Source organism: Brassica napus, chromosome A7 (assembly GCF_020379485.1).
Source record: "Brassica napus cultivar Da-Ae chromosome A7, Da-Ae, whole genome shotgun sequence".
Taxonomy (NCBI): Eukaryota; Viridiplantae; Streptophyta; class Magnoliopsida; order Brassicales; family Brassicaceae; genus Brassica; species Brassica napus.
The window spans coordinates 27,782,600-27,843,547 of NC_063440.1; the positions used below are offsets into that span (position 1 = coordinate 27,782,600).

At 35.2% G+C, this 60,948-nt stretch overlaps 11 protein-coding genes and 2 non-coding genes across 24 annotated transcripts; 9 read left to right on the forward strand and 4 right to left on the reverse strand.

Annotated features, from left to right (window-relative positions):
* The first annotated feature begins 9,658 nt into the window (after positions 1–9,658).
* LOC106357415 (transcription factor MYB63) lies at positions 9,659–11,133 on the forward strand. Its single transcript, XM_013797089.3, has 3 exons — positions 9,659–10,082; positions 10,175–10,304; positions 10,381–11,133. The coding sequence occupies exons 1-3, from the start codon at positions 9,944–9,946 to the stop codon at positions 10,922–10,924; spliced, it is 813 nt and encodes a 270-aa protein (XP_013652543.1). The 5' UTR covers positions 9,659–9,943; the 3' UTR covers positions 10,925–11,133.
* Positions 11,134–11,255: 122 nt separating this feature from the next.
* LOC106354770 (style cell-cycle inhibitor 1) lies at positions 11,256–13,563 on the forward strand. Its single transcript, XM_013794801.3, has 6 exons — positions 11,256–11,284; positions 11,632–11,933; positions 12,180–12,296; positions 12,513–12,629; positions 12,953–13,011; positions 13,166–13,563. Exons 1-6 carry the CDS (start codon positions 11,256–11,258, stop codon positions 13,400–13,402), a joined length of 861 nt encoding a protein of 286 aa, XP_013650255.2. The 3' UTR covers positions 13,403–13,563.
* Positions 13,449–21,080, reverse strand: LOC111199326. Its single transcript, XM_048736413.1, has 5 exons — positions 20,548–21,080; positions 20,366–20,440; positions 19,453–19,575; positions 13,947–14,024; positions 13,449–13,858 (listed from the first exon to the last, which is right to left on the reverse strand). Exons 1-5 carry the CDS (start codon positions 20,619–20,621, stop codon positions 13,687–13,689), a joined length of 522 nt encoding a protein of 173 aa, XP_048592370.1. The 5' UTR covers positions 20,622–21,080; the 3' UTR covers positions 13,449–13,686.
* Positions 21,081–22,222: 1,142 nt separating this feature from the next.
* Positions 22,223–24,594, reverse strand: LOC106354769 (proteasome subunit alpha type-2-A). The gene is made up of 12 exons (XM_013794800.3): positions 24,475–24,594; positions 24,132–24,201; positions 23,974–24,050; positions 23,813–23,877; positions 23,633–23,679; positions 23,429–23,504; positions 23,266–23,333; positions 23,071–23,140; positions 22,886–22,971; positions 22,746–22,808; positions 22,602–22,667; positions 22,223–22,512 (listed from the first exon to the last, which is right to left on the reverse strand). The coding sequence occupies exons 2-12, from the start codon at positions 24,170–24,172 to the stop codon at positions 22,464–22,466; spliced, it is 708 nt and encodes a 235-aa protein (XP_013650254.2). The 5' UTR covers positions 24,173–24,201; positions 24,475–24,594; the 3' UTR covers positions 22,223–22,463.
* A 107-nt stretch (positions 24,595–24,701) lies between these two features.
* LOC106354771 (transcription termination factor MTERF6, chloroplastic/mitochondrial) lies at positions 24,702–26,235 on the forward strand. The gene has a single exon (XM_013794802.3). The coding sequence runs from the start codon at positions 24,962–24,964 to the stop codon at positions 26,081–26,083; it is 1,122 nt and encodes a 373-aa protein (XP_013650256.2). The 5' UTR covers positions 24,702–24,961; the 3' UTR covers positions 26,084–26,235.
* Positions 26,236–26,772: 537 nt separating this feature from the next.
* Positions 26,773–29,369, forward strand: LOC106354773 (thiosulfate/3-mercaptopyruvate sulfurtransferase 1, mitochondrial). 2 transcript variants are annotated; one of them, XM_013794803.3, is made up of 12 exons: positions 26,773–27,035; positions 27,156–27,326; positions 27,401–27,460; positions 27,561–27,623; positions 27,726–27,850; positions 27,969–28,131; positions 28,214–28,273; positions 28,517–28,575; positions 28,679–28,760; positions 28,858–28,921; positions 29,007–29,074; positions 29,159–29,369. In XM_013794803.3, the coding sequence occupies exons 1-12, from the start codon at positions 26,931–26,933 to the stop codon at positions 29,264–29,266; spliced, it is 1,128 nt and encodes a 375-aa protein (XP_013650257.1). In that variant the 5' UTR covers positions 26,773–26,930; the 3' UTR covers positions 29,267–29,369. The 2 variants fall into 2 exon arrangements, with proteins under 2 accessions (XP_013650257.1, XP_013650258.1); XM_013794804.3 differs by lacking the exons at positions 26,773–27,035; positions 27,156–27,326 and having other exon boundaries at positions 27,408–27,460; positions 27,726–27,854.
* A 171-nt stretch (positions 29,370–29,540) lies between these two features.
* On the forward strand, positions 29,541–29,613 carry TRNAR-CCG. The gene has a single exon. It is a non-coding gene; the product is annotated as a tRNA-Arg (tRNA).
* A 103-nt stretch (positions 29,614–29,716) lies between these two features.
* LOC106354774 (toll/interleukin-1 receptor-like protein) lies at positions 29,717–35,054 on the reverse strand. Of its 10 annotated transcripts, none has more exons than XM_048736416.1 (6): positions 34,384–34,621; positions 33,308–33,458; positions 32,001–33,117; positions 31,363–31,665; positions 30,428–31,296; positions 29,717–30,166 (listed from the first exon to the last, which is right to left on the reverse strand). In XM_048736416.1, the coding sequence occupies exons 2-5, from the start codon at positions 33,358–33,360 to the stop codon at positions 30,439–30,441; spliced, it is 2,331 nt and encodes a 776-aa protein (XP_048592373.1). In that variant the 5' UTR covers positions 33,361–33,458; positions 34,384–34,621; the 3' UTR covers positions 29,717–30,166; positions 30,428–30,438. The 10 variants fall into 10 exon arrangements, 9 of the variants coding, with proteins under 9 accessions (XP_048592373.1, XP_048592372.1, XP_048592375.1 ...); XM_048736415.1 differs by having other exon boundaries at positions 33,308–33,463; XM_048736418.1 differs by having other exon boundaries at positions 33,308–33,434; positions 34,384–34,620.
* Positions 35,055–35,214: 160 nt separating this feature from the next.
* On the forward strand, positions 35,215–37,455 carry LOC106442287. The gene has a single exon (XM_013883987.3). It carries the CDS (start codon positions 35,215–35,217, stop codon positions 36,217–36,219), a length of 1,005 nt encoding a protein of 334 aa, XP_013739441.2. The 3' UTR covers positions 36,220–37,455.
* Positions 37,456–42,259: 4,804 nt separating this feature from the next.
* On the forward strand, positions 42,260–44,676 carry LOC106356063 (YTH domain-containing protein ECT2-like). Of its 2 annotated transcripts, none has more exons than XM_022689308.2 (7): positions 42,260–42,373; positions 42,668–42,741; positions 42,842–43,006; positions 43,114–43,782; positions 43,867–44,079; positions 44,163–44,309; positions 44,402–44,676. In XM_022689308.2, exons 2-7 carry the CDS (start codon positions 42,679–42,681, stop codon positions 44,477–44,479), a joined length of 1,335 nt encoding a protein of 444 aa, XP_022545029.1. In that variant the 5' UTR covers positions 42,260–42,373; positions 42,668–42,678; the 3' UTR covers positions 44,480–44,676. The 2 variants fall into 2 exon arrangements, with proteins under 2 accessions (XP_022545029.1, XP_022545030.1); XM_022689309.2 differs by having other exon boundaries at positions 42,263–42,373; positions 42,845–43,006.
* Positions 44,646–57,741, reverse strand: LOC106354776 (nuclear-pore anchor). Its single transcript, XM_048736422.1, has 44 exons — positions 57,276–57,741; positions 57,049–57,195; positions 56,740–56,967; positions 56,563–56,655; positions 56,420–56,485; positions 56,188–56,277; positions 56,022–56,099; positions 55,552–55,655; positions 54,951–55,071; positions 54,769–54,861; positions 54,507–54,555; positions 54,286–54,389; positions 54,144–54,212; positions 53,822–53,962; positions 53,614–53,718; positions 53,428–53,541; positions 53,246–53,324; positions 52,710–52,753; positions 52,438–52,614; positions 52,219–52,353; positions 52,047–52,145; positions 51,927–51,968; positions 51,785–51,838; positions 51,522–51,701; positions 51,172–51,219; positions 51,006–51,053; positions 50,572–50,655; positions 50,424–50,498; positions 50,127–50,311; positions 49,952–50,054; positions 49,540–49,656; positions 49,325–49,417; positions 48,961–49,119; positions 48,812–48,865; positions 48,535–48,648; positions 48,312–48,389; positions 48,036–48,185; positions 47,896–47,967; positions 47,306–47,503; positions 47,046–47,199; positions 46,885–46,961; positions 46,669–46,797; positions 46,411–46,524; positions 44,646–46,301 (listed from the first exon to the last, which is right to left on the reverse strand). Exons 1-44 carry the CDS (start codon positions 57,582–57,584, stop codon positions 44,802–44,804), a joined length of 6,273 nt encoding a protein of 2,090 aa, XP_048592379.1. The 5' UTR covers positions 57,585–57,741; the 3' UTR covers positions 44,646–44,801.
* A 661-nt stretch (positions 57,742–58,402) lies between these two features.
* On the forward strand, positions 58,403–60,470 carry LOC125576403 (metacaspase-5-like). The gene is made up of 2 exons (XM_048736423.1): positions 58,403–58,996; positions 59,531–60,470. Exons 1-2 carry the CDS (start codon positions 58,651–58,653, stop codon positions 60,352–60,354), a joined length of 1,170 nt encoding a protein of 389 aa, XP_048592380.1. The 5' UTR covers positions 58,403–58,650; the 3' UTR covers positions 60,355–60,470.
* Positions 60,471–60,635: 165 nt separating this feature from the next.
* TRNAK-UUU lies at positions 60,636–60,707 on the forward strand. Its single transcript has one exon. It is a non-coding gene; the product is annotated as a tRNA-Lys (tRNA).
* The last annotated feature ends 241 nt before the right edge of the window (positions 60,708–60,948 follow it).

Below are 60,948 nucleotides of genomic sequence, written 5' to 3' on the forward strand. Positions count from 1 at the left end.
ATAGAAAACGATACATTTTTTATGGTAGTTTAATGTGTTTTCTTAATATGTGTGAAAATACTAAAAAGTTTTTTGACCAAAAAAAGTCTATTTTTTAAGAACGGATAGAGTATTATTCAATATTTACAACAAAAAAAAATGTTGTTGAATTTGATTTTTATTGTTTTCTTTCAGAGTTGATTTACATTGCTTTCTCTGGTGTAGAAGCTATGTAGTATTAATGAGGAGGTTACATTTATCGTTGTACCATTATTGACTAGCATTTAAATTTAATGAATTTAATGTGTGTTGATCTCTAACCCTTTTTTTCTTTCCCCTACTTCACGCTCTACACGTTTTCTAACTATTCGATTTCTTACGTACCCTTACCATATTTTTGTCACATTTAACTTTCTATTTAATTTTACATCTTTATGACATTAAATTTATACATCCTCCTTCTTCACAACAGCAATATCGAACCCACTATTGATACCTAAATGTATTGTTTCTTATATGTTTCCTTATAATATACAGTAGTATTTTCTTGTAATTATTTTAGTATTTTCTTGTACTGTTAGTTTTTTTTGCCAACTTTTGTAGTAATCGTCGAATGGAGGAGAGACAGAGCCAAAGTGTCTTAAATGCGATAGTGAGAGCATTAAATGCTAAGCGTCTCTCCATAATTACTTTTCAAACCTTATTACTTCAACTAGATTTTTTAACCGCGCTACGCGCGGATAAGATATTATATGTATTTTTCTATTCTAAAAAATAATGTATAATATTATATTATATTATTTAAAGAATATAAATAAGACTACATAACATAAATATTTTTTTTTTATTTTCTTTGTGGAAATCATTATGTTGTTTGATTGTTGTAGTTAATTCACATATTTGCATAGATATTTGTGATAGATGAATAACTATATTTTTATTATCAGTAAATAGTATATATTCATTATATAATATAAGAAAAATGAAATTATTTACTTTTTAACAAACTTGTCTCATGTTGGGGACTCGGTTATAGACATATCATATTCGAAGGAAACATTTTTACACTTATCAATCTTTTTAACAATCAAGAAACAAATCTGAATATCAAAACAATATCTCATACGATCTCTTTGTGGAATAACTGCTCTGAAAAAATTGAATTTATGCATCAAAAAGGACAGGAAATAGATGTGCAGATATGTTATCTAAGTCAGCTTCACAAAGTACTATTCATAGTTCATATATCATTAATGTCCATCCTATTTTTTTGTCTACCATTTCTTAAACATCTTGAAATAACTAATATTAATTAATAATAAACTTTTTGGTGGAAAAAAAATCATATTTGTCAAATTATCGCTTAATTATTTTATTAATATGGTCTAAGAAGCTTTCAAGTGATATCATAGTTTAATTTATTAGTTTTTTTGTTAATTTTTAGAATTTTTTGTATTTAAGATTTTTTTCCATATTAAACTTCTATTTCTTTCACAAAATTGATATATATATATATATATATATATATATATATATATATATATATATATGTCGTAAAAATTACCATCAAATCAGTTTTACTTATTTATTATTTTGTTTTAACGAAAATACACTTTTTAAATAATTTAATTTAAAATAAAATTATAAATTAATTTGCTGTATTCTAACAATTTCATTGATTTAATTAATTTGCTTTGGTGGATAACTTAAAAAGTTTTCATATGAATCAGGGAAAGCAAGCTTATGTTGTTATATTATATTTATTTTGTGTATATAGAATCTATATATAATGCTAGTGTAATAAAGAAAGAACATTATTTTTTTGTAACTTCAAAAAGATACATTATTACAATTTGAAATGAATCAAAATTGAATAAAATGGTAATTAAATATTTGTAAATCTAATTGTTTAGTTGGATTCTCATGAAAAAAAATCGATTGGTTAAACAAATGTTTCAAAATTTGTTGTGGTATTGTTTTGTCTATAAATTATAAAATTTATTGAATTAATATATTTAATTATTGCATCCTTAAATAATATTTTATTAAGACATTAGAGAAATATGTTTTGAGTTGTTTTGTCAAAATTGTACAAAAATCTATGCTTTTTCATATTTGTAACTTAAAAAAGATACATTATGACAATTTGAAATTAATCAAAATTGAATAAAATGGTAATTAAATATTTGTAAATCTAATTGTTTTTTTATCTTGTTTAGTTGGATTCTCATGAAAAAAAACGATAGGTTAAACAAATGTTTCAAAATTTGTTGTGTTATTGTTTTGCCTATAAATTACAAAATTTATTGAATTAATATATTTAATTATTGCACCCTTAAATAATATTTTATTAAGACATTAGAGAAGTATGTTTTGAGTTGTTTTGTCAAAATTGTACAAAAATTTATGCTTTTTCATATTTGTCACGAAAATTTATATGTTAAACTTCTTTTTACAAAATTCTTAACTTTGTCACGAAAACAAAAATCTATGCTTTTTCATATTTGTCAACGTTCTCACACTTTCAAAGAATATATTAGCTTAGTCACTTACTTATTTTTTTTTTACAAAACAAAGTATCGGAGTCTTGAAAGTTGAATTCATATTATTCTAAATGTACATAAGAGTTTGTGATTACATACTTAGTGGTTCTTGTATATGTGTCCAAGAAAGTTTCAATGGCTTAGTGGTAATTGTCATATATATATATCATACTAACCCGGGTTTGATCCTCACTTTCGCATTGTTTTTTCATTTTTTACGAAAAATAAATGAGATGACATGGCAATTTTGGGCTTTCTGATTGGTTGATTTTTCTATCCTACGTGGACACTCTCTCCATGGCTTATACCCCCCTTGGCAATTTATATGTTAAACTTACTTTTACAAAATTCTTAACTTTGTCACGAAAACAAAAATCTATGTTTTTTCATATTTGTCAACGTTCTCACACTTTCAAAGAATATATTAGCTTAGTCACTTACTTATTTTTTTTTTTACAAAACAAAGTATCGGAGTCTTGAAAGTTGAATTCATATTATTCTAAATGTACATAAGAGTTTGTGATTACATACTTAGTGGTTCTTGTATATGTGTCCAGGAAAGTTTCAATGGCTTAGTGGTAACTGTCCTATATATATTTCATACTAACCCGGGTTCGAACCTCACTTTCGCATTGTTTTTTCATTTTTTACGAAAAATAAATGAGATGACATTAGTTAATTGGCTTTTTTAGGAAATAGGAAGGTGTAAGCATTTAAGAACAGAGCCATATAGCTTTGAATAAGTTTCTTTTATTTTTCTACAATTTTCTATTTAGGCTGACGAATTGATGATGCTCACGGATGATATTCTTAAATACCTAACATTAATACCACCCTTTATTTACATACACAAACACTTTATCGGGATTGATCAATTGACGTAGGAAAGTTACTTCTAATAAATATCTCAACAAATTGTTTCAAAAAATAAAATAATATTTCAACAAACTTTTTCTGAACAATTTATATGTTATTTGGTGTACATTAATGTATATTCATAGAATATTTAAACCAATGGTTTTCGAGTTTTTTGTTTGTGAGGATACTTTCTCCTAACCAGACGGCTGGTTCTAAATGTGTAACCGTATCAATATAAAATGCAATGTGTATTAAATTTGGTATATTAATGTTTATGGCAGTGAGACTGGTCTTAGGATTTCAATGCATTTAAATGGAAAGATTGGTGAGGTTATTAAATTGAAAATTAAATGAAATTAGATTTATTTTAATGCACATAATAAACCTTAAAATCCCAGGCATTTACTCACTCTGAAATCTATTTAAGTATTAAAATATAAATTCTCCGTTTTATTTTCTTTTAGGTTGGAGTGGAATATTGGTTTCCTTAAATGTAGAATATATATACTGCATGATTTATTTGTAAGCGAAATACATACAGTATTTGTTTTGTATACATCCAAGCGCTGCACAAGCATTCCAATAAATATCCAAAATAGATTGATCGAGCACAGTGATAGAATATAGTATCAACAAATACTCACATGCTTGTAACAAAAAAAAGGAACTCACATGTGAACAAGGAACTAAAGAGAGTTTCATAAACTAAAAAATTAGGTCGAGGTTGAGGTCGAGAATCAAGTGTGTTTTTCATCTATGGATATATCTGTAGCTCGTGGGTTTCAAAAAATAGGCCCATGTAGAGTGTACTAAGCGCATTCTTAACTTAAGCCCCAACTATTATTCCTTTCATCTTGTTTTGAGTATATGTACTTATGGCCGTTAATCCTTAATTCTCTTTCTAATACCAAACTAGGATAAGACCCGCGCCTTGCGCGGGATTAAGTTATTATTTTTATTATATTTTGGAGAATGAAACAATAGTTTGGCTTCATTTGGATTACAGGTGTTCAATCCGGATATCGGGTTGGTTTCGGTTCGGTTCGGTTTTTTCGGTATTTGGTTAGTAAAATATAACTACTATTCTAAATCCATATTTACTTTGACTTTAGTCTTTCACATACTTTTGAAAGATTTCAACTGGACGACTAAATTGATCAGCCAATCTTGTTGTTTTAAATCATTAGTGTACATATATATATATATATATATATTATTTAGTTTGAATATTTATTAAATAAAAATTCATATGCGTTATATTTTATGATCATTTGTAACTTATTATAACAAAAAAATAATCTATTGATCACAAAATTTTCAGAGTGGGAATATTCAAATTTCTAATAATATATAGACGTTTTGAAAAATTCAAATATAACATATAAGAAAAAATAAAAATGTTTTTATTATATATTTAATGTGATTTTTTAATATCTTTCAATAATATAAAATTAAAAAAAAGAACTAAGATACCAAAATTGTTCTCAAATATTTATTATTCATAATAATTAATTTTCATATATACGTTAATCATATTAGGTAATTTCGTAGCTTCTAATTAAGGAAAGTGCAAAAAAAAGTTTGGTAGATTATTTATCAATTCGATAGTTAGTTTAATAAAAAATATAATGTAAGTCAAGATGGACCAACCTATTTTTCTAAGAATAGTATATTTTATATAGTCATTTATTATATGAGAATTTTTAATCATACAGTTCTATGATCATTCATATCATTTTATAAATGAATATTTAAATCATCGATAACAAAATTTTCAATGTGAAATCTTTAATAAGTTTATAAATTATAAATGTTTTTGAAAATTCATTGAAAGTTTTAATATTAAAATATTTATGTAATCTTATGGTATATAGTATAATCTATATATATATATATGTTTTATTATTAAATGATATTTTTTTACTCATATGGTTTTAAAATAATGTGTATCTTCTTATAATATTAAATAAAAGTTCATATTAATACAATTTTATGATCATTTGTAACTTATTATGACAAAAAAAATAATCTATTGATCACAAAATTTTCAGAGTGGAGATCTTCAAATTTCTAATAATTTATAGACGTTTTGAAAAATTCAAAATATAACATATAAGAAAAAATTTAAATGTTTTTATTATATATTTAATGTGATTTTTAAATATATTTTAATAATATAAAATTAAAAAAAGAACTAAGAAACAAAAATTGTTATCAAATATTTATTATTCATTATAATTAATTTTCACATATACGTTAATCATATTAGGTAATTTCGTAGCTTTTATTTAAGGAAAGTGCAAAACATTTTTTGGTACGTTATTTATCAATTCGATAGTTAGTTTAATAAAAAAGTGTAATATAAGTTAAGATGGACCAACCTATTTTTCTAGGAATAGTATATTTTGTATAGTTATTTATTAAATAGGAATTTATAATCATACGGTTCTATGATCGTTCATATCGTTTTATAACAAAATATTTAAATCATCGATAACAAAATTTTCAATCTGAAATCTTTAATAAGTTTATAATTTTTAAATGTTCTTGAAAATTCATTGAAAGTTTTAATATTAAAATATTTATGTAATCTTATGGTATATAGTGTTTAATATATATATATATATATTTATTTTATTATTAAATGATATTTTTTGCTCATATGGTTTTAAAATCATATGTATCTTCTTATAATAAAAATGTTAAACTATTGATCATTAATTTTTAACATAATAATTTTAATAGTTTTAGTCATTTATTGTCGTTTTTAAAAATTCAAAATATAACATATACGAAAAAAACTAAATTTTATTTTTATAGCTAATTTGATTGTTTAATTTATTTTAATAATATAAAATTAAACAAAAAGTGATGGAGGAGATATACATTGTTATCAAATCTTTATTATTAAAATCATTAATTGTCATATATATATTAGTCCTTTATGGTAATTCCGTAGGTTTTATTTAAGGAAAGAAAATATCATATCATATCATTATATCATATAGTTTTACCAACTTATGTATCTAACAACATATAAAAATCGAATGTGGACCTACTTATTTTTCAATTGAATGTAATTGACTACCTAATTGAGTGCCACCTATGCATTGGGGCTTCTTTTAATTAATACAAAATTGAGGTTACATCTTTTCAAATGTTCCTCAATTAATATATAAGGGATGCTTACACTGAAATTAAAGGTCCAATGGAATAACTCTGTTACAACCGGATAAATCTTCAATGGTAAACTAATAAATAAAAATAACTAAGAATATATGTAAATAGAAAGAGAAGAGTCCCGTAAAAAAATATCGCTCAAAGTTGTTAGTTTGGTGTCCTTTTTTTTTGATCAACTTAAAACATTCATTAATAAGGCTTCAGACCTAGGAGGAGAAAACATTGTAGAGGCAGGCTTTTGTAAGTTGTCGGCCTGCTCATTACAGTCTCGAAAAACAAAAGAAAAACAACAAAAATCGAAAGACGATGATATATAGAGACTCGATGTCCGAGAGAATTCCGTAGAGATTCACCGGCTTGATAACCGAGTTTATTGCTCTGATGAGCAAAAGAGAGTGAACAAATCCAGATTTTGGTGATGCCGAGGTGTTGAGCGTGAGAGAGAGCCTCTCGAATAGCCAACCCTTCAGCCATAAGTGCTGATGAGACCCAAGTTTGGTAGTTCGGTGTCCTTAATCCATAGAAACGAATAACGAGAGTCCTTATTATCACTTCTATAAACTAATAATATGATAATTAATAAAAGGTAAGTTTGATTCTATAGTTAACTTTTTGATAAATTAGTATCTCTTAAAATTAATAAAATATTATAATTTTGATGTTATTAGTTCATAAATTTTTATTGTATATTAATATATTAAATGACGTGTTAGTGATGCTATAGACTATAGATCTGCATGTCTCAGTTATTGGATGTAAATCAAATGGAATAATTACAAAAATCTCTGGTAGAATCAAGTCTAAAAATATTAAACAACACGTTTATGATGAGATAAGATTTACTCTCATCACAAATCCATGTGCGTCATGCATGCGTGATGAATTGTTTTCTCTGCTAAACCTTTTTAGTGTACGCTTGATTAGTTTGCCGTTATTTTTTTAAAAAATTTGGAATTATTGGCTTTTTTTTCTTGGACTTAGTTAGGGAGGTGACCAGGAAAAATAAAAACCACAACTGTTAAGCAAGTGTCCTACCAACCCAAGGACGGGTGTATAATATATTAAATATCTATTGTTTAGGATCTCATGTTTTTCAATAATAGGTGTCTTATTGAATCCTCTTAAATCTGTAGTTCAACGTTAACTTCTACTTGAAAACTATTTTTAGGTGATTATTAGGTAATTTTTAGTTCTACTATCCTTGTGTTCCCTTTCCTAAACCTACTTGTTTAATATCATAGTATTATATATATCTTGTTATAAATTCGAAATAATTGTGTGAAAGATTATGAATTATTTTGAATTGGCATATGTGTTACTATTTATTGATAATTTGGTTTGATTACATGCAACATCGTTAATTACTGCTGATATCCCAGTATATGTTAATGTTAATCATAGGATTGAATTTGAAGTGGCAAAAATATTCGAATAACAAACACCTATTATGAACACACACAACACGGGCGCATAGGCTTATTCCATTAGCTACAAATCTAAACTTTAAAGTTATACTCAAAAACTGATTATGACGTATGGATTACCAGTAGCAACATACGTGCTTTCATCATATAATCACAGAAAAAGTTTCCATCGTTTCGATAAGGTCCATACTCCATAAGGACGTTGAAAATATTATATCTCTTTTGTCCACTAATAGTTTACTTTTTCAAAAAAGATTGTAGTAAAGCTTTTCCACTCATAGTTTGTTCACCAACCTTCTGATTGATTACAAAGAGTTACATAAAAAAAAGCAAAAAGCATAGACCGCCATGTGTTCTTATGTCGGCTTCGTTTATACATTGAGAACTTGTATTTACTAATGTAGTTGTGAATGTTTTGCAGTGCTTTGAATGATTGTTTGTATTATTACTTCGAGTTGCCTTCTATTGTCGCTAATACTTAGTATTCCAAATATTAATTATTTCTGGAGTATATAGTAGCGAATGTATCACAACTACTTTGAATAATTTGGGATGGTTACAGATAAATTAATTAAGTAATGAAGGTTTGGTGATATCAAGTAATTAACGTAGCCAAGTGCCAACAACAACACCAAACCCACCAAACATTAAACAAGTCAATAAAGACGTAAGTCTCTGACCTTTTCCACTCTTTTTAGTCTTTAGTTTGGTGAGATTGTGCACTGTGCTCACACATACTCTTTCGCTTTTTGGCTATTTTCCGATGTGATTTGAAATTACTTGAATAATATTCTATAACAATAAAATTTCTATTTTCTCTAGCTCTCAGTTTTTGACGTTATTTTAATTTATTTAAAGTTAATTTAGAAAGCATACATTTTCTATTTATCTTGTGACGTATTTGTTCTGGTAAAAATAATCCAATTTACACTAATTAAATGTATATCCCTGACAAAATATAAATACTTAATTTCATGGCATGGGGGAAGATTCATTAAAAATTAAACAGCATTGTTCATGATAGTTAGTTTCTTAATTCTTGTGTTGGAAATACATGATTACGGGATGTCTATCTTCAAAAGTTGGTATTTATGCATGGAGAGCCAGATTGCTTACTTACACAAGACTTGCTGACAAAAATTAATATTAACAAATCTCATTGCTTACCTTAAGCTAATTCTTAATTAATTACCAAGTTGTAGGTGTATAATTAGTCAAGACACTATATAACACTCGCTCCGTTTTTTAATATATAATGTTTTGGTTTAGTGCACAAAATTTTTAAAAATTACATTTTTTTAAAAAGTATGTTTTAAAATAGAATTTAAAAATCATTCAATCAATTATAAGAGATAATAAAATCTTAATTGACCGAACAACTTCCCATAAATTTAAATTAAACTTTAAAACCTCAAAACATCTTATATTTTTAAACAAAACAAACATTTTAAAACATCATATAATTTAAAATGGAGGGAGTACGAAACAAATTGATATATGATATTTCTTTTTGCCACTTTCTACTATTATTTTCTTTTAAATAAAATATCAAAATTTTGTACTTTTTTATTGGGGACCTAGTTATATTAATTGAAATAAATAAAATAAAATTAATATGTATGATTTACTTCTAAAATAAAATGTGAAAACTCATGGATCACGGTTAAAAGAGAAGATAAGTTGCATGCATCATGTGGATGCGAAATCAAGTATCAAAGAGAAAATGGAATCATACCAAATAATCAACCACACCACAGACAAACTTTTCCCACTCAACAAATCTGATTTGACATTTATCAATTCCTTTGTTTACATTCATCTTTCTCATGTCAAGATCACACTCTTTCCTCTCACTTATATAAACAACAGAACCAATTCTATTTGGTAAAGAGAATCTCAAACTTGAGTGCATATATATAGCATATATATATAGAGAGAGAGGAGATAGAGAGAGAGAAAATGGGGAAAGGAAGAGCACCTTGTTGTGACAAGACCAAAGTGAAGAGAGGTCCATGGAGCCCAGAAGAAGACTTGAAACTCATCTCTTTCATTCAAAAGTTTGGTCATGAGAACTGGAGATCTCTCCCCAAACAATCTGGTATGTTGTTGCTTTGTCTTCATTTAATTAATGGACCATGATCAAAGCAAAACCTCTTTAATGGTTTTTCTTTTCTGCCTGATTCTTAAAAGGTTTGTTGAGGTGTGGAAAGAGTTGCCGTCTAAGATGGATTAACTACCTCAGACCAGATGTGAAGCGTGGTAACTTCAGTGCAGAGGAAGAAGAAATGATCATCAAGTTTCACCAGAGCTATGGAAACAAGTAAATCACTCTATATATATATGCTCTGTTTATATGCTTCTTGATATTGACATTGGCCTTATGCATTTTATATTAGGTGGTCGAAAATCGCTTCTAAACTTCCAGGACGTACAGATAATGAGATCAAGAATGTGTGGCATACACATCTAAAGAAAAGACTGGTTAAGAGTTCAGCAAGTCCAGATGAACCGGCCTCTCCTTGTTCTAGCGATAAGACTCAAGCAGAAGACTGTTTGAACATAAAGACAACTCGTGATTCTACTACTTCAGCGTCTTCTGGTGGTTCCAACAATTCAAACCAAGAAGATGATCCAAATATAAGTCTTATGTTTGAGTATAGCCAGTTTAATGATATTATAGAAGAGGTGGACAAGCCCGACCTACTGGAGATCCCTTTTGACTCAGATCTTGACATCTGGAGTTTCTTAGATGCTCCAAACGAGAACAGTTCAGTTTCAAGGGGAGAAGAAGAGTGTGATGAGGATGAAGTCAAGAAATGGTTGAAGCACTTGGAAAATGAACTCGGGTTAGAAGAAGATGATAATCATCAACATCATAAAGAGGGAGCACAAGACAAAGATTCATCACTCTTGAAGACCTACGAGCTCATGATACATTAACAAGTCCAAAATGTGATTTACTTGACGTATTTTCTATTTTCATGCGGTGATCACAAAGAGACTTGTTATTATGGATATCGATATTTAAAAGAAAAGTTAGGTAGTAGAGAAAACGTATCCCCATAATCAATTTATTGGCGTTTTCAGTGTATAGATAATACATATACAAGTTGGTTAAAATATAAATAATACTAAAGCTTGAGACAAAACCATGTTCAAGATTCTTACTCAAGAAATTTCTAGCGAATATTGAAAAAAAATGATGGTTACGTATTGGGTTAATTTTGATTATTTGAAACGTCATTGCACATGCCTTGTAATAGATATTTAGATGCAGCAACTAGTTTTGCTGAATAACAAGTAAACAAGTGTGAACTCATCAACGAGTCAAGGAACCGTCCTTTTCTCCATACCTTCACTCATCTCAACGTATATAGTGCCAATCATTACTAAATCAAGAAGATAATCTTAAGAATGTTGCATCTCTCCTAATGTTTCTTTAAAATTCAATGGAGTTAAATAAAATCAAGTTGGTTATAAACTTATAATAGATCCAAAGTTTTACTTTGCAATCCTGTATAAATACAAAGACTACTGTTTATAATTCCAAATATAAGATTATTTTAAAATTTCATATAAACACAGGATTTAGTTTGGAGTTATATATGAAGACAATGTTTATTTTGCAATCTTGTATAAATACAAAGACTACTATTAGATGCAGTCTTGAAGAAATTTGTTGCTGGATTGGTCGTTGGGATAGCGTGCAGCGGCGTAACAGGGTTACGAGAAGCTGCTTTGAATGCGTTGAGAGGTTTGGCTTGCATTGATGATCCTGATCTCATTTGGATTCTTTTAGCCGATGTGTATTATTCTCTCAAGAAGAAGAAGAGAGACATGCTTCTTCCACCATCGCCGGAGTTTCAAGAGATATCCATGGTATTGCCTTCACCGCGAGAAGATTCCCCGGGGAGGTTTCTATATGTTGAGTATGGTGGTAGGAGCTATGGTTTTGAGCTGGAGTTTAGCTCCGTTGAGACCATCTTCAAGACAATGCAGTCTCTTGTCTTTGTAGACCAAATGCTAATAACCAGCTCGTAAATACAGTCGTTACAAAATAAAATATTTTTCAAGTTAAATGGGTGTTACATTCTATTGAGTAAAACAATGGGGCAATATTAGAAAACTAAAAAAGTACGGGGTCTAAAATGAAATTTTAACCGACCCGACCCGAGAATCCTGAAATAAAAGTGAGATGTATGTCGTTTGTTTTGTTCCGTCGGAGGAAAAATAATTGGAAGCGAACGGAGCTCGATGGAGAAGAAGAAGAGAAGCAGAGCAAGGAGCGAAGATCCTTCTTCGTCTTCCGAGAGTATGTTCTTTCTTCTCTGTAGATAATACTTTCTGCTTCTGTTTCCTGAGAAAATCTAGGGATTTTTTGAATTGCTCTAAGTTAAGATCATTCTCAGTTTTGGATTTGGAGTTTTGAGTCGATCGAAAGATCGAAACTTTGACTTGTTAGTTGAATTCGTTGTGTCTGTGGATGACTGTATGTGTTAAAAGTTTGTGTCTTTTATTGAATGGGCAGATGAAGAGAGAGTTAAGAGGCATAGAGGAACAGAGAAAGATGATGAGAGGAGAAGCAGGAGAAGTGAGAAGAAGAAGAAGGAGAAGAAATCTCATAAGCACCACCGATCAAGTTCATGTAATAATACTTCTTTAATCGTTTCACAAGAACCTTTGATTGTTTGTTTGTTGAGTCCAGTTAAATTTGATGTCTTTACTGCTTCATATGTTAGATTCATAGCTTTATGATCATTAACAAAGCATCAGTGAGCTTTGGTTAAGGGATTGTTATAGGTAGGAAGAAAGTATCTTGTTTTGGTTACATATTAAACTGATCTTTCAGCACATTGGCTCTTAGTTTGATGTTATAAGCATGAGGTGTAATCACGTGTCTTTGCCTTTCAGTTTGATTTGTGTTTCTTGCGGTTGTTACTGATAAAGAGATTTTTTTTATCTGATCAGCAAAGAAGTCGAAGGATGATAAGCACAAAAAGAAAGACGCAGAAGGTGACCACAAGCTAGTGAGTTCTGTTCTCTCTCTCACTCTTTTTTTTTTTAATTTAATGATATCTGATTATATGTATATTCACTCTTTAGTGTATTGCTTTGGAGACTCTTGTCTGAGGCATAATCATCTACATGAACACTCTGATAAGATGTTGTCCTTTTCTCCAGAAAGAGGGGATCGCAGAGCTAACAAGTGAGGACTACTTCTCTAAGAACAACGAGTTTGCCACATGGCTGAAAGAGAAGAAGCGCACTTACTTCAATGATCTCACGACCGAGTCTGCACGGGAGTTGTTTTCTCGCTTTGTCAAGGCATGGAACAGGGGGAAACTCGAGTCCCGATACTACGAGGGAATCTCCACTGCTCCACGAACAGCTCACAACTGGAAGATCAAGCAGAAGTGAAACAATCAAAACCCTTACTGCTGTTTGCTTCTTGTACGTTTGGAGGTTGATGATACAAGACATACCTTCTCCAGTTTGTTCTACTTAGAGCGTTGTTACGAAACTTGTCAGATAGAGACGGATTTGTAATTGGTTTTCATAGGAAGAGGAAACTTCACATAGCCTACCACCCTAGGTTGGTCTCCACACGGCTACAAACTAAGTTACTGAAGAACTAACTATCTTATAATAGATCATGTCAACCAAAAAAAAGGCTCAGCTTAATTGATTTTAATCTCCTTCTCTCATTCTAGCCCAGTTAATTTGTGTGCATGACTTCTGATTGTGGAAGTTTTGAACATTTTAAAACGTAGGAAAAAGAAAACAGATTCTAAATTGGGTCTCTGAGTCTTAACAAGTTCCAAACGTTTTACAGAATCAAGAATGGCATCATCAAGTTCCATGTCTTCAGTGTACCTGATAAAAGTGACTAAGATGACTTGACATGCTTCCAAAATCATATATCGTTTATACTGTTATATCATAGACAGTAAAAGCTTATCACCTCTTCTCAAGAGCCATTCGAAACATTCTTTCCCATGGCCGAAGCTTTCCATGAGAAGTAAGAGCCAGACGGATCCACCTAATGAAATTCTGATGTTAAGATGTCTTTAAAGACAAGCAATAATGATTATATATCTTTTTAATGTTGAACATAACTGACACAACTGTGAACCCTTGTCATCATACCCAGCCACTAGTAGAGAAACTCCAAACGGCCTCACACCACTATTACACAAAGGACAAGGAAACCGAAATTAAAAGAAAAGTTCAGTAGTCTAGCTTATGTGTACAGTTTTGCTTTAACATTTTCGCATGCCATATCAATCTTAAATCTATGAGCTACTAAGAAACTCTTCTTAACCCGGTTGAGCGTATTGGGAGGATGTAATCATATAGATTTTGAATTGTATTGACCCTATGCGTACCGAGTCTCTTCATCTTCCTCATTTTATACATATCCACAAGTGCACAAAATGACATAAAAAAATCGAGTAAAATATCCAGATATATTACTCAAAAGAATAAGCATCACACTCCTAATCGATTGGAATTAATTTTTTTTATCCTTATTGTTATAAACATACATTAGTATATGCATATGTATATATATATGAGTATGTACATGCGTATGTATGTGTATATGCATGTATATGTATATATGTATGAATATATGTATGAATATATTAGTTAAGATTAGGGTTAGGGTTTAGGGTTAGAGTTTAGGGTTAGGATCAGGATTTAGGATTAGGATCAGGATTTAGGGTTAGGAATAGGGTTTAGGGTATATTCGTATGTATAGATGTATGTGCGTATATGCGTATCTATATATGCATATGCGTAAGTTTAGGTTTATAGTTAGGATTTAGGTTTAGGGTTAGGAATAGGGTTTAGGGTTAGAAATAAAGTTTAGGGTATATTCATTTGTATATATGTATGTGCGCATGTATATGCATATCTATATATGTATATGCGTACGTATAGGTTTAGGTTAGGATTTTGGTTTAGGGTTAGAAATGGGGTTTAAGGTTAGGAATAGGTTCTAGGGTTTAAGGTATATTTATCTGTATAGATATATGTGCGTATATGCGTAAGTATATGCATAAGTATAGGTTTAGGGTTTAAGATTAGGGTTTAGGGTTACGAGTTAGGGTTAGGAGTTAGGGTTAGGGTTAGGGTTAGGGTTAGAAATTAGGGTCAGGGTTAGGGTTATGTTTTAGGGTTAGGTATTAGGGTCGAGGGTATATTCATATGTAGATGTATATGCGTAAGTATAGGTTTAGGGTTTAGGGTTAGGAATTAGGGTTAGGTTAGAGTTAGGGATTAGGGTTAAGAATAGGGTTTAGTTAGAAATACAGTTTAGGGTATATTAGTATGTATATATGTATGTGCGTATGTATAGGCGAATCTATATATGTATATGCGTATATATATATGTATATATGTATATGCATAAGTATAGGTTTAGGGTTTAGGATTAGGGCTTAGGGTTAGGAATTAGGGTTAGGAATTAGGGTTTAGGGTTAGAATTAGGGTTTAGGGTTAGGAATTAGGGTTGGGTTAGGAATTAGGGTTAGGAATAGGGTTAAGGTATATTTGTCTTTAAATATATATGTGCGTATATGCGTATATATATATATATATGCATAAGTATATGCATAAATATAGGTTTAGGGTTCAGGATTAGGGTTTACGGTTAGAAGTTAGGGTTAGGGTTAGGGTTAGGGCTTAGAGTTAGGAATTAGGGTTAGGGTTAGGAATTAGGGTTAGGGTTTAGGGTTGAGGGTATATACGTAAGTATAGGTTTAGGGTTTAAGATTAGGGCTTAGGATTAGGAGTTAGGGTTAGGGTTTAGGTTTAGGAATTAGGGTTAGGGTTTACGGTTAGGGTTAGGGTTGGGGGTTTAGGGTTAGGAATAGGGTTTAGGGTTAGGAATTAGGGTTAGGGTTTAGGGTTGAGGGAATATACGTATGTATAGGTTTAGGGTTTAGGATTAGGGTTCAGGGTTAGGAATTAGGGTTAGGGTTTAGGGTTGAGGGAATACGTATGTATAGGTTTAGGGTTAGGGCTTAGGGTTAGTAGTTAGGGTTAGGGTTTAGGTTTAGGAATTAGGGTTAGGGTTTAGGGTTAGGAAAAGGGTTAAGGTATATTTGTCTGTATTAATATATGTGCGTATATGCGTAACTATATATATATGCGTAAGTATATGCATAAGTATAAGTTTAGGGTTTACGATTAGGGTTTAGGGTTACGGTTTAGGGTTAGGAGGTAGAGTTAGGGTTCAGGGTTAGAAATTAGGGTTAGGGTTTAGGATTAGGGTTTAGGGTTAGGGGTTAGGGTTTAGGATTAAGGTTTAGGGTTTAGGGTTAGGGTTAGGGGTTTAGGGTTAGGAATAAGGTTTAGGATTAGGGTTAGGGTTAGGAATTAGGGTTAGGGTTAAGGTTTAGGGTTAGAGTTCAGGGTTAGGAGTTAGGGTTAGGGTTTGGGTTAGGGTTTAGGGTTGAGGGTATATACGTAAGTATAGGTTTAGGGTTTAGGATTAGGGCTTAGGGTTAGGAGTTAGGGTTAGGGTTAGGGTTTAGGTTTAGGAATTAGGGTTAGGGTTTAGGGTTAGGAATAGGGTTAAGGTATATTTGTCTGCATAGATATATGTGCGTATATGCGTAACTATATATATATGCGTAAGTATATGCATAAGTATAAGTTTAGGTATAAGTTTAGGGTTTAGGATTAGGGTTTAGGGTTAGGAGGTAGAGTTAGGGTTCAGGGCTAGAAATTAGGGTTAGGAATATGGTTTAGGGTTTAGAATTAGGGTTTAGGGTTAGGAGTTAGGGTTTAGGGTTAGGGTTTACGGTTAGGGTTAGGGTTGGGGGTTTAGGGTTAGGAATAGGGTTTAGGGTTAGGAATTAGGGTTAGGGTTAGGGTTTAGGGTTGAGGGAATATACGTATGTATAGGTTTAGGGTTTAGGATTAGGGTTCAGGGTTAGGAATTAGGGTTAGGGTTTAGGGTTGAGGGAATATAGGTTTAGGGGTTTAGGTTTAGGAAATAGGGTTAGGGTTTAGGGTTAGGAAAAGGGTTAAGGTATATTTGTCTGTATTAATATATGTGCGTATATGCGTAACTATATATATATGCGTAAGTATATGCATAAGTATAAGTTTAGGGTTTACGATTAGGGTTTAGGGTTACGGTTTAGGGTTAGGAGGTAGAGTTAGGGTCAGGGTTAGAAATTAGGGTTAGGGTTTAGGATTAGGGTTTAGGGTTAGGAGTTAGGGTTAGGGTTTAGGATTAGGGTTTAGGGTTAGGGTTAGGGGTTTAGGGTTAGGAATAAGGTTTAGGATTAGGGTTAGGAATTAGGGTTAGGGTTAAGGTTTAGGGTTAGAGTTCAGGGTTAGGAGTTAGGGTTAGGGTTTGGGTTAGGGTTTAGGGTATATACGTAAGTATAGGTTTAGGGTTTAGGATTAGGGCTTAGGGTTAGGAGTTAGGGTTAGGGTTTAGGTTTAGGAATTAGGGTTAGGGTTTAGGGTTAGGAATAGGGTTAAGGTATATTTGTCTGTATAGATATATGTGCGTATATGCGTAACTATATATATATGCGTAAGTATATGCATAAGTATAAGCTTAGGTATAAGTTTAGGGTTTAGGATTAGGATTTAGGGTTAGGAGGTAGAGTTAGGGTTCAGGGTTAGAAATTAGGGTTAGGGTTTAGGGTTAGGAATATGGTTTAGGGTTTAGAATTAGGAGTTAGGGTTAGGGTTTACGGTTAGGGTTAGGGTTGGGGGTTTAGGGTTAGGAATTAGGGTTAGGGTTAGGGTTTAGGATTAGGGTTAGGGTTTAGGGTTGAGGGAATATACGTATGTATAGGTTTAGGGTTTAGGATTAGGGTTCAGGGTTAGGAATTAGGGTTAGGGTTTAGGGTTGAGGGAATATACGTATGTATAGGTTTAGGGCTTAGGGTTAGGAGTTAGGGTTAGGGTTTAGGTTTAGGAATTAGGGTTAGGGTTTAGGGTTAGGAAAAGGCTTAAGGTATATTTGTCTGTATTAATATATGTGCGTATATGCGTAACTATATATATATGCGTAAGTATATGCATAAGTATAAGTTTAGGGTTTACGATTAGGGTTTAGGGTTACGGTTTAGGGTTAGGAGGTAGAGTTAGGGTTCAGGGTTAGAAATTAGGGTTAGGGTTTAGGATTAGGGTTTAGGGTTAGGAGTTAGGGTTAGGGTTTAGGATTAGGGTTTAGGGTTAGGGTTAGGGGTTTAGGGTTAGGAATAAGGTTTAGGATTAGGGTTAGGGTTAGGAATTAGGGTTAGGGTTAAGGTTTAGGGTTAGAGTTCAGGGTTAGGAGTTAGGGTTAGGGTTTGGGTTAGGGTTTAGGGTTGAGGGTATATACGTAAGTATAGGTTTAGGGTTTAGGATTAGGGCTTAGGGTTAGGAGTTAGGGTTAGGGTTTAGGTTTAGGAATTAGGGTTAGGGTTTAGGGTTAGGAATAGGGTTAAGGTATATTTGTCTGTATAGATATATGTGCGTATATGCGTAAGTATATGCATAAGTATAAGTTTAGGTATAAGTTTAGGGTTTAGGATTAGGATTTAGGGTTAGGGTTTAGGGTTAGGAGGTAGAGTTAGGGTTCAGGGTTAGAAATTAGGGTTAGGGTTTGAGGTTAGGAATATGGTTTAGGGTTTAGAATTAGGGTTTAGGGTTAGGAGTTAGGGTTAGGGTTAGGGTTAGGAATAGGGTTTAGGGTTAGAAAAACGGTTTAGGGTATAGTCGTATGTATTTATGTATGTGCGTATATATATGCGAATCTATATATGTATATGCGTATCTATATATGTATATACGTATGTATATACGTAAGTATATGTGTATCTATATATGTATATGCGTAAGTATAGGTTTAGGGTTTAGGGTGCAAATATACGTTTAGGGTTTAGGTTAAGGTTTAGGGTTTGGATTAGGGTTTAGGATTAGTGATATGGTTTAGAGTATATTCTTATGTATATATGTATGTGTGTATGTATATGCATATCTATATATGTATATGCGTAAGTATATGCATAAGCATATATGTTTATGTATGTCTACGAAATTTATGTTTGACCAAAAAAAGATCATATTTTGTTAATTTTAATTAATAATGTTGTAAATATTATGTAATATATGATTGGAATAATGCAAAATATTATTTATTTGTCTGTTTTTATATTTTTCAGCAAAATTATTTATCAAAGTTAAAAACTAATTATGCCATGTACTATTTCAAAATTATTTTATTGTTCAGCTACCTTTTTTTTTTGGTCAACTTTTAATTTCATTACTTTTTTTTTTGGTAAAATGTTAAGATTTATACTATTTTTAGGTTTTTTCTATACAATGTTGCCAAGGCAATTTATTACAGCAAACAAGAACCACAATAATTTTCCAAAAACAAAAAAAGACCATCAAAGTGGTCTAGTACAAGAGAAATAGAATTGCAGCAGAGAGCTAGTGGAGGCAGATCTTACCAGAACAGAGAGAAGACGGTCTCGAATGAGACGATCCAGTGAAACACGAAGAGCAGCAGGGGGTGTTGCAGTAGAGATAAAAATCCTAGCATTTCTCTCCCTCCATATGAAATACTTTCATTACTTGAAAACATTTAAACAGAGTTAGCTCCTAAAAATGGGAGATCAAATATCTATCTAATGGCTAGTAAGATATAACCAAACATACATTATTATTTATGATTTTTTGCCAAAGTTGTTAGTAATTGAAAAACAATTATAGTTTAACCAAATAACATTAAATTTGATTTCAGAATTTGTTGATTTATCAGAAATTTTCATAAAATGATAATTTATATTTTTCTAGTTTCCGAGATCTTAAAACCGATTATATAAATTTACTAAGAAAAAAAAAGAAAATAAGAATGTAAATTTACTTGTGTTTAAAAAAATAGAATGTAAATTTAGCAATAAATAATTAGATTTTTAATCTATTCTCTACTTCATATAAAACGTAAATATAAATTAAATGATACTAAAATATTACAAAAGGAGAGAGTCCAAGACTGATAATTTTGTATATCAACGGTCGAATTTATATCTTAATAAAGCTTCGGTCACATCTTGTAATCATTAGTCATTACCAAAAAGGAACAAGATAATAATTAAAAGAACAGGTTTCAGACATATTGCATTTTGTATTAAGTTTATGTTTGAATTCAAATTTCTGATGACTTATAGTATGTCTGAATACAGTCAAAAAAGTTTAATGAAACATACTATTTATAAATCTCAGACAGAACACCATGTTCTATTTGTTGTCACAAATTTACACTATGTTTTTAAGATGAACCAAGCTAATATAAAATCTACTCTTCAAAGCTTGAAATGTTAAAAAGAACAAAAAATCAGATTGGGATTTCAAAAGTGTTACCGTTTATGGAAGCAGATAAGAAGATGATGACTCGGTGATATCTTCACACCTCTCTCTCTTGAGAAGAACCATCGTCTGAGAGCCGACGACACAAACATAACATAGAAGCTAAGCTAGATCAGATCGGAAGAAGTACAAACGTAGATACTCTCTCATGTATAAGAATCGAGGAAGGAACTTACGGGGTACAGACAGATCCAGAGACTTTCTGGCTGTCGATTGATAGACGTGTGTAGTTCCTCCCGCCGGTCATCATCTTGCTCTCCTCCTCCTCGTTCCCGATCTTCCCCGTCCGTCTCGTAGCTGCTGCGCTCTCTCTATGAAATCCACAAAAAATTTCAGTAACTTGAACAGTTTTTCGGTCTGTATATGTTAGTTTTTTTCCCGACAACCTCTGTATGTGTAATAAGAGTTGATCATGTCATAGAGATTAACAAGTATATATTGGTTATTAGTTTCCATTTGTAGCCGTTAGTATTAAATTTATAGCCGTTATATAAATGGTTACGTGTGTGACATGCGGTAGATTGATTTCATTAAACAATTTATTTTAATTAGGACTTAAATTAATAATAAAGTCGGTTTATCATCTAAAGCAAATGTAATTGATTAGGAAGAAACATGACAAGTGCTACGGATTCAAACCTCAACCAAGTACCGTTCCTTCAGTCTCCTTTTTAGTGCTCTGTTTTTTTGTTGCTAAAAATGCAATGTGAGTTCTTTAACACCGGTGTATCCACTAGGGTCAACACATAGATTTTATAAAATATTTACAAAAATTTAATATTTTTATCAACACTAAAGCATTTGTATTAATATATGTTAAACTTTTTTTTATGGTACATGAGAATCATTCTGTTTTTTATCAATTAATTAGTAAAACTTCATAATACTAATAACCCCTACAAAATCACTATTTTCTTGAAAAACGGATAAAACAAAGGCTCTAAACCTCTTTCAACATCATCATATATTAATGTAGGATGCGACTATACATTAACACAATATTGTTATATTTTTTGAATTTTTTTCTAAATGGAGGGTAGAGTAGAAATTAGTATTTTTTAAAAAGTCGTCAAAACAAAACGAGGATATATAATCGCTAAAAAAAACTTATTCTTTTTCTTTTCGACGACTTTTTTTTATGACAGAAATATACCCTTATGAAAATATTAAATTTTGGTAAATGTTTTATATATTGAACCTTATAATCTTTAGTGATGTTTTAAAATTTCTAACCACATTCTACATTTGTATTAATGTATCTTAAACTCTCTTTTATAGTACATGAGCATTGTTCATAGTTGAAGACATCTATATACTAGCTAGCGCCTTTGATCGTGTTGCTTTTGAGTGGATTCCGAGAGAGAGGAACAGTGAGGCTGATATGCTTGCAAAGAAATGCATTATTGTTGTATGAATACTAGGTGGTTGTGGCAGGTTTAATGCCCCCACCAAACTAAGTTTTTTTAATGAATGAATGGCAGTTGTGACAAAAAAAAGGTGTTCTTAACACTGATTTGAAAGAGTCAAGCTGTTGGAAGAAGAAGAAGCTCAAATACTGGCTAAGCTTCTACTATTAGAGGAGTCATTGCCTCTTGTGTCTTAATTATTAGCATCTTGGCTCGTTAGGTCCATTTGTTCTTTCCCGGTTTCATCTATCTTTGGCGGTATTGTTGTTTGGTTATCTGAAGAGAGTACTGGAGCTGGAATGAACCCACAGCCAACTTAGAATCTTTAGTTGCTTGTTTGTTTGAAATTGTTTCAGTCTTTGTATAAACTGCCAACTATGTAATGGTTGATGCTACAAGTTCTAATAAAATCTGTTAAAAAAAAAAATCTTATGTAATCCAAAAATGGCTCAGGTTAAATAATTTTAATTTACTTTTCTCAGTTCTGAAATTTCACATGAAGAGATATTTTGAACTTATCTAAACAAATGAAAACAGATTCTAAATTGAGTCTCGAGTCTTTAACAAGTTCCAAAAGAGTTACAGAAGCAACACCAGCCACCAACAAGTTTGTGCAACCAGCAAGAAGAAACAAAAGATAGTACTGGGATTCAAATCCTGGTTTTGTTGCACGGCCAAGGTGAAGTTTACTCGACTTCAGCCAAGTAATCATCGATTTCTGCCGGAGTTAGCACCCTGCACATAATAACAACAGCCTCTTTTCAGACATTGTGATGGCAATATAACAAAAGATTCTTTGATATTTATTAGTTTAGAGACGTTACCTGAACACTTTGTCAGCACCAATTTTGCCAATCTCAATGTTTTTGCTTGAGATTTCCCCCTCAAATCTGTGAAACAGAGAGATGTTAGGATTGTAGAAAACAGAGAGAACTAAACTAAATTGAGTTTTAGGTAAAACGTCTCACCCTTCCTTCAATGTCAATATGGCAGTGTGAATGGCATCATCAAGTTCCATGTCTTCAGTGTACCTAATAAGAGAGACTAAGATTGTCATGACATGCTTCCAAGAATATATACTTTATTATTATTATTATATCACACTCACCTCTTCTCAAGAAATGTCTTAGCATTCGATACATTCTTTCCCATTGCCGAAGCTTTCCATGAGAAGTAAGAGCCAGAAGGATCCACCTAAGTGAAGAAAATGAAACTCTGATACTAAGATGTTTTTTTTTATAAAAGATGAGCAATAATGGTTATATATATATATATCTTTAATGTTGGACATACCTGATACAACTGTGGACCCTTGTCATCGTACCCAGCGACTAGTAGAGAAACTCCAAACGGCCTCACACCACTATTACATAAAGGACAGCGAAAGTAAAAAAAAAACAGAAGCAAGATTCATAAGTAACTCTTCTTAACACTGTTGATCATAATAGGAGGAAGTAACCATATAGATTCTTGAATTGTATTAAATACCCTGATTGAGTGAACTCTTGCATCACAGTAGCTGTTTCCCTTACAAGTTGCGTAACGGGAATAGGTTCCTGCAACGATAAACCCCCTCAGAAGATTAATCATACATGCAGTAGTTCTATTAACTCCAAGAAAGTAGATAAGAATAGACACAATGAAGATTTACTTTGTACAATCGGTTATATTGCTCAGCCTGCTTCCTACTCTTTCGTACAAGAACTCGGAAATCAGGACCCATACCACTTCACAGAAGCAAACACCAAAGTTAGCATTGAGAGAGATACTAAGCACTCAAATCCAAATTTTAAGCTATAAATCCATATCTGTTTTATCAAAACAAGATGTACAGATAGCTGAGGAGAAGAAGAACCTGTAAACAACTCCAATGTTGGGAGTCAAATGCTGAATCTTTTGAACCTGAAACAGACATTAGTTACAGTAATTATACAACCCTATTGAAGTTCCACAAGTAGATTAAGCAGGAAAACGAGCTAATTGCAATAAAAAATTGATAAAACTGTAAGAAACATGATGAACACAGGAAACTTACAGACGCTTCATCAACCAAAATAGAGGGAAGCTTCTTTTCTGTTGCAATGACAACTCCGTTTGAAGCTATGCATTAAAGAAAAAAACAGTCATAACTACAAAATAAAATTCTTCCTTACGAGTCTCTTGTTTAGAGTTTTCAACAGGTCAATGACAACAAACCTTTGATTCCCAGAGATGTTTGGCCTGATCCAACAGCTGTTAGAGCATGTTCTATCTGAACAAGCTTCCCTGATGGGCTGTTGTTTTCATAAACCACAACCCAAATCAGATCTCCAAAGAAACCAATCTAAATGCAAGAAAAGAGATTCATTTCATACCTGAACGTAGTGAGAGAAAACGAGTACTGACTGTCTCCCATTGCACACCTTAAGCTCACCTCAAAAAAACCTGCAACATTGCAATTATAATATCATCTTCTAACAAATTTTCTAGAAAATAAAAATTAAAACTTGGAACCGTAAAAGGTGCTGAATCTGCTAAAATTTAAAACCCAATCACTATAACAAGATAACAAATCAGGATTTAGAGTCGGAAAGGATTCAAATCGAGCTCAACGATCAAGTTAACAACTTTATTATAATCCGGATGAACAGATTACAATTCGCAATTTGGGTTCAACAAAGGAATGAACTTTCTATCGTAAAATACATGATAGCATACCTTCGATGTACGGATCGAGCAACGACGAAGGGAGAGAGAGACGAAGGAAGTAGTGAAAGTTAAAAGCTTTTGATTTCTTGTAGAAAGAGTTTGCACTGAGAATGTTAAACGACGTCGTTACTAAGTTGGCACTTATTTAAAAATTTACAGAATAGTCCATCACTTATAAACGACGTCGTTTCAGTAAGTGACACTTATTAAAAATTACAGAATGCTCCAATAGTTTACAATCAACTTATGTTTCGGACCACAGTAACTCTCGCCTCAGACTCGCTCGGACACGAACACAATCGTCGCAAGACCTGGTCCGAAAAGTCGCTGTGGTGCGCATCATCATCACATGATCACTCTCCATCGCTTCCTCCTCCTTCTCTTCATCGTTGGTGTGAAACTGTTTTCTCAGAGTTCTTGAAGCATCTGATTACGCTTGTTAAATGTCACTGCCTGTGTTGTTTTATTATTGGTGAAAGTTTATTCTTTTATTGAAATGCATTCAACGGGGAAGATAAATCTATTAGCTTTCATCAGATTACTCTCCACTAGTTCAAGTTTAGTAAGAAGAAATCACTTATCTGCCACCTTCACCACCAGGTGTTCGACGTTATGCGCCAATGAAGCTGAACAACGCGTTGGTGGTGCTAAACTGAGTCCTTTGGAAGTTCTAAGAAAATGGGGCTGTAACGACGATGAAATCTCAAAGCTTTTCACTAGCAGACCAGCTTTGCAGAGAGCCAATGTCTCTCAGCTAGATTTCAAACTCAGCCTTCTTACTCCGTTGGGAATCACATCATCCGACCTTGTGAAGATTGTTAGTTGCCGTCCCAAGTTCTTCAGCTCTCGTATTCACCTCGTCCTCGACGAAAGAATCAACTACTTCATCGACGTTCTGGGGTCAAAAGAGGTGTTGCGGAAAGCCATTATTAGGAACCCTTCTCTCATGTTGTATGACCTCGATGACAAGATCAAACCCGCTATAGATTTCTACCGAGGGTTGGGGTTTAGCCAGAAGGATCTTGTTGCAATGTTGATGTCTCGTCCCACTGTGATTCCAAGAACGAGCTTCAACAAGGGAAAGCTCGAGTACATTCATAAAACTGGGGTCACCAGAGACTCCAAGATGTTTAAATACGTTGCAGCCATCATCGGGGTTACGAGGATGGAGACCATCCAAGAGAAAGTCGCCAACCTGGAGAAGTTTGGGTTGTCAGAAGAAGAGATTTGGGGTCTGTGTGGGAAATGCCCGATCCTTCTGACTTTGTCAGTTGAGAAAGTTCAGAGAAACATGACTTTCGTCGTAGCAACGATGAAACTCGCGGCTCGTTCCGTGCTTAAGCACCCTTTCTTGCTCCTCGCCAACCTCGAGACTCAGATTAGGCCTCGTGTGGATTTGGTGAAGAGGGTCTTTGAAATGGGGATGAAGCCTTTGGTGGAAGATGTGAGCATTGCCACAGCGCTGAGGATGAGCGAGAAACGGTTCTTGAAGGTTTATGTGATGTGTCATCGAGAAGACGTTGTAGAGGAGTTGATGGAGTTTTATGAGAAAGCTAAAAACGTGAAACGGTTGGGTGTAGAATCTAAGAAGTATGTTCGTAAAGGGTTCCCCTTTTGAGTCTCTTTTCTGAATGCGTTTGCTTAAAGATGTAAACATTGTGTATCTTTCTGAGTTAAGACCTTCCAGTTTTTTTTGTAGGAGCTACTCCATAGTGTTCCTCTAAGCCAAGATTGTGGCTAAAATAAAGAGCTTTTCAGATTTCAAAACCATAATATTATGTTCTTTGAAGTTTAGTTCGGTGTTGCTAAAAAAAAGTAGTTTAGTTCGGTTAGCGCCAATATTTTAAAACCGAACCAATCATGATGGTTGAACCAGGTTTGATCATGAACTGATAACGTACCTAGACTAAATCTAATAATTAGTTTGACTATTAATCAAATTGGATTTTGATAACGTACCTAGACTAAATCTAATAATTAGTTTGACTATTAATCAAATTGGATTTCAAAATTATTGAATTGGATAAAAACTATCAAAAATCTATAAATCAACCATATGAACAAAAAAAACTAAATTAATTTATAATATTTTACATTTGATTTTTATTAACATTATTAAAAAATTAATATATTAAACCAGCTTTGATCCAGTTGAATTGAATTGGAGCATAAATAATTATTCAGTTTAATTTTCAATCATGTTTTTGAAATATCGGGTTGGTCATCACATTTGAAGACCTAACCAATTAGTTAAACCGGGCTCCTCTGTATCACACTGTGAAAACGCTAAGAATCACGTTTGTGTAACGGCCAAACATCGTAGCAGGTAGCAGAGGAGATCAATTGATCATTAATGAAAAGCTGGCAAAGCTGGTAAATATCTCTTGGCGTTATCCTTCTTCTTCTTCTTCTTCCCTGGAGAGAATCAAGCTGAAAGGAGAGAACTTTGGCATTGTAGAGGTAATATGGCTTCGACCCTTTTCTCCAGAGCCTTTCTGGCTGCAAGTCGCCGCTTGATTACTCCCTCTCTTCTTCCGGAAACCACACTCAACCTCGCCGCGTTCCTGAGTGTAAGTCGTAATCGAAATTCTGATCTTAATCATTTCTCAACTGTGTTTTCATTTGGGACTCTGTTTGTGTAACTGGACAGTGGTTTTGACCATTTTGGTTGGTCTTCCTCTTTATTGCAGAAGAGATCATTCTTCTCTCAGTTAGGAGCTTCCTCTACATGGGCTCGTAGAGCCATGGCTTCTAGTGGAGTTGGGGGGAAAGCTGGATACGCTACGTCGTCCGTACCAACCAATGAGCCTGTTGTGTCTGTTGACTGGCTCCATTCTAATCTTAGAGAGCCTGATTTGAAGGTGACTGCGCTTCGTTTTCTTCGAGACTCTTGTCAGCTATGCTTAACCTTTACCTTGTTTCTGTTCTGCTTCAGGTTTTGGATGCGTCATGGTACATGCCAGAAGAGCAGAGGAACTCCATCCAAGAGTATCAGGTGAGAGCATTAGAGTTGTGTTATAGTAAAGAATCAAAATCTGTTTGAATAGTAGTTAGTACACTACTTGGATCCTCATAGACTTTGTTCTCTCCCACAGGTTGCTCATGTTCCTGGTGCTCTCTTCTTTGATTTGGATGGAATATCAGATCGATCAACAAGTGTAAGAATCACTATCTTCCCCCTTTACTTACAGTTCTTACTTGTGAGTTTCTGCGTTTGCTATAAAGGTGACCATGTAAATAACTGTATGATACTGTAACAGTTGCCACATATGTTGCCGTCTGAGGAAGCTTTTGGTGCTGGTTGTTCTGCTCTTGGGATTGAGAACAAAAACGGAGTGGTTGTTTATGATGCTAAGGGGATCTATAGTGCAGCCCGTGTATGGTGGTGAGTTATTTGCTCTCCTTTGTCCTTTTTAAATCTCTTGGTTTGTTCAGTGTCTTTCCTAAGGTATTTAAAAAAAAAAAATGATGGGTGCTCTTTTATTCTAAAACTCTAAACACAGGATGTTCAGAGCTTTTGGACACAACAAAGTTTGGGTGCTGGATGGAGGTCTACCGAGATGGCGTGCTTCAGGTTATGATGTTGAATCTAGTGCATCAGGTGATGCTATTCTGAAAGCCAGTGCCGCAAGTGAGTCTATAGAGAAGATCTATCAAGGACAAACCGTAAGTCTAGGATGTGGTTTTGTGAGATTTTTCTGAGTGAAGATTTTTCAATGTAACAGCTTTGTGTCTTGTGGGTCTGCAGGTCAGTCCAATAACCTTTCAGACCAAGTTTCAGCCACATCTAGTGTGGTCCCTTGATCAGGTTGGCATTTTCTGAACGGTTTTGTCTTCATATTGATGCTGTTATGATTTAGTTCCTTCTAGGATCATCCTGTCTATTGAACCGTAAATTCAAATCTTCATAAAAGAGTCCTAAAGATGACCCAACTTCGACGTCTATATCCTGTTTGTGGATCAGATTAAGAGTCAATTTCAATCTTTAAAAATATTATTTCTACTTTGACTCAGTAAATGTATACTTGCCTTTGGTCAATTTCACATACAGGTCAAGAAAAACATGGAGGATCCGACATATCAACACATAGACGCACGTTCCAAAGCCAGGTACAAATGGTTTTATCACTGTTTTAAGTGATAAATTGCTTACACTAGAGTTCCATCACATACTCAATTGTATTTGTACCGTTTGACACGCTTTTTGTAACAGGTTTGACGGTACTGCTCCGGAACCGCGTAAGGGAATAAGAAGCGGTCATATCCCTGGAAGCAAATGTGTCCCCTTTCCTCAGGTAATCTCTAAAGGGCTCTTTATAACACACCTTCCTCCACTTCTTCTTCTGCATCTGAGTTAATCTGGTGAATTTTTTTTTTGTTTCTGCACTGCAGCTGCTTGATTCTTCGCAAACACTCTTACCAGCAGAAGAAGTGAAGAAACGATTTGAACAAGAAGGTAGTAAACTGTTTCCTCTCTACTTGAAGAATGAGTTTCACCATTTGAACCAAGTTTTGACATCCTAAAACTTTTTTTTGTGTAGAAATCTCACTGGACAAGCCTATTATGGCCTCTTGTGGCACTGGGGTAACAGCTTGCATCCTGGCTATGGTAATTAACTAACTTCACTTTTATTTGAGATTACATAATGTAAAACGGTGGAGAGGAGTCTGACTTGGTCTCTTGCTCTCTTAGGGGCTTCACCGACTGGGTAAAACCGATGTGCCAGTCTATGATGGCTCCTGGACTGAATGGGCAACAGAACCAGACTTGCCCAGGGAAGGAGCTGAATCTTCTTCATGAAATGTCCTTGGAAAGGCTACTAGCAACAAGATTAAAAGCCACATTGGCCACATACAATATGAACCATGGTGTTTTTAACTTGAAATAAATCATTGTTTTTCAATTGCTTTGCTTAGAATCTGCCTCAAGTGAAAGAGGACTGTGTTTATTGAACATGAATTGTTTTTTATTCCTCTGTCGGATGGCAAAAGGTTATTATTCTGTCTTCTTTGATCATGAAACAGAGATGGACTTAATATTACTATAATTGTAAGACAGAGGAACACAACAAGATGACCGCGTGGCCTAATGGATAAGGCGCTCGCCTCCGGAGCGGGAGATTGTGGGTTCGAGTCCCACCGTGGTCGCATGTTTGCATTTTTTTTGCGCCTTCCACGTTCGTCTTAAAAGACATACAAAGGTTATCTTGTACGTAGACATGTCGTTTGTGTACACAGACTAACATTAACATGACGAGAAAAGACCCGTATATTACTTTATTCATCAACTTCTGATTCTTAAACAAACACTAACGTGAAAAGACAAGTATAAACACATACTTTACATTATAGAAACAAGAGATTTAGCCAGTGCCAGTAACACCAAGATCCTGCTTCTTGTCGTCCTTACCAGCGCCAAAGACAGGTCCACCTAGACCAGCAGCTTCAGGAACCTTGTCTTCTTGCTTATCAACTTTAATTCCACCTTCGTCTTCCCTTGACCTTAAATCAAGCTTTGTCTTGTTCTGTCCTCCTTCCACCGACTCGTACGTTGTCGCCGTCTTTGATCCCATCGGCTCTGCTCCTTGCGCTCCCGACATTGTTAAACTGTTATCTCATCTTTATCTGTCTCCACCAAAGCTTATATATACACTCATGCAATATTCTTGAAACTCAACACCTGGCCAAGGAGGTGTTACACCTGGCAGTTTTGTTACGTGTCTTATTAAGTGATCCTTATTAGTGTCGTCTCAAATTATTTATTGGAGCTTGTTTAAAAAATCATTAACTATATATTTAACATTGTTATAAAATAGTTTTAAAATTTTATAACTCTATCTTTCTAAAATTATAAACTCTAAATTTAGTAATATAAAATTAATATTTTAGACCATTAATTGTATGTTTAATTTCAAATAAAATTTATATATTTTATTTCCACTTCCTTATGCTATTAGACTACCTTGATCCTTATCATCTGTTGGATTTGCGTTTCTTGATGTGTTCTCGAACGTTCTTCATAAAGAACCGTCTTATCACGGGTACTTCACACTGAGGAGGCTCTTCACTGTTGGAGCCAACCAGTTTCTCTGTTATCGATGTTCCATGCAAGTCCAAAGCCTTCATTGTTTTGCCTCCAGCGAGGTTAGGAGACTCGGTGACATTAACGCAACCGCGAAGATTCAAGTACTTAAGCTGTCCCAGTTTCTTCACCGTTGGAGGAAGGTTCATGAGCTTGTCACATCCAGACATGTTCAAGTAACGGAGCTCTGACTTGTCCCCTATCGTCAGAGGCACTTCTCGTATACCCGTCTTGTTCAGATTCAACCATCTTATACTCCTTCCGAGTTCTGGGAACGATGTGACGTTAGGACAGTTAGCTAGGCCAAGATCGTTGAGGAACTTTAGGTTCTTGATACAGTCTGGGAGATTCATCAGTTTCTTGCAGCCAGAGAGACGTATATCTTTGAGACGAGTGAGGCGTTCGATTGATGGTGGTACTTGTTGGATAGATGTCTCGTTGAGAAGCAGCTTCTCGACGGTTTCTGAGATGAATGGGAACTCTTCTAGGCTAGAGCACCCGTTTAGATATAGAGACCTGAGGGATTTTAAGTTGATGTTGTTTGGGAGGCTTTTTAGATTCTTGCAGTTGCTCAACTTGCAGTGGACTAGTTTGTTGAGTTGTCTAAGAGATGAGTCAGGGATCTCCACCAAGTTGTCACAGTTTGAGAGCTTGAGAGACTCGAGATTAGTTGCCTTTGAAAGGTCTGGAAACTCGTTTAGGTGCTTGCAGCTTATGAGGTTTAGGCTCCGTAAGTTCCCAAGATCTTGCTGCATTACAATAACATAGTTAAAGATTCATTCAAGAGGAGGACCATGTAGATGTGAAAAGGGTACCTGACTTCCACTCCAAACAGTTTGTATTGAGCTGTGAGAGAGGTTGAGTTCAACTAGAAAGCTAGTACAGAACTGAGATGGTAAAGACTTTAGATGATAAGCATCCCAGCGAAGATACCGCAGCGTAGGAAAGTATTCAAGACCATCTAACATCCTTGTTCTGCTCTCTTGAACGCTGGAGTTAGTGTAGAATTCAAGCAGCTTGAGATTTGGCATCTTCTTGAAGATCCCAGGGGTAATACTAAGCTCATTTCCTTCAGACATGTCTAAGAATATGCTTTCAACATCAATTGCTTCATCGCCCTAGTGATTAAAACACACATTCAAACGTCTAAATGCAAGAATGGGACGTAAGAGCAACGTTCTAAAAATTGGTGTAGACATCTAGACGGTAAATTGGTTATAACGAAACGTTTGAACAACATCCATGCAACGCAAATCAGTTTAAACCATTTTAACTAGTTAAATTTGGTCTAAATTGATTAAAATTTGTCTAAATATGTTAAATTAAACTAATACTATTGCAAATTCGTATCTAGTTAAAATATATATAAAAAATAAATTAATAATTTGTTAATGTCTAGCGATTTTTTTTGAATATTGCGTAAGAATGAGCTTGAGAAAGAATCTCTATTTACCGTATTGGTGGAGAAAATGCGATTAATATCCTCAAAATCCCACAGCATTAAACGTTTCCATGGCCTCTCATCTTTGCCTTCACATATAATATCCTCAGCCATGTCTTGGAGCAAGTCATGAACCCACAAAAGTTTATTTTTTGACAAGCTAATCATACACTTCTCCATCAGAGCTACAATGCTCGGTCTGGTCGGTAACACTCGTCTCCTGGAAGACACGAAACAAAGGTCTAGTACTTTTCTAACACGTTCCATATACACTCCGTTGAAACAAAGCGCAACGTAAAGAAAAATCTTCTTTTCAATATCATCCAACGCTTCATAACTTACTTTCAACGCCCTGAAAACAGAGTTATCGCCGTTGTTTCTAAGTAAATCCAGTTTGTCTTCCCAAAACTCCAGCTCTCGACGGTATAGAGATCCCCCAACGACTTGAATAGCTAGTGGAAGACCACCAAGCTGCTCCACAACGTCGAGGGAGAGCTCACGGAAATCTTCAGATGGACGAGGCTGCTTGAAAGCATGTTTGCTAAAGAGCTGAAGTGCTTGTGTAGTCCTCAGAGGCTTAACTTCGTAGATGCGTTCCACATCATGCTGGTCAAGAACACGCCGGTCTCTAGTAGTTATGACGATTCTACTTCCTGGTCCAAACCAGTGAGAGCTTCCAGCTAATTCTTCTAGCTGTTGTATGTCATCAACATCGTCCAGTACGAGAAGAATTTTTTTTCCCTGTAACCGTTGCTTCATTACATCGGAATCTTTGTTCCATGTGTTCATGTCTTTCTTGCGAAAGATTTCAGACAAGATCTTCTCACGTAAATGTGACGGTCCATGTCGTTTAAACTCTTTTTTCACATTCTCTAGCAAGCAAGCACCATCGAACTTGTTCAAGAAGGCTTTGTAGATATATTTAGCAATGGTGGTTTTACCAATACCTCCCATGCCCCAGATTCCAACCATTCGGACATCGTTAGGGTCTTCCCTCATCAAAGGATATATACTTCTCATGTGTGTACTCATCCCGATCCATTCACCAGTATCACTTGTGGACACAGGTGAGAATAGTCTGTCTGAGAGATCTTGAACAAGCTCCTTTATAAGCTTTGACTCCTCGTTCCTAAATGACAAAAAAAGACATCACATGATCTCTCAGACAAAATGAAGTTGCTGTGTCTCTATATAAATACTAGATTGATTCTTAGACCATCTGCAATGGGGGTCCGTTAAGGATCCTTAGCTCCACATCCAATGTTTATCAGATTAAAAAACTATTATTTGAGTAACATAATACAAGGATTGATCCTTACATAAGGAATTTAAGGATCAAATCCTTGTCTACGTGGCGGCTTGACTCTCTCATTGATTTCTGTCCATCTCCTTCTTCGTTTCCTTTCCTCTGATTTTATGCTAGATTTGTAGCTCTCTGATTGATTTCTGTGTGGATCGAGCCATGTGGAGCTGTTCTGAGAAAATGATACTTAAATCTGAGAAACTCTTAAGGGAGAAAGAAGTTTGAAGCGGAGGAGGGGACACGATTGAGTTGGATCTTGAAGCAGAGTTCTCGAGTTTGGCTCTTGATATTATAGGGCCTAGCGTGTTCAACTATGACTTGTAAACATTTTTAAACTTGTATCAAACATAGATATTTTAAACTCTATCACACTTATATTAAATGAAACCTATAGTTTTAAGAAGATAAACTTATACATAAGATAAGAAAAACTAATAGAAATTCTTTAGCTTATAATTTATAATTTTTTTTAAAAATTGAAATTGAAAAACTTTTAGTTTTTAAACTTATACATTTTTAAACTTCTCTTTTCTGGTATATTTATTTTTAATTATGCAATTAATAAAATTTTAATTTCAATTTTTTTTTAAAAAAAAAATTTATTTCTAAAGACTCCTAGTTGGGGATCACCATTGGACACATTATTTTGAGTAGAGTCCTTAACTATTCAAACAAAAAAAAATTAATATAATAATGATAAGGACTCCAAGAAGGAGTCCACCATTGCGGATGCATTAGATTGTTCAAAAAAAAAAGAATTCTTAGATTTCACTAGCTCACTAGCTCCCATGTGGACAAATGTAAATGATAATAATTTTTGAATTTTTTTATATAGATATATAGTCTGACTAAACATAAATTTGATAACTAATGTATATAAATGTTACAATATATCATATATCTTACTTTTATTCATAGTAAAATCTATTTTTAATTTTTGAGAAACCTGAGGACATGATTAATGAGGGAGAATCTCTTAGCGAATATAAGAGACGTTTCTTAGGTTTCAACTAAAAAGCTAGTGCATTAATCATGGTCTTGTGGTTCCAATAAACATAAATTAAAAAGGTTGTGTAAGAAATGGATCATCACCAGTTTCTTGAATCCCAGCCGGAGATGAATCCCACTGTGGCCATAGCTTTTCTCCATGACTCCACAGCATCTTTATTAGGCCTCTTGTCGTGTTCAGCGAAGGCCTTGGCGAAGTTTCCAGACTGTCTCTTGACATGTGAAGGATCAACCCCGAAGAAGACAGGGATCAACTCCATCTGCTTCTTCTGGACGCACTTGGTGATATGCACGAGCTCTTGTAAACACCAGCGAGAGTTGGCGTAGTTCTCGGATAAGACAACGACAGCGAATCTTGACTGCTCGATGGCTCCGAGGAGAGCAGGGCTGATGAAGTTCCCTCGCTGGAGCTCTGCGTCGTCGCGGAAGGTGTGGATGCCGTTGTCGGTGAGAGCTTTGTAGAGATGGCTGAGGAAGCCTTTGCGTACATCTGTTCCCCTGAAACTGAGGAACACATCGTACTTCCACAAAGGCCGGAACGAGGGTGACTGCAAAGATGGAGAAGCATCAGCAGTTGTGGAAGTTACATGATGCAGAAGATGCGTTGGGTTTTTTCTCTTGTCAGAGTGAAGGAGACGTCGTAGTCCTAAGCAGAAGACAATGAAGGAGAAAACGCCCAAGAGGAAAGTCAGAGCCATACGAAGAAGATAAGCTTGCTTGTGAGATTCGTTATTAGGTCACAGTTTAGGAAAATGTGAAACCAAATTTAAAAAAAAAATATTTACACCGTTCTTAGTGTGAGTGTGGGGTCCACGCGGTGGCCTGGTCGTTGAATTTTTATAGCCGACACTCTGATTTCAATTATTAGCCGTGTAAAGTTGATAAAAATAACAAGTTGGGAAGGTATATATATTGATGTTGCAACTATCTATCATTTGGCTACTTCTGTCAAAGGCTCCTTCGCTCTGGGTGGACTGGCACTGGAACATTCACCTGAACGGGCAATCTTTTTGGTCAATAAACCCATCAGAAACTGACTCGTGGGCCTGGAGAAAACTGTTAGACTTGCGGCCGTTGGCGATCCAGTTCTGTCGAACTAAGTTAGGAAATGGAAATTCTACCAGCTTCTGGTTCGACCCATGGACGCCACTTGGTCAGTTAATTACATACATCGGTCAGTCTGGTCCAAGAGCACTAAGAGTCCGAATGAACGCTGCTGTCGTTGATGCAACTGCTGGATCGGGTTGGACTCTTCCTCATCCTAGATCGCAGAGGGAAGTGAACTTACATGCCTATCTCTCTACTATAAATCTCCCATTATCTGCTGATGTTGATGACATATATGAATGGATTGCTGGTGACTCCCCCTTATGTGTTTTCAGGTCCTCCACAACATGGGAAGTGCTTAGGCCGAGACAAGCGATAAAACCATGGGTTGACGTGGTCTGGTTCAAAGGCGCCATACCGAAGCTGAGCTTTACCATGTGGATTGCAAATTATGATAGACTACCGACGAGGGCAAGACTGGCAGCGTGGGGAATGGCGATCTCGCCTCTATGCCCTTTTTGCTCCAATTATGAAGAATCACGAGATCATCTGCTTCTTCGATGCGTGTACAGCAAAGAAGTGTGGGGAGGGGTGTTCGCAAGATGCCTTCCACCGTCAAACACGTTTACAGACTGGGCAGAGCTGCTATCTTGGATTAGAGGAGCGCCACCAAAACTCACTCTTCTTAGGAAACTGGCGACTCAATCCACTGTCTATCACTTATGGAAGCAGAGGAATAATCTGATCCATAACCAGACATCAGTCCCTGCTGCAACTGTCTTCCATGCTATTGACAAAGAGATTCGAAACATCATCTCGGCAAGGAGGCACAGAAAGCACTTCGACACACTAATGATTTTGTGGTTGAGATAAGTCAGATCTCTTGTTGTTCAAGCTTGTGTCCCATCTTGTTTTTATTTCTTTTTGCCAAGATGACACAAACATAAGATTCTACTTTGTATTATCTTTCTTTCATATATGATATTTACAGTTTAGCAAAAAACTATCTATCATCGTCAATACCACTTTCTTGTTGTGAACAAGATAAATGATGGTCACATACACACGACGATAGCAACAGAGGATCCGCTTCTGTCTCCTACCCTCAAGGCGAGAAAACATTACTTCCCCTACTCTTCTAACCAAAAGGTCCATAAGTATTTGCATGCATGGCATAAGCCTAAGAAGAGATGGAGTAGCATTCCAAGGAACTAATCCAGCAAGTACACAAATTAAAACAACATGCATGCCACAAGATCTCAAGATTCAATTCGGACACAATTACGGGAGGATGATATTTCATGTCCGGCCCAATAATATCTATCAGAAGTGTTTAGGCATTGGCCAGCGTAAATTCCACACGTAAACCAAAAGTTTAGTATATATTTTAAAAATTAAAATACGGAAAAGCTTAAGATAATATCATTGGATGTTCCATTCAAATATAGTGATTAATTAGTGAATGTTTTTAATTTGATATATTTACAAAATTACACATAATGGAATGAAAATCATGTGTTTATACATTTGATACTGAACACTAATAAAAAAAGGTTGAATAAAAAACAATTATCTAGAGATAAAAGGCGGGAAGTGTTTGAAAGAAGTATAACGACCATCAATAGCTAAAAGTATTCAAAGTCAATGTAATCAGGATCATGGTGACTACTAGGGTGGTTGTTACTCTTCTTCCCCTCGTCACCACCACCAGCCATTATTGTCTCCTTATCCTTACTCGCGAAACACGTGAGATCCACAGGCTCCGGCAATTCACACCTTCGAAAAACGGATGCTGCTTGATCTCTGTGGCGCCTTGCTTATACGCCATCTGTTTCCTCGCTCCTTAACCAACAGTCCTTTGATCAAATCCCTCGCCGCCGAGCTCATGTTCGGAACCTCAGCACCTGCCCGATCACGTTGTGCAGCGTTGCGCGGTTTCCCTGCCCCTTAAACGGCGTTGCGCCGTAGAGCAGCTCGTAGATGAAGATCCTGAACGTCCACCAGTCGACAGCGCTCCCGTGTCCTTGGCCCGGTAATCCTTAAGTCTTATTCGAATATTTTTAAAAGTGGCTTGGATCAGATTCAAATTTTCGGATTGAATTGAGTTTGGATATCAAATTTGGTTATAAAATTCAAGCTAGGTTATAGGGTTATGTGTTTAATTTCTGTTGGAAAGAGAAATTCTCTCTAAAAAAATATCAATTTAACATATAATTTATAAGTCTAGCCCTATTGAGATATATACCATATATTTTCATGTTTGAAAATAATGTGTATTTTAGACTTTTCACATATATTAATAAAATATATTATATTTTAGTTATAAATGTATATTTTGTGTTTATTTATATCTTATAATTCTACACCTATAAGAATTCATTTATAAGAAATGTTTATGAAGTTTATGATTAATCATTATTAGTTGATAGAAAATGATTGCTATGAAATTTATCGGGTTCATCAATTTCTAAATGTTATGTCATGTGAACTATTATGTTACCGGTTTGTTTACTAGAAATTTAATGGCCGGTTGAATTGCTAATTTTTATTATGTATGGTTGATGAATGTTTACAAAGATATATAGTAATATTTTGCAATTTGGTTTAACAAATTAAACTAATCAGTCTGTCTACATGTCATAAGTGGAACGTATATTAATGATTAAAAGCTTTAAAGCAAATAAAATCAAATTTAATTTTGTTGTATGATACATATAATCAATAATAATATTAACTAAATATTTAATTAATATTTAAGTCTAAGTTTTGCATTTAAATTCAGTTAATAAAAATTTATTGTTATGATATTATTAGTTAAATAAGAACATACATCTAATACAAAAATTAAAATTCTCTAAATGAATAGTAATATTAACTAAATCTTTTAATTAATATTTAAGTCTAAGTTTTGCATTTAAATTCAGTTAATAAGAATTTATTGTTATGATATTATTAGTTAAATAAGACCATACATCTTGTAAAAGATATAAAATTCTCTAAATAAAAAAGTCACTTATAATAATAAATCATTAATTCCATTTTAATAGATAAAAATATTTTATTTTAAATTAGAAATAAAAATAAACATTTGTTTCTAACAAAATGTATTTAAAATCTTTGTAAATTGTATTTTCAAAAACGAATCAATTTAATTTGTTATTATTAGTAAAATACAATTAAAATTTATTTATATAATTTTAGTTTTCGTTTATAAATCCAAAAAGTTAATTTTAATTTCTAATGATATTTTATGATAATTAGAATTTAAATTAACTAAATTTCAGAAATGATTTTAAAAAGATTCAAAAAAGATTTTGTAGATTTTTTTTCAAAAATATCCATTTGTATTTCAATCAAAAAGATAAAGATATTATAATTAGAATATGTTAAATTTGTTAAAGTATCTAAAGAATGGTCTAACTGAAAAATCTACACATGAAATAAGTCTTGACTTATGTTTTAATAGTATGAAGATATATATGTTTTGAACCATTAAAATATATAAGTTTTACTCAATTATTTCTGTAAATTTTGCTCAAAATCCATGGTTCCCCAAACTTTAGACATTAAAGGTAAATTGTTTAAAATTTCTGCCTCAATTGTTTAATATATGTACCTACCTCGACGTGCAGACCAATCCTCTAGCTAGATTCTGTTCAACAAGACATGATGGATTTGAAAACTTCTGCCTCAATTTTTTTTTGAAATTACTCTTTTGCGAGAGAATTCATTGATTAATTGATCACCAAGTGTGTTCAAAAAAAAAAAAAAAAATTGATCACCAAGTCACCAACGACCAGTGTGCTTTGTAACCAGAGACTAAATGAGCATTTATAGAAAACAATGAAAGGCCCATTATATCCCTATGTACGGTCGAAAGTGATTTGTAACCATTTCGATAAAGCGTAACATGTTTAGCCCATAGGGTTTTTATATAGAGACTCCTCTTTTACACATGTCCATGCAATGTACTACTAGCTACTTGTTTTTCAGATCACAACTCTATATCGATGGAGTCAACTAAGATGAATTCAGCATAACTAATATATATTCATTCGTTAAATACTTTATAGACTACAAAAATGGCCATTTCTTTATGCAATCATATAAAACTTGTTATGCATACGTAATCACACAGGAAATATTCAATACACACAAATAAATAAATAAATCATATAAGGTGTGAAGCAGACACGTTTAGGCCACGGCAAAAGACAAAACGTGGCACCTTGTATTTCTCTTGCGCTCCATACATTTAGATTATCATTTCATATGATTTTATGTAGGGTTATTTGGCTTCTTATGCGATATTGACAATTATTTACTTGCCCCCGAACCAATATCTACTTTGGATAAATATAATACTAATGGAGTCAGGTAAGGTGATGCAAAGTTTAAATATTAGTTGGAATCTACTAAAGAGAAGTTAAAAGTTTACTAGATTTAATTCTTGTAGTTGTATAGGATCATACTATTAAACTTACAGACTTGTGGTACCCAACTATTTTAAATGATAACTTTATGAATTGGATGTGGGGGCAGCGTAGAACTATTGAATGGATACAATTGTATAAATATGAATGGGTCACTTAACACCTAATAATAACACACAAGATTTAAAAGAAGACTCAGATTTTGCAATAATGGAACCATATCAATGGTAAGAGATCTCAACCTACCATCTTTCATAACATTTTCAAAGAAGATCCAAACAACAACTGTGATTATGATTATAGTATTGTTAACCTAATAATAATGCAAAAAAAAAAAAAAATTTGTATATCAAATGCTGAAATGAATCAGATATAAAGAATTATTTAACTTTTAGAGATTGATTTCCAATTAAAGAAAGACTGTGAAATTAAATTTCGGAATTTCCACAATTATAGAAGAAAAAAAAACTGTTTAGAAAAACAACTAATAAATATATGCTTTGGATAAAAGTACTACTAAAATGGTGAAAACTCATGAATATGAATATATCATATTTTTGAATGGAAAAAGAAAAGTATATTTGTGTTTTTTTCTTATTTGTGGCATTGCTCAGATTGAAGTGATATACATGGAGAAAAAGAGATATGGCCAAATCCATTGTTTTCAAGTATCTAAATTATATTCTTCTCCTTTTTTTTTCAAAACCATATTCTATGCTTTCTATTATTTGCCTGACCATGAGAACTGGTCCTAACTTTTATATTTTTCCATATAATATATATATTCCTCTAGAAAATAGTAGAAATTAATTTTTGGTAGCTAATGCCAAAATAAGATTCCTTCTTTATTATAACCTTTTGAGGAAGCACACTGAAGAGAGTTGTGTAAGAATAGGATCCCATATGGAAAAGTTGGCAACATAAAAGATGTTATAATTTCCCTAGTATTAGCTTAATCCAACGGTCAGCTTGTTCACTCATCTCATGATTCCATGACTTGGGATATTTTCCACCCTCCATCTGTACCTCTTCCAAACCTCTTTTTATTTAAGAAATAAACTTTTCTAATATTTTCCAACTAAAATAAATAAGAAGTGTGCAACAAATAGAAAGAAAAAAGACCAAAAGGGCAAAAAAAACATCTCTGTTCTTCTTGAAAAATTTACCTTCAAAGACACATTTTGAGTTTTCAATTACCTAATAAGACACTTTGAGTTTGGAAGACACTTTCCCAAGTCATTTTGTCTAATTTGCCCTTGAACTCGACATCAAGTGTTTGAGTAAATAATAAATTATAGAAACATTTTTTTTTATTTTGCATCCATAACTTAAAATTCTCAGATCCCCTTTCTCTTAACCTAATTCCAAACACACCTCTCAGATTCATCTATCATCTTTGACAATTATATTTGAACTAGAGCACTGTCGTCCTCTCCATCACTTTCAGAGACAGTCTGTTTTTCCGAGACCGTTGTGTTCATCAGAGGTCGGCGTGTTCTTCCTACACAGTTGTCTTCTTGCTGGATCTTCCCAACACCAAAACCCAATCTCTCTGGCTCTTCTATCTAACATCCAAGACCAAACACGAATCTCGTTGTCTCCTCCATCTGATATCCATTGTTTGTTGTTTCTGAGGTTATTAGGGCGTGGCTACGTATCCGTGGACACACAAGCGCATGTGGGGGGGGGGGGGGGTTGGTTGTGGATGCAATGTTGGGTAAGGACACAGATGTGTGGATACGTGTTGGATACATGAACTGTGGTTGGGTTATATTTTGAGGATTTTGTGGATACTTAGTCGTGGATACGCAATTTCCATGTTTATGTCGTCACTGACCACACCATCATTGTCCACGTCTCTCTGTGTCTCTATATAATGTTACAATTTTTTCAATTTATATCCACAATTATACAACATGTACGCACTCCCCTATCTATGCTTTCTTATCTACACTTCCCCAAATCATAAACCCCAATCCACATAACCCATATCCACACATCCCTTGACCACCTTTGACTTCTCAACGCTTTCCCTGCCCTGTTAGAATCAAAAACGAGAAAACCAAAAACAAACTCAAAAAAACATTTGAAAGATTCACACACTTTCGTAAATAACTTTAAGTTCGTTGAAGAAGAAGAAAAGAAAGCTAGTATTACTTATTTAAAAAAAAAACTCAAATCTTGATGAGTCACTATCAACAATTTAAGTTTTTGTACTGTCATTTTCTCATCCATTGGATATGGTTTATTAGCATCTCATCCAAGGGCTTAAAATAGACTCACTAACCGATAGACCTACTTCCTCAAATAAATAAGTGACTATTTAGTTTTTTTTTCTTTCATTCTAAACCAAACATCATTGCTTGTTTCTCAAACAAAGGACTTTTTCGTCCACAACTGTGGCATCCGTACACAAAAAGTGTGTCAAATACTGAATGTGTCTTTGTAGGTAAACAAAAGACAGAATGTGTCTTTATGTGTAAATCTCTCGTTCTTCTTTCTTCTTGAATAGCCATTACTATTCTTCTTCTCTCTTTATATATCTCATCAACTCTCTGTTTTTTCTCTGCTCCGTATATGTACTTTGTTTTCAGGTAAAAGAGATTATCCTTTGCTGCTGTCTTCTTCGTGATGTATAATATATTATATATATCTATGTGCGTGTTTATGTGTTTATTAGTGCTCTGTTTCTTGCTGTTATACTCAACACTCTTATCTACAAAAAGAAGAATAATATATATAGATATGATTTTGTTCACGCTTAGTTGTTAGTTTTTATCGGTACGACTAAATATTCAGACATCAGTTCACGTTTCAAACCTGTCTCCTCACTACGATATTATTAATAATTGGTCTCTTAGAGAACGTTTGCTGCCTATATGTTTCAGCCATTGACGACATGGTGAAGAACCTTAAAGTGGATCCTCTTGCTAAGGCGGTCTCTGCCTCCACCACATCCATGGTGAGATCAAATTCTCTTCTCTGTTTATTAAGATGATTACGTTTTTCTTTTGGAATGTTTTTAACATCATGTGCTTGTTATTTTGGCTTATATGGTTTAGAAGAGCCGCCAGTCAGAGCCATATTATGGTACCCTTGAGACATATCAAGGCCTCCCTTGTCCTTATGGTGGCTACTATGGATTCTACTATCCAAGTCTTGATGGTTCAGTTGGAGAAGCAAAGGATAATGGATATTATAGTTATGGAACAGAAGCTCAATACCCAGTAATCAATTTTTTTTTTTTTTGTAATCAAAACTTCTTTGTATATAAATATTTAGAAACTCGAATAGCTTTTTTTATCTGACCATTTTTCTTGATCTTGATTTGAAGGTTATGCAAGGTGAAAATGGATCTTTGGTCTACATGATGCCAGGGTTTCAATCTTATGATGTTAGTTCCACTTATATGCCTATAAGCCCGGCTTGTGTGTCAAGTCAGGCCCTTCACTCACCAATGTATGCAGCTCAAGGGTATTATCAAAACCAATATGGTTATGGAGATGTTTCATCGCCAACCTATTTATGGGAAGACAAGTATGCATACGGTGTTGCTTCAAGTAACCAACCTTTGAAACAGAAGATATCTTCTTCCTCAAGTTATAACCATAGCAACTATTACTCAAAGAGCAAGACATCTTTCACAAGTCAAGGCATGGGAGCTCGGCCTAAGAAGTCTGGAGCTTTAAATAGAGATGAAACAGAGAAGGCTAAAGCGAGGAACAAAGATAATGTTAATAGTACTGAAGGAGAATGTGAGTCATGTGTAGGTTCTGTGATCAAAAGAGATCAATACAACCTCCCTAGCTTTGAGACCAAGTATGAAGAAGCAATGTTCTTTGTGATAAAATCTTATAGCGAAGACGACATTCACAAGAGCATCAAGTACAGTGTTTGGTCTAGTACTCTCAATGGGAACAAGAAGCTAGACAGTGCGTATCAAGAATCTCTAAAGAAGGTTTCAGAGAAAGGTGGAACGTGCCCTGTCTTCCTTTTCTTCTCGGTAAATGAAGTATATAATTTTTCATTTGGTGCTGACATCTCTTGGTTGGTCTCTGACATCTCGGTAAATTTTATTGAACTGCAGGTGAATGCAAGTGGCCAGTTTTGCGGTGTAGCTGAGATGACTGGGAGAGTAGATTATGAGAAGAGCATGGACTTTTGGCAGCAAGATAAGTGGACTGGCTATTTTCCGGTCAAGTGGCACATAATCAAAGATGTTCCAAATCCGCAATTAAGGCATGTAATACTGGAGAACAATGAGAACAAGCCTGTAACGAATAGCCGAGACACACAAGAGGTAACAAACAGTCTTTTTAGTGAATGATCAATTGTCACAAGAAACAACTAATTAATTCTCATGCTGTTTAAACATATACATAGGTGAGGTTGCCACAAGGGAGTGAAGTGTTAAACATATTCAAGAACTATGCAGCAAAGACATCTATATTAGATGATTTCGACTTTTATGAAAATAGAGAGAAGGTTATGGTTCAGAAGAAGCTAAGGTTCCCTCCAGCTCAGATAAAGGTCCTCTTTAGATCTTGTAGTCATCTTCATCTTGTTTCTATGTACTGTTAATTCTAACTAGCCTCTTTGTCCCTTTACGGTTTTGATCACAGAAGAAAGAAGAAGAAGAAGAAGAATTGGTTGCTGATCTCCAAACAATGGAGATATCAAAGAGCGAGAAACTTACATGACAGGAACTGTGACGTAACTAAGAGAAGCTGCTGTGTGTTTTGGATTTTTTCCTTTTAAGTCGCCATAAAACGGTTCCATTGGTTCGGATTGCTTTGATTTTTATAACAAGTGATTAGTTTCTTCTTATGCTATGATGGTGTGTAAGGTTTTATAATTTTGTAATCATTGGCGAATAAAATTTGGTTTAATAGTGAAATCTCAAAAATCGTAGGATAAGGCTTAGACATATAAAGTTTAGAAAAGGCTTAAGACATGAAAATGAGTTCTCTACTATCTCTTCAAGGAGCCTGCATGGCTAACTCCGAACAAACCTAAAACAGATCACGGCTGGCTCGGGGGTGGTCCACGTCCACCGCGTGTGGTTCGGCCACCACGAGAATTCACTCGACCGCCTCCCCGAGTGTTTACAATGCGACCACGACCTCTAGGAGCGGGTGGTGAAGGAGCTCGGTTGGCTGGTGAGGGAGTTCGGGTTCCTCCTAAAGCGGCTACTCCGGCTTGTCTTATAGCTGCTTTCTCCTTTGCTTTATCAGCTATATTAATAGTCCTACTTGGCGACGCTGCTCTTTTCGTTTCTTCACTAGTTTCTGGAGTTTCGCTCGCACCTGCAGGTGCTGGAGTGGTAGCTGCAGAGACAGTTGTAGCTACTGTGGTCTCTGCTACTTGAGATCGGTTTCTTTTCGTATCTTCAGTTTCTGGAGTAGAGGAAGTGGGTGGAGTGGCAGATGCAGAGGCGGTCTCTGGCTTGAGATCGGTTTCTGCTACTTGTTGATTATTACCATTGTCGGGTTTATCAGAGGCTTCTTCAACAGCTACATCACCTCCTTCGTCGTTCTTAACATCTTCTTGTGGTGGTTCAATGGTTGTTTCAGCTTCCTCCATTGTTGTCTCCATCCTAATAGGTGACTGCATGGGTGTAGTAGCTACATCCGTAGGCTCTTCGAGATCTTCCAGTGTATCTAGATCGAGCTCGCCTTCTTCTTTATCAAATTCCGCATCTGCCAGATCTTGATTCTCTTGTTCGGTCTGATCCTTGAACTCTTCTTCGGTAGGGATGGTTTCTGTCTTGGTTGGGTTTTCTTCCACTGGTTCATCAGCTTTATCCTGCCCTTCTTCAGCTTCATTTTCTTGTTGTGCTTCCACAGTTTCCTCATCTGCAGCCTCTGCTTCTGTTTCTTCATTGTCATCCTCGGCGGCTGTAGCATCCATGGTTTCATCCATGTCTGGCTCTTTGGAGAGGTTTTCACCTTCGGCAGTATCAGGTTCCGTCTCAGATCCTTTTGCCTTCTTAAATGCAGGTGGTACAATCTCGGTACTAGCTTCCCCTTGAGTCGCTTGCGGTGGCTCAGAAGCCAACGAATCGGCCTGGCGTTTACGGACATGTGTCTGAACAGGCGGCACAACGGTGGTTCCTTGACTCTCAGTGACATTGGAGGAAGGCTGTTTTCCTTCACCACCAGCTCCTTCAGCTTCTGGCATCTCAGTATCAACTTGCGGAGGTTCCTCTGGTTTGCCAAGCTGGGGACGAATAATCCTCCCTCTGCGGAGTTCAGCGTTTGGTTTCTGCAAAGTCAATCTCTTCACTTTGAGTTGCTGCTGCGTAGTCGCCACCGGTGCTTTTGACGAAGAAGCTCTGGCAGTGGCTGAAGGCTCAACTGTAGCAGGGGAAGCTTCAGTAACCATATCGGTAGATTTGGTGCTGCCTTGAGAATTGAGGACAAAAGTACGAGCCACGCGCTCAAAAGAGTCAACAGCTGATACATAGGCAGCGGCTTGGTCATTCAATACGCTTCCAGAGAGAACCTGGACAGCTGAAGTACCCTATTTAAAAGAAACAAAAGAAAGCTTAGAACATAGGTGATGAGTGAACATGATATTAATATATTTACAAATATACACACCCAAGAAAAATATAAAAAACACTTGTTACCTCTGGAAGATTTCCATCCGCTTGCTTCAATTTGTCCAATTCTTCAGAGAGATTAGCCAATGCCGTCTGATACCTCTCGAGCTTAACAAGCTCTTCATCCACTTTTGTTTTCTCCTGAGAAAAAGATAGGGAACATATGAGCTATAATGTATTGGATGACGATTTTCAAATTGGGTACTTTTGAAGAACTATGTTTCTAAAATTGCCACAAGACGTGAGTAACAAGAGATGCACAAGTGAGGCTCGAGAGAATCGAACCTTTTTAATGTTGGCCAAGGAGTCTTCAAGTACCTTCTCAACAGACTTGCGTTCTGTTTTCTCTTTTGTTAATTCGTCATCCTTCTTCTTCAGGTCATCTTTCAGTGAATGAAGATATTTATCCAATATCTGCAGCAAAAGTTCATGTGTTTTTTAAAAGTACAGAACACATGAAATCAGGGAGCTACAAACTAAATACGATTTGTCTAATAATACCTGAATTTTTTGTTCTTTTTCATCTCTCTCCTTAACGGCCTGCTCCACCGTAGCATCAGTTGTTGTTCTCTTTCCAGCTTTTGGCACCAATAGATAACATGAGTAAATACTAATATAAACTTACCAAAAAGATATTATGACTTAAAAATAATGATAGTTACCCTCTTTGGCTTCTTCTAACTGTTTAGAGAGTGACTGATTATCACTGTTCAAATCGTCCCTTTCTTTTTCGAGCTTTTTCTTCATGAAGGTATAAGATCTCTTGACCCTTGTGATCTCTGCTTTCAGCTTCTCAGAGTCTGACTCCATAGTCGCCTGATAAAAAAGTACAGAGACAGGATTAGCAGATTTACAGGTGGGGTAGTTCTCATTCTACATGTAACAGCTAAGTTTCCATCAAGAGAGATCGTTCTCATTCTACCTGTGCTTGCTGAGAAGAGTCTAACGTTTTCTCTTTCTCACTCAGTTCGGCTTTGCATCTTGTTAGATCCTTCTCCCTCTCACTCAAATCGTTTTTACAGTTTGTTAGATCCTTCTCTAGTTGCGATATCTTATTCTGCTTCTCTAACAGAAGCTTCTTGAAACCTTCAATATGATTATCTTTCGCTTTCAGTTTCTCCTAGTCATATCAACACAGTTTATCGCATCAGCATCATTCATACACTATAAGATACGTTCACCCAAAAATCTCGCCAGTTAAAAAGACAGTTATCCTACACTAGAATACGATCAAAATGCCATTGTGTAATCAGCGTCAATGGTAAGAAATAAAAGGAGACAAAGAGTCCTCCTAGACAGTTTCATTGACCAGGAAATACGAGATTAATAACTATTTAGAATCTAGATATACAGTCCCTTACCAACGACCTTCAGCAGACAATGGTACCATTTCATGAATTGACATTTTAACTTGTTGCACAGTAACATAGCTAGGGAACTTATACACACCTATGAAAAAAACATGACTACTGCAGAAATTTCAACAATGTCACATTAACTTTAGAGGAATACCTCGAGTTGCCGCACTTCAACTTTGAGGCGATTGTAGTCAGCAACATCAATGTTTTTATAAGTCTCTCTCAACTGCGAAAAAAGAAAACAGTTGTAAGTACGCGTAAATAAATATATAGCTTTAGTATCAAATAGCTTACCTCATCCACCCTCTTTTTTTCAAGATCAGACTCCTTCCTTAGCCTTTCCATCTCGCTTATACACAAGTCTAACTCGGTTTGCTTTTGCTTCAACAGATTTTCCGAGTTTTCGGAATCCGTCTTAGCCTTTTGAGCTACCTCCCGCAATCTCTGAAAATTGAAACAAGTTTTATCAGCTCTTACTAAGACAGTCAGCAGGATCAGGTGGTGCAAGGGAGTTTAGTCACTCGAGCCATATAAAGCAGAAGAAATTTTCCTGAAAGTTCCACTACGAACCTGGCACTCCTCAAAGTTGTGTTTGTTTTCTTCCCTGAGTTGCATGTTGCTTTCACGGAGCAAATTCACCTCACTAACCTGCAAGGAGAACTTTGAAGTCAGCTAAAGTTAATAGTTTCACTCCAACCTTGGCTAGGGAATCAAAAAGACGAGCTCCAAGCAGAAAGTACTGAATTGAGGAACTGAAGAAGCAAGATTATTAGTACGTATCATTCAACTTTACCTGGAGCTGGAGAGATTTGATTTCATCCTCAGTCAATAATGAGGCCCTTGTACTGGCACGCTCAGCATTAAGTGAACCCCGGGCAGATTCTGCCATCTTCAAGGCACTCTCAAGCTAGACAATAACAATGTTGCAAGAAAAATAGTAACGCAGTCAAAACCCTAATAAATATATAGGATTTTTTTTTTCTTTACATGTGTGCGTGTATTGAGAAGGGTGTTGCCTTAAAAGAGATGTTATAGCAAAATTAGAATAATGATAAAATACAACAACTTACTTGCGATTGCAACCGTAACTTTTCCTGTCTCATAAGTGATATTTCTGTTTCAGCCTGTCAAAAAAAGATGCAGAAAACTTAGATAACGACACAGTACGCAGACGAGGCAAAAGAAAAGAAAGCAATCCTAAATATGGAACTTCTCTTACTATTTCCTTTGTTCTGCGCAAATAATTGACTACACTTTGCAAACCAGAATCTCCAAGTTGATCCGAGTCAGTGTTTCCAGATGATAGGTTTCCAGAACGGCTATCTTTCTCAGCCGAGCGAAGATGCATAGCCTCAAGTCGGCTATGGAGTAATTTGTTCTGATGGAGAGAGCGATTAAGATGAGTGGAAAATTCGTAACAAGAACATCAACTGAAACTCTACATAATCCTCATCATATATGATAGGAATAGAACACACTAAATAACATCAAACAGATAATGGACGAGAGGTGCCAACTTCGATATGTCATATGCATTGAAGAATAAGATAGCCAAAAAGTAAAGATCAGAGAGCAGTGGCCACCTGTTCATTAAGTTCATGATACATCTTCTCCGCTTGATTCTTTTGCTGCTCTAGCATACATTTCTCTTCACTCCACTTGGAGTTAAGCTCGGACTGAAAAAGACCATACAAGATAATTAAATCGTTTCTGGAATCAGCACTTTAGTTTATGTTTCCCGACAGTAACTGTGGAAGATTTAAAAATAACATTGAAGTTTTAAAAGAGTAGAAGTTACAATTTCCGCTCCCCTTGAATCAGCCAATTTACGTAGTTCAGATGCCTCCTCTTGAAGGGAAGCCAAAGCCTGCGATGTTTTCGTCAGCTCTTGAATAGTTTCAGACTGCAGAATAACCTGCGTTCCAGAAAGTAGAGAAACAAGATATGTCACTAAAATGTCTGGAATAAAGGAGAACAAAATCAAAATATGAAGTAACCTAACAAGCATTTTATGAAAATATCTGAAGTGCTATAAGACAGAGGTGTTATAAATAGAGTTTTCAGAAACCACTGTTTTATAAAATGGAGCAACAAGATGGGTATGAAGTATTTCAGTTTCAAGAATTATCCAATAAAAACCAATGTTATAGCCAACGACGCGAATATGCATGATGGCGAATATATTTCTTAAAATAGAGAGCCTCACAAACCTGTCTTTCATAATTCCTCTGAGCAACACGCCATTTCTCATGTTCCTTCTCCAAGTCATCCTTCATAGTGGACATTTGGATATTCATTGCTTCGATTTGGGAACTGCATTCAATTCTATGATGTCAGTTTAAAGACGAACATGTGTATGCGGGTGGGTCAAAAGATAACATGTACCTTTTAACTAAGCTTTCTTCTCTCAGACTCGCAATTTCAGCTGATGCTGATACAAGAGCATCTTCTTTTCCTGCAGCAGCATTGGTTATCTGCTCAGATTTTTGTAGACAGTCGTTTTCAAGTTCTGACACCCTTTCCCTAAGAGAAACAAGCTCTGCTTCCAACGATTCCTGTCTCTTTTCAGCCTATAAATAGCCATCAGGTAAAAAATCAAATCAAATAACAGATCTACTTTTATTATAAAGGAAATAGTTGCACAGCTAGATAAGATCATTGTTTACGGACAATCACCAATACCTCAAGTCTGAAGTTCTCATGGGCAGATTCCATTTGCTTTAAAGCAATTTCGTTCACCTGGGCTATACTCTTGTACTGTAAGATAATCCACAACGTCAGTCGCTAGTGGTGAGGAATATCAAACTAACAAAGTAAATTCAGTAATTACCTGAAGCATGTGGCTTTTGCTAGACTCTACATCTCCCCTCAACTTTTCCATTTCTTCCTTTGCAGTACGCAGTTCTACGGACATCTAGTGTAAATAACATCCACATCGAAAAGAGATTAACAGACAGCATTACAACCACAAAAGATTCGATTGCTATATAGCCACAAGTTAAAGGTAAACTCAAAATAATTGCTTAAGCGAAAGTCTCAAATCTGCTTATTCAACTAGCTGGATAGTACATAATGCAAATCCTAACTTCTATCGGAGACGCATGTTCAGCTTCAAGAAAGTTTTCACCTTATCGTACAAAAATCAACATCTTTTACAATAACTTTGAAGTTTTAACGAAAGGATTGCAACCAAGAAATATGAACAATACTATAATTACGTAATTTAAAAACTCATAAAAAATATTGCTGAAGGACTTCACTGACCTCGTTATCAGAAAGAGAGACGACTCCACCACTGTCCATATCAAGGCCCTAGAAGTGCGAAAACAGAATTCATTACAAAAGCATATTACTAATTGCAAATTACATTCAGGAGTTGGCGTTTGAAGTAACCCCACAACTCAATTATCAAGAAAATTATAACGTTTACCTTAGGATCTGAAGACCTTATCTTCTTCTCCAAATCAGAAAGTCTAGCCTAATTTTACACATTTAAAAAAATAATCAACGACAATAACCAGCCAAAATAGAGCACGCCAATATAAGTATGGAGTGCTGACAGATGCAAAATCTAGTGGATTGACAATGTGTAATCTTGTGGTTATTACACATACCCAGAACTAGTAAAACCAGTTCGCACAAACCAAATCACATGCAAAGACTCGCTTCAGAATAGCTACCAGAAGAAAGGCAATCAGGAAAGGTCCATGTAGAAAAGCTGGAGTATGCAATCTAGGAACTGGCCATAATAAGGAACGTAAAATAGACTTAAAAGAGTACCTCAGCCACAGAAGCCCTTGATTCTGCTGCCGAGACAGCCTTCAAGGCATTAGCCAATTCTTTTCCCATTTCTTCGACCTGCATAACAGCATTGTTCAAAGTTTGATTGCGGTCCGAAGTGCTATTTCGCGAATTGCTCCTTTCTTCTTGCAATTCTTTTTTAGCTTCAGCCCATTCTTTCTGAGAAAACACCATCCAAAAAATCAGTAAATTTTCTACATAAGCAATGCGCCAACACAAGAATCATTAAATATGCTACAGACCTCAAGTTGCTTGATATGCTCCTCTTGTTTCCTTCTCTCAGCAGCTCTTGCTTCCTGAGATTTTTGGTAAAGATATCAAACTTTAATCAGTATTCCTCCTCGAAACAAATTAGTAAACTAAAACCAAAAGTGGTTTTGTTACCTCACGAACTTCCTCTGTACTCTGTATAGTATCCAAGGTAGCCTGCAGAAAATTAGGTTAGTCAAAAGAAAATGAACATGCACAACTTAAGATAGAATTTGCACTACTAATGCTTCCAACCTGAAGACGATAAACTCTCTGAGATAGAGTAGAAACTTCATCAGAAGCTCGTTTTTCAGCATTGGATAACACTTCTTTTTCTTGTTTTAGAACCGAAACCTATAATACAGATTACTATTAGATTTAAAGCACATAAAATCAAAAAAATTGACGTATGTGATTGGTATACTACCTCCATTGATAATTTTCTAGAAATATCTTCCGCTGCATGCAGAGACTCAGAACTCTCACGTAACTTCCTTTGGTGATCGATGATCAGCTGCGAGAACTCTATGTTTCTTGCCAAAACACCGTTCATTTCTTCTCTCTGTTACAAGATATATAAGATGAAGAAAGCACAATCTACACAAGCAGTTAATGATATAAATTTGTGACAAATATTAAAGATCACCTTGCGTTCAGATTCTTTCATGATGCCTTCTAGTTTTTCCCTAACAAAATTTGCCTCCATGGCCAACTTATCCCGTTCAGACCTTATCGCTATTATCTCACTCCTAGCCTTCGCTAAATCTTCTTCCAGACTTCGGATGCGTTCGAAAGTTTTTTCTTGGGCTCTTTTCGTAGCTTCCTGGAACAAGCAATCCAGTCAACAAATGAGTCTCAAACAACTACATTGATGCGCCGAAAGAGAGAAAAATAAAGAAGAGTAAGGAAACAAAATACCTGTGAATCTTCAAGCAGATGTAAAAAGTTATTCCTTCCTGGCACTACAGCAAACAAAATACATCTCAGTCGAGCCATTTTAAAGCTTATACAACCGAACAATGTATCCCATTTTATGAGCAAAGCAAGAAACAACCTGTGGAGCTTCTTACTTTTCAGGAAACAAATGAGATTTTCAGGAAAGCTAATTATGTTTAAAAGCTAGACTTCAACTGACATTTGATAGTACGGATACGGCGTTGATTTTCACGACTAATAATTGCGATATATGAGGTAAACCATCGTGAGCAAACTTAAATTCCAGGTGCTCCCCAATCTTAAAATTCGGTAGTTATTCAGATCCAGATGCTTCCTAACCTAATTTTTAATTTCAGTGTTGTACCGACTATATCAATATTTCTTGCCTAGCTACTCAACCATTTGTAATAAGATTTTGGTAAGGATTATAGTTCAAAGATCAACTAAAACCTCATTTAATTAAACTTATCTGGATTGAGGGTATGCAGGAACACATAATCACTATATAGAGCTCAAACCTGGAGGCAAATCTGAAGAACGAGAATTAGATGAATAACGTTTCTGTTCCTCTTCATATAGTCGTTTATACATTGCAACCTGAAAAGAACAAAATGTACACGAAAAATCATTGAATTGAAAACCAAGATCATTTAAGCAATTGAGAAGAGAACCACCCTAACTGAAGAGTGGAAAAACTTACAGATGTGTGGAGTGATTCAATCATTTGACCCTGCTCTTCAGCTCTTTTGAGCACGATGGCTACTTTCGAAGAAGCTTCATCAGTCTTTTTCTTCAGCTCTGTCTCAAACATTTCCTGGGATTCCAAAAATACTTTTAAAACGACACTGCATTGAAGGAAAAACTGAGGGGAAAAATCAGTCAGTACCTTCAGCTCCATTTCCCTACTTTCAATCTGCTCTGAGAGACTACGAACAAGGTTTCGGAGCTTAACATTCTGCTCAACTAGTCCATTTATATCTTTAAACTTCAACTGAAAATTCATCCCAACAAATGGACAAGCATTAGCCATCCACAAATTATTTCACAAGTAAATTCTAACACAGCACGACCTCAAGAGAAAGAAAGAAACTTACAAGATGCTCTGAAATAATTTTATCAGCTTCAGATTCCATTTCCATCTCAACATCAGAAAGCTGAGCATCATCTTCTTCATCATCCCTGGCAGCACCACAGCGGAGTTGGACATCACGGCACTCCTTCAGTAGTATCGTTACCTAAATCATGTATACAAACACAAAGTAGCAATTCATAAGGCAACCCGTTAGGCATATATCTGTGAGCTAAAGTTTACCTATTAACATTGCAAATCATCTAAGCCAAGAAATGAAGACAACAATAAACATGCAGAAAAAAAACATAGCATGGTGAACAAAGGAGAATAGATTGTCAAGTAACCTGCTTCTGTAAGTCGGATATATCTTTCTGAGATAGAATATGTTCACGTTCCCGTCTCCTCAAGTCAGCCTATCAATAAAATAAATATATAAGAACGGCACAAATATGCATACTAAACAGCCACTATGATTATATCAAGTACCTTTAGCTCCATGATGTACTTCTCCATATTTGATTGTTCAGATACAGAATCCTGAAGTTTTTGATTGACTAGTGAATAAGCTTCAACCAAACGCTCATGCTCACCTGGAAACAAAAAACATATTGCACCAAATGAGGTTTAAACATTATGTCTCCAGCAAGATAAAACAAAAATTCTGCACAGATGAAAGAAATCTCTGGGAGCACAGAAATGAATCTTACCTCTTTCCTCTTGGATAAACTCAGCTTTCTCTTCTAATTCCGATAAAACCTAAAACACATGATTCAAGGCCAACATTCTAGTTAAATGATTAAATTCAGACACAGCTCTGACGAAAAGGGAAATTGACCCATCAAGCCCACGAGTCTTGCATAATTTTACAGGAAATGAAATGAAAAAGGAACTGAAGTTGGAAAAAGTAGTAGCCAAATAACAAAAAGAGACAAAACAAGAGTTAACATCTAAACAACAAGTAGTTCATACCCGTTGTAGTATCAACTCAGCTTCCTTTCGACCTAATTGCTCATGTCTCATTGCATCAACAGCCTCTTGATACTTCTCATAAATTTTGGCCAACTACAGAAACAAAAAAAATATGATATTTGCGCAACTAATAAAGTTGAAATGCTGATAAAATGGACTAATATAGTAAGACTGAAACTCACACTCCACCCATCACGTAAGAGTGAAGCTGCCAGCGCCGTTCCTGACACACCAGCAGGAACCTTAGAAATTATTGCATGGCTTTCCTCTATCATGTTGCTGGTCCCTGAATCGTCTGCCCCTCTAGGAAAAAAAGAATTTCAAAAGAAACATCTTAAAATGTTATCGTTACATGAAAACTAGTGTCTAGGGCAATCAAAAACCATATTTAAATGTCACTATAACCAACTTACATGGATCAAACACTCTTAAGAAAATCACGTCACTGTAAACCCCAGCAGTAAAGACTTCAAAGAACTATAATTTTCTAGAAACAGCTAGGAATGTAAAAACTTCCTTATGTTTTGGTCAAAAGATCTAAAGGTTGGTAATACTAGAGGATCATAGGCGAGATCTCTATAGAATCCATATTGAAAGTACATCTCTTGAAGCAACCAATATCACTAATCCCTACTTTTACTTGTTTTGGCTCTATTTCATAAGCAAATATAGCAGAAAAGATGGCAGGAACACACAAAAAAAAATCACTTTAAGCCTTTGCGTTTCTGTAAAAAGGTTCATCAAAAATGAACAATATCTTGTTTCCAGAAAGGTGAATTATACCTTGTGAAACTGCTGAAAGGTAAAAGCGTTAGCTCATTTGTTTTCCTAGTTTTCTCAATTTCTGCTTCAAGCTTCTCAAGTTTTTGTTTAAGGTCTTCGTTCTCCTAAAATTGAAGATAACAAAAGTAATTATCTGTCTAGAAAATAAATTAAAATACACAAAAGGTGAGAACTCGTAAATCCACAGGGTATACCAGATATTGAAAAAAAAAAGAACTTCTCAAAAAAACATTGAAATTAAGATTATAGGAAACTACTCCTATTTTTGAAGACAGAACGAACTAATTTATCTTGAAGAACAATCGTTCAAGTTACTATATCGGATTATAAGGTTAACTGAAGCAATACCGGAATAGCATTTTTTCCTACAGGAAACACCCTCAGTACAAGTTGAAAAGGATGTCACCGCTTAACTAGTAACCGGAGCAGGCAACAGATGTTATAAAATAATAGACAAAGTGTCTCAGTACCTTCTCTAGCTGCTGGTTTGTAGACATTTCTTTCTCAAGACTATCTTTGTACCCACTCTCGACTTGGATCAAGCGTGCCTGATTAGTCATAGTTTAAACTCAGATGGCGAGCATACAGACACAAAAGCTACAATCAATTCCCTCTAAATTGTTACAGCAAACTTACCTCTAAGGCCTTAACGACACCCTCAAGTTCACCCGCCTTTCTGGACCACTCCTCCGAACTTTCCTTGTACAGCTCAACAAGCTTGTTCGCCTAGGTCAACAGCCAAATAATCGATTAGATAGAACTAAACGACAACTAGGGATATCTACGTTAAAAACATGAAATGCCTGAAAAAGATCTATAAAGCTAGCTCTCCTTCAAGGTTTGGAAACAAAAGAATTTGAAAACTCACAGTAGAAAGTTCAGCATTGTATTGCTCTTCCATGGTCGCTGCTGCATCTTTGCACGAGCTGAGCTCCTTTGAAGACGAAGAAAACAAGTAAATGTCATAAACCACAAAATGGTAAGGTAACAAGTGATTTATCCCATGCATACCTCTTGTAATGAAGTAATCTTAGTTTCGAGCTCTCTCAGTCTTTCCTTATGCCAATTCAACGAACTAGAGCTCTCATTGTAATTTTTCTCAACCTGATAAGGGATGACAAAGAAACTTACATAAAGGAACAGAACTTTAAGAAAATCAAAGCAGAGCATTAGAAAATAAGCTCTTACATCGACAAGCCTCGCAGACATTTCAGCCTCAAGATCAGAATGCCTCCTGCGGAGTTCAGCATAACTATCAACTTTGGCTGTTAACTCCTCATCAAGCCATTTCGTATGCCTCTCCATGAGCTCTTTCTCCTGAGATAGACGACTGCACATAGCTTGCGAACGCGCCAACTCTGCTCCTGCTTCAGCATATCTAGACTCCTTCTCCGAATTGGCGTCAGTGAGCTTAACCTGATAATAAATTAACCAATCTATTACGGTTCAAACTTTATTAGTAAAAAAAAAAAACAGAGAAGCAGCATCATTACTCACGATTTTATCCAGATAACTCTTTATATTCGAATTCTTCTCGCTAATCTCAGCATCCTTCTGCTCCAGCAACTCCATGAGCTGCCTCTTGGACTTGTGAAGCTCAGACATCTCCATCGTCATCCTCTCTAACTCTCCATCCTTCTCAATCTACATCATCAAAACAAGTAAACTCCGTCAAATCACACGAAAACACTCAAAACCACCACACGAAATCACAAGGACGTTACCGATTGCAAATGAAGCTGGTGCTTCTCCGCCTGAGACTGCGCGAGCTCAGCCAATCTACCAACGAGATCGGACTGAAGCTGCGCGTCCTGAGATTCAAGCGACGCGAAATCGCGAGAGAGCGAGAGGTACTTCTGCTCGAGAAGCGAGCACGTCTGCTCCGCCGTGATGGAAGCGGCGTCGGCCTTGGCGCGGACACTGTCCAGCTCGGCGTAGAGCTTGCGGATGTACTCGTCGGCTCGCTCGGCGACCACCGACGCGGCTTCGCTGGATAGCCGCGCGAGCTCGTCGTCGGGCATAAACAAGGGCATAGTTTCGTGCCCTAGCTTCTAGAAGCAACCGTGGCTATATATAGTATATAACTAACGTTGGAGACGACACTTGCGAACACTCTTTTTTTTTTTCCTTTCTCCCTTGCGATTTTGAGAGAGAAGGCAACGAAATCGATTGAATGATGCAAACCTCGAGAAAACCTCAAGGGTGTTCATACGTCGTGTTTAGTAAACGACGTCGCTTAGTGTGTTTGGGCCTAAAGTCATTATTTGGGCCGAATTGATACTAGGTTTACTTGTTGGGCTTATAGATACCTGTTTGATTTGTATGTCAATTGAACAAACTAGGGAGTCGCATACTATGCCATGCACACGCCTTGTAGTGAAGTAATTTTGAATCCATGCATACCACTACCACATGTAACAAAGTGAACAACTCACAGTTTTACTTTTATCCAGGCAGCTCTTGATTGATAATATAATCATTTCCAATAATTCAGAGTAATACTTATATTTTTTTACTAATGGTTTACAGAGTAATAATTATAATTATATTTGTTTCACGCATATTTTTCCAAATTATTTGTAGTCCTGGTATAGATTTGGTATGTTTTGATTTTAATTGGGTTACCATCTATTGTCAAAATTGAGTTTTGTATTTGTATTGTTTTGTCAAAAGTATTATATTTTTGACTTGGCAATTTTTCAAATTCACTTAAATTCAATGTAAATTTTGAAATCAAATACTAACAAATTAAATCCACTAACCAAAACCCACTAATATGTGAATGAAACTTTTTTTTTATAATAAATCGATTAATCTCGCACATGTTTTGTTCTCTGTTACGAAAAGAACACCCAACTACAGCGCGGCTACCAACATACAACTAGGACTTTTGATGATAAATAAAATATAATCACGCAACATTGATTGGAAAACACTAATGAACATGTCCTATAACAACACCTAATAATGCTAAAACTAATAATTAAAGAATCAAAATCATCATTAGTTTGATAATAGACGTGTCTATAAAATCATGAAAGACGAACCACCTTTGAACATCACACAATAATTATTAAAAACAGAGAAGTTTCAGAATCAATGGTGAAGAAAGCTGTATTGATAGGGATCAATTATCCTGGAACCGAAGGAGAGCTGGTAGGCTGCATCAATGACGTCAAGAGGATGCACAAATCACTCGTCGAACTGTACGGTTTCTCGGAGGAGAACATCGTTGAGCTGATAGATACGGACGAGTCTAAAACCCAACCCACCGGCAAGAACATTCGACAGGCGTTTTGGGATCTTGTTGGATCGGCACAACCAGGTGATGTTCTCTTTGTTCATTACAGTGGACATGGGACTAGGTTGCCTCCGGAGACCGGAGAAGATGATGATACTGGCTACGATGAGTGTATTGTTCCCTCCGACATAAACTACATCACCGGTAATACTATACCTTTTTATTTTGCTTTATCTTATTTATCTTTGTAAGAATTCAAATCCATATTATTTATTTTTCCTTTTTCATGATAATTTAATTATAAAGGCACTCATATAAACTGAACCAAATAAAAGTAAATGTAATAGCAAATCTTTAATTATATTTATATTGTTTTTCTTCGTTATTTAAAAAAATGTATACATAATCTATTATATTATTTATCAAATGTGGTAGACCAACTGGAAAATACCACAGATAAAGTTTATAAAAAGTTGAGTGATATTTAAGTTGAAATTAATATTACATGCTTTTCAAAAAAATATATATATATATTACATGTTGTGGTGTCGAATATAGGAGATTACGAGCTTCAGTTCAAGAACCTGTGCATGTAATTAAATAAACGAAACCAGAAAGGATTTAAAGAAAGTTATGCTAATCAATCCATTTTAGATTTTTATTCTCATACTTAGTAGTCATTTTTCTTTCATGTGTATCTAATTATTTGTTGTGTGTGTGGGTTGGTTATGTTCTCAGATGATGATATCAAAGAAATTGTGAGTCATGTGCCCAAGGGATGTTCCTTTACATTCGTCTCCGACTCTTGTCATAGTGGTGGTCTTATTGATTCAGCAAAGGAGCAAATAGGAGAGAGCTTTAAAAAGAAGTCCAGTAAAATGTTTAAATGCCTTTTTGGACTCTTTTGTTCCAAAGGTACAACAAGTGAGGCTGAATCAAAAGAAGAAACGCCCATCAAGATTGATGATGATGAAAACGATGTCAATGGCAGAAACAGATTTCTACCACTGCAGACTTCAATCAAGATGCTGAAGCAAGCTACAGGAAGAGATGATATCAAAGAGGGGAATATAAGGACGACCCTTTTCGATTTGTTTGGAGAAGATGCATCCCCAAAGGTGAGGAAGTTCATGAAGGTGATATTAAGCAATATGCAAGAGAGTACTGGTGAGGGTTTGATGTTGAGGAGCCTTGCGAAACAAGCAATAATTCTTCTGAAGGATAAGTTAAATGATGAAGAATATTTGAAACCTGCGATGGAGACACAAGTCAAGAGCAAGAAAGAGGTCTATGCAGGGGCGATTAATGGTGGACTTGGGAGCAATGGTATTCTGCTTAGTGGGTGCCAAACTAATCAAGTTTCAGCTGACGTTGGCTCTAAAGACAAGGCCTATGGAGCATTCACCAATTCATTACAGATCATACTTGCTGAAACAAAAGGTAAGATAAGTTACAAAGAGTTGGTTTTAAAGTCGAGGAAGTATCTTGAAAAACAAGGTTATCCTCAACGACCAGGGTTGTATTGCAGCGATAGTTACGTGAATGCTCCATTCATATGTTAAAAGAACTCGTCATGTTTGTAGTGTTCTCTTAAAATACTTGGAGTTAATTTGATGTTGAACAAGTATTTGTTGTGGTTTATGTATTGTTTGTTATAAACTCGAGTTTGATGCAAGTACAAGCAACTCTTAGGACTAGTCTGATTTATGCTGAAAAAGATTAGAACCAGATTAATGGTTGGATTGTCAGGTTAGTTACGTAAGAGGCTAATTCGAAAACTCTAACGACTCTGGTAATTAAAGTTATTAATCTTAGAAGTTACATAGCATTGCTTGATTGTCTAGCCGTCTTAGCTCAGTGGTAGAGCGCGTGACTTTTAATCCCGTGGCCGTGGGTTCGATCCCCACAGACGGCGTTTTGGCTTTTAATAACAGTACTGTAAAGTGTAAATATCCATGTTGTGGGAAATTAGTGGTAAAATGCTAAAGCAAGTGCCACATTTATTGACGTAAAACCTGGCGAATGTCCACACAAGTGATGTCTGAAGAGTGACCCTGAGATCTATGGATGACCAAAGTCCATTTTGTGAATGCTCCATTTACATGCTACCTATTGTGCTGATTGAGTAGAGCCTCTTTCTTTCATTCATGACTGTT

Coding starts and splice junctions, on each gene's coding strand:
- LOC106356063 (XM_022689308.2), top strand. CDS start 42,679: ATGGTGAAGAACCTTAAAGTGGATCCTCTTGCTAAGGCGGTCTCTGCC. Junction 43,783..43,866: donor CTGTCTTCCTTTTCTTCTCG/GTAAATGAAGTA, acceptor ATTGAACTGCAG/GTGAATGCAAGTGGCCAGTT. Junction 44,080..44,162: donor ATAGCCGAGACACACAAGAG/GTAACAAACAGT, acceptor ACATATACATAG/GTGAGGTTGCCACAAGGGAG.
- LOC106354771 (XM_013794802.3), top strand. CDS start 24,962: ATGCATTCAACGGGGAAGATAAATCTATTAGCTTTCATCAGATTACTC.
- LOC106354776 (XM_048736422.1), bottom strand. CDS start 57,584: ATGCCCTTGTTTATGCCCGACGACGAGCTCGCGCGGCTATCCAGCGAA. Junction 55,072..55,551: donor CCTTTCAGCAGTTTCACAAG/GTATAATTCACC, acceptor TTTTTTTCCTAG/AGGGGCAGACGATTCAGGGA. Junction 46,302..46,410: donor CGGATGGAAATCTTCCAGAG/GTAACAAGTGTT, acceptor TCTTTTAAATAG/GGTACTTCAGCTGTCCAGGT.
- LOC106357415 (XM_013797089.3), top strand. CDS start 9,944: ATGGGGAAAGGAAGAGCACCTTGTTGTGACAAGACCAAAGTGAAGAGA. Junction 10,083..10,174: donor ATCTCTCCCCAAACAATCTG/GTATGTTGTTGC, acceptor GATTCTTAAAAG/GTTTGTTGAGGTGTGGAAAG. Junction 10,305..10,380: donor CACCAGAGCTATGGAAACAA/GTAAATCACTCT, acceptor ATTTTATATTAG/GTGGTCGAAAATCGCTTCTA.
- LOC125576403 (XM_048736423.1), top strand. CDS start 58,651: ATGGTGAAGAAAGCTGTATTGATAGGGATCAATTATCCTGGAACCGAA. Junction 58,997..59,530: donor CGACATAAACTACATCACCG/GTAATACTATAC, acceptor TTATGTTCTCAG/ATGATGATATCAAAGAAATT.
- LOC106354769 (XM_013794800.3), bottom strand. CDS start 24,172: ATGGGAGACAGTCAGTACTCGTTTTCTCTCACTACGTTCAG. Junction 23,680..23,812: donor TTTTGGTTGATGAAGCGTCT/GTAAGTTTCCTG, acceptor TGTCTGTTTCAG/GTTCAAAAGATTCAGCATTT. Junction 22,513..22,601: donor GGTGCTGACAAAGTGTTCAG/GTAACGTCTCTA, acceptor TATTATGTGCAG/GGTGCTAACTCCGGCAGAAA.
- LOC106442287 (XM_013883987.3), top strand. CDS start 35,215: ATGTTGCAACTATCTATCATTTGGCTACTTCTGTCAAAGGCTCCTTCG.
- LOC106354773 (XM_013794803.3), top strand. CDS start 26,931: ATGGCTTCGACCCTTTTCTCCAGAGCCTTTCTGGCTGCAAGTCGCCGC. Junction 27,327..27,400: donor TTAGAGAGCCTGATTTGAAG/GTGACTGCGCTT, acceptor GTTCTGCTTCAG/GTTTTGGATGCGTCATGGTA. Junction 28,274..28,516: donor TAGTGTGGTCCCTTGATCAG/GTTGGCATTTTC, acceptor TTTCACATACAG/GTCAAGAAAAACATGGAGGA.
- LOC106354770 (XM_013794801.3), top strand. CDS start 11,256: ATGCAGCAACTAGTTTTGCTGAATAACAA. Junction 11,934..12,179: donor GTATGGTGGTAGGAGCTATG/GTTTTGAGCTGG, acceptor AATAAAAGTGAG/ATGTATGTCGTTTGTTTTGT. Junction 13,012..13,165: donor CAGAAGGTGACCACAAGCTA/GTGAGTTCTGTT, acceptor CCTTTTCTCCAG/AAAGAGGGGATCGCAGAGCT.
- LOC111199326 (XM_048736413.1), bottom strand. CDS start 20,621: ATGATGACCGGCGGGAGGAACTACACACGTCTATCAATCGACAGCCAG. Junction 20,441..20,547: donor TCTGGATCTGTCTGTACCCC/GTAAGTTCCTTC, acceptor GTCGGCTCTCAG/ACGATGGTTCTTCTCAAGAG. Junction 13,859..13,946: donor CGAATGGCTCTTGAGAAGAG/GTGATAAGCTTT, acceptor CACTTTTATCAG/GTACACTGAAGACATGGAAC.
- LOC106354774 (XM_022689481.2), bottom strand. CDS start 34,997: ATGGCTCTGACTTTCCTCTTGGGCGTTTTCTCCTTCATTGTCTTCTGC. Junction 33,118..34,383: donor GGCTGGGATTCAAGAAACTG/GTGATGATCCAT, acceptor TTTGTCATTTAG/GAACGAGGAGTCAAAGCTTA. Junction 31,666..32,000: donor GCATTTTCTCCACCAATACG/GTAAATAGAGAT, acceptor TTTAATCACTAG/GGCGATGAAGCAATTGATGT.